We start from the raw sequence: 72,089 nt of genomic DNA on the forward strand, positions 1-72,089 counted from the left end.
TGATGTGACCCTTTAGTACAGTTCTGCATGGTGCGGTGACCCCCCCCCCACCATAAGGTGATTTTCATTGCTACTTCATAACTATCATTTTGCTTCCGTTATGAATTGTAATGTAAACGTCTGATATGCGATCCCCATGAAAGGGCCGCTCGACACCCTCTCAAAAGTCGAGAACCACTTGTAAAATTCAGAACAGTGGATCCTCTCGGTCAGTACAGACTGGCTAGGTGAGAGGGAAAAAAAGTAGGAAAGTCTTATTAACACCAAAGGGAAAAAAACACCCTTAGAAACACCTTAATTGAGGTGGCTGTTTCATGAGTATGCACACATGTCAAAACTCATCAAAGTATGTGGTTAGAATCCATGTGGTTTACCATACATAAATTTTACTTAAGAAAAAGAAAGATAAAAAAAGATCTTACCAAGTGTGTAGCTCATGGCACCATGGCAGGCTGAGGCAGAAAGAGCATCACGAGTTAGAAGCCAACCTGGGTTACATGGTATGTTCCAGGCCCAGCCTGGACTACGGAGAGACCCTGCTTCAGGAAGGGAGGGGATGGAGGGAGGGAGAAAGGAAGGGAGTGAGGGAAGGAAAATCGAAAAGAAAAAGAGGAAAAGATCTTGCTTCAGAGCCTGGCTTTGCAGAAGTTGGTCCTGAAAGACCACCAAGGCCAGACCTTCTGATTCTTGACCTGCAGCTCAACGGCTGGGGTTGCAGGTCCACACATTATGCCTGGTTTGTGTGCTGAGGCTCGAAGGTCAGGGCTTCCTGCAGCTAAGCACACAGTCTTCTAACTGAGCTGTACCTCCCGCCTCAAGACATTTTTCTCTCAGAGCTTCTGTGGGTCCAGAGTCCAGGCTTAACCCAGTCCAATTCCCTAATTCCATGTCAAACTGGGTTGTCTGACTGTTGGTAGGGCTGTATTTTCAGAGCGAAGCTTCACTGGGGAAGGCTGTTCTCAGGCAGGGGTGTTGAAGTCAGTTCCCCACCCACTGCTCTTTGCCAGGTAGGGGATGTGGATGTTTGTGTCCTCAGAGTCCATGGGAGAGATAGTCCTGTCAACAAGACAGCAATAGGCACACTCTGTAAGAAACAACTCACAATTACACACACACACACACACACACACACACACACACACACACACACACTATGCACCCCACATACTTATCATACCACGAGAAAGAGAGAGAGAGAGAGAGAGAGAGAGAGAGAGAGAGAGAGAGAGAGAGAGAGAGAATGAAGAGCAGAAGGCAGGGGTCCCAGGGATTCTCCCAGTGTGCCCATCCAGTGCCCCAGATGTCCAGTCTCTGTTCCCTTACCTGTATTCTTCCCTGATTTAGAACACCCTTCCCCACTCTCCTGAGGCCAGCACCCTACTTCCTCTTCAAGTTGGTTTCTTCGGTGAAGCCTTCGCTTTGCTTTCCTTCCCATCTCAGCTTCCAGAACATTCTGTTCAAAAAGCTATGGTAGCTTCCAGCAGGTATTGGCCTCTGACTATGAGCAGACTTGAACAAGATCTTAGACAATGCCCAGCACAGTCCTTTTGCACACGGTCTGGTCTAGACATGTGGTTCTCAACCTTTAAAGCAGTTCCTCATGCTGAGGTGACCCGCAACAATGTAATTATTTTGTTGCTATTTCATAACTGTAATCTTGCTACTGTTATGAATCATAATGTGACTATATCTCATATGCAGATTATCTGATACATGACCCACAAAGGGGTCAAGAACCATAGGTTGAGAACTATGGTCTAGACTGAGCACTGGGGAACAAACCTAGAAAAGGGAGTAAGCCTTAGAAAAGACTGATGTAGCAGCTGGAGGAAAAGATTAAGACCTCAAGCTCCACCCCAGACAGTCCCAAGTGTATGTACTCAGTGTGAGGCTCAAAGACTGCTCAAAGCAGTTCCTGGTTTGGAACCCCAGGCACGACCGACCTCATCAGGACAGAGATGGTCTCTGAAAAGACACGTACATACACTTTGGTGCAAGTCTAGTTTTGCTCCCTTAACCTAGCATGGCTTAGAGAAGTGTTGTCTCCCAGGCTTCTGTGATCCCTGGACTCTGACTGGCTCTTCTCCAGCCTGCACTACTCTCTCTAAACAGACAAGGCCCTGGTCCTCACAGGGCATCACCAGCTTCTCCTAGAAACAGCCTCCTCTTGTTCTGAAGCTTCAGGACAAGCACGGCTTCTCTACCACAAGGTCCCCTCGGGGGCAGGAGGGGACCACCACCCACCTTTTCCATGGCTGCCTCTGAGTACTTTGAATTTCATTAAAGCAATTATTTCAAATGGAATTAAAAGGGTTTAAAATTAGACCCTAAACTCTAACAATTAGTGACGCGGCGACCTGCCATCGGCGGAGCCACAATAGACCTGTGTGGATTAGTACGTGAGCACAATGCACTCACCAGATTCGCATGTGTTATTACAATAAACGGCTTTTAATAAAATGAATATTCTTAATTACCACTGCATTAATAAGCTGCAAATTAGTCATCATTAAAGGTCCCACAGTGCTTCCCAACCTCTCTGAGACTCACCAGGGGGACCTCGCCAGTCCCCTGCTTCTACACCTTCTGGACCTCCTGAGACCTGGGTGTGGGTGAGCTGGCATTGGGGAGCCCCCCACCCCTCCATTAGTCTCAAGCCAGGGGTTTAAATACTGGGTCTGCTCTAGGATCCTTTCTACTAGCCCAACCTGGGACAATGCCAGGCCAGCTCAGGTCATTCAAACACATTGATCACCTCATCTATTTACTCCAGGATCCATTTACTCGTTCCTCAGGCACCATGTGAACACTGGGGATACACACTGAAGTCAAGTCCCTCTGCTCAATCCCTTCTAGTACGCTGAGTACTGCCTGAGATTGGCTTCTTGAAGACCAGATTCCTCTCATCCATTCAGGTGGACCAGCCATGCTGGCAGGGAGGGAGGAGCCCTGGGAGAGGGTCCTCTCAGGAAATAATCAGTCTACCTGTCATTGCCTGCCCTCTGGGCCTCAGTTTCCTCATAGGTACAAAGAGACAGTGTTCTAGACCTACCCATAGTGCTTCTCTGCAAAGGGCCACATAGGGAATATTTTAAGCTGTGTGGATCACAGGCTCCCTGTCACAGCTACTCAACCTGACAAAATAGGAAGGAATCGAATATGACTCCTGGGCATATAGTTAGTGAGCCCTGGGTCTTGTGCTGAGGAGATGGCTCAGGGGGTAACAAAAGCATAAGGACCTTAGTTCAAATCCCTAAGCCCCCACAAACCTTACCCCTAGTTGGGAGCCACTAACAATGTCAGTTGCTAGAAAGAAAGACGGCTTGCTTTATGGGTGTGGTCTCTGGTATACTCTGCAAGCCAGTCCTCTGTGAACAGACGGAGACAGGAGGATCACTGGAGCTTGGTGGGTGGCCAGCAGCCTTCTTCAGGTTCAGTGAGAGACCCTGCCTCGGGGGGGATAAGATGGAGAGTGGTAGACTGTGGGACAAGTGGACCGTGCCACCACACAGAAGAACTGGTAAGGCTAAAACTCCAGGGCATCTTTGAATTGAGAACTGTAGGTGTGGGGCCAGCTCCCTGCCAAACTATCTGATCTGGACCACATAACCATGATCCCCCACTGAGAGTCAGTCACATGGCAGAAAAACCTGGAGTTCTCCATGCTAATGTGGTATCTAGAAAGGCAATGTTTCCTTCCCTTCCTAGGCATCCTTTTTGTGGAATCCCTAGTTTACCCTGACAAAAGGGAATCCCTAGTTTACCCTGAGAAAGGTGTGTGCACTCAAATTCTCCATCAAAGAAAACAGTTTGGACAAGCAAGGACCCTCCCCTTCATCAAGGACTACCTCAGGGATTTGGGGGGAGGTCTTCATCATAAAGAGCTGCACCTAAATCTTCAGAAGGCCTTCTCTCTTCCTACTCTCAGCACTCACTCAGAACCTACCAGAATTACACCCCTGTCTTGGGTTCAACCATCCCCCCTTCCTGCCTGGCACATAAATGCCCTGAGGGGAAGCTCGGACTGTGTCCCCAACTCCCAGTGGTACCCCAGTGGGCCTGGGTACACAGGACACTGGGAACTACAACATCCATCACAGACAGCTCTGTTTCTCGCCCAGGTAGAGATGAACTGGGACCCATTATGGACTGTGTCCTGCTTTCCCTGAGTGGCTTGCTGGCAGGCTCGGACACTCCAGTGGTAAGGCAGACACGCAGCCTAGCAGTAGAGCAGGACTCACAACGTTCTCCTCTGGTATCCAATCATAAAATACAGACAGACAGACAGACAGACAGACAGACAGACAGACATAGGCTCTTTCAGCTTGGGATGAGTCTGTACAAAGGAGACAGAAAGGACATGACTTCCTTTCTTGGCCTATACCACACCCACCCACACATACATGCACGCTCACACACATACACACCAACGCATGTACACATTCATAGACACCACAGTAGACTAAACCACCACCAAAGATATAAGACCTTGTTCCCGGGTCCTATGAGAACTGCCTATTTAGCAGAGGTTTCAAAGGAGGGAATTAGTGACTGATCTTGGGGTGAGGCTGGATTCCCAGGATAGGCTGCCACGTTAAGTGTCTTTTTATAGGAAACAGAGGCCTGCTCCACAGGAGGACAGCCGTGCCTGATGCTGTAAATATGACCAAGACTCCATGGCTCAGTAGCTTATAATGCCCTAGCACTACTGTACTGTGCTAAATGAACATAGTATCAAACTGCCTTCTAAATACCCCCCTCTATACCTGCAAGTCTGGGCAACACTTGCACAGAAGCGTTTCCGTGTACAGTGGGTGGCAGTCAATAAATCACAGAAGGGGGTAAGAAGACTGTAAAAACCAAGGTTTGGGGAGTATAAGGACAACAGTGTCTTCTAGAAACAACAAGACCACCACACTCATGTACTAAGGGCCACTGTGGTTGACTGCATAAGACTTGCACAAGATGAAGCCAATCAACATTCCAGCATGGCTGGGGAAGACCACATAGCCCCACACCTAGTGTGCTAACAGCAAAGGGTGCTAGAGGTAGGAAAGCTAGCTTGCTTTAGTGTGACATCTGGTGGGCTGACCATGTGCTGTGGACAGCGCCCCCAACACATGTATTAGCAGAACTAATGAAACTCGGTATTTGTTTGTTTTTAGTAAGTGAAGATGGGCATAGAAATGGGGACAGGGAATCTGGGAGGAGCTAGAGGGGGAAATGGAGGGCAAATATGACCAAAATACATCATACACATGTACGAACTTCTGAATAACTTTTTTAAAAGAAGCAGAGAAACTTTACACAGGAGAGGAGAGGGCAGAGGTGGAAGCTATAAAGCCACAAACAGTCAATACGCTGCCAGCCACCAGGTGGAGGTGAAGAGACGAAATCCCAAGCCTTAGGAGGATGCGTGATCCAGGTGACACACGGGCGTGAACTAATGCCTGGGTTCTAGAACTGTTAAGATGGCATACTGTTGTTGTTTTAAGCCATCAAGATGAGCAGCTTTGTGACAGCTGCCAGACAAAACTAGTCCCTGCTGCTTCCTTCCAATGGGCATCATTGATGTTTCTCAGCCGCGATCAGCAACAAATGAGAGATAACAATGTTAAGAATCCTTCACATGCACTCCTGCACCACGGTGTTTTTTGAGACGGATAAACGGATGTATGCATAGCCTTGGGGAAAGAATGGGAGTGCAGACACAAAGAGTGTGTTGCCTTGTTTAGTCTTAGAAGGCTGCTTATACAAATGGGATAGGGTCAGAACTCGGATCTTCTTGTTTTGCGTCTACACCAAGCTGAAGGCTGGATCCAACTTTAGCAAAACGGGAACTCTGAGAGGGCTAGGGTCAAATTAGATTCCAGGGAAAACAATCCCTACAAAATAAAATGATTCTGCCCAGGCATGGCTTGAATCCAGTTGGCAAGAGTTTATGTTGTATCTTCCTCTGTCTGGGTGACTGACAGACCCCATCTGAAGGATGCTTCTGACTGGGGACCTGTAGATCCCCAGAGAGTTGAACTCAGTCTGTAACCAGGGCAGTATTTCTGAGAATTAGTTCAAAACTTGCAAAACATAACCTGGGCAGACTCTGATTGGCTAGCTCAAATTTCTTCCACCGTACCACAACTGGAGAGCCCAGCTGTCACCCCAAAGCTTCCCAAGGCATGAATAAGGGGGAGCAGTCCTAGCGGGGAATTTACTCCATTCCAAAGCTCTGTCTTATAATCAGAGTCCTGACTGTGCCAGTGAGGAATTCACCAAGGTAGGCCATCATCGATTGCAAAACCCAGATGAGTTCTTTAACCCAGCATCCTCTGAGGACCGCAGAGGTATTGACTGAGAGTGATGAACAGCCCACACCAAGAAAGGCTGATGTAAACGATTTATTAGACCTTTAATCCAAGCACATTTATTTCCAGCAATCCCAGGTGACACAGCGCATGGTGTTCTGATGTTTGAGGGCTTGACTACTTATTCTCAAAGCTTATTATAAAGCAAATTATAACCGAGACAATGAGGTGCTTGCATGGGATACATAGAGAAGTCAATGGAGCAGAAGAGAGTCAAGAAAATGGATCTATGCAAATGTGTTCACTTGGGACTGAAGAGGCAACTTAGCAGTTAGGGGTGCTTGCTGATCTCTTGGAGAACCAGGATTTGACTCCCAGCACCTGTGTGTGGTGACTTAAAAACCACCCATGACTCCAGTTCCAGGGCATCTGATGCCCTCTTCTGGCCTCCACGGGGACTGCACTCACTTGCACATACTCACATACAGAATAATTAAATTAAATTAAATTACAAGCTAAAAATACGTATGGTTGATTTTTTGACAAGACGACTAAGATGATAACAGGCACTGCCGGGCTGACCAGAGTGGCTCTCCTCAGCTGTGGCTGTGTGATGACCTGCTCTCCTCGGCAGCTGTGATGGGATTCAGCGGCGATGGAACGACCACTTCCCCTCAGTCGATGCTTCACACCATGGAGAGAACAGCTTGCAGGCTCAGAGAAAAAGTGGATTTTAAAACTCTAAGCCATAAGGGTGTGTAACTGTCTAAGGGACTTCTATCTGGGATATAAAAAGAGCATCTGCAACTTGATAAAGAAACTACAAAGACGTAAAAGATTTGATCAAGCACACACACACGCACACACACATACACGCACGTGCACACACACACTACAATGATATCTATCTTCTTATGATATGTATATCATATATCACACGTGTGTGTGTGTGTGTGTGTGTGTGTGTGTGTGTGTGTGTGTGTCTCCAAGGCAATGCAAATGAAAATCTAATTAAAGGCACGGTACAACATATCAGCAATACCAGTGTTTGGGAAACTGAGGCAGGAGGCTGTCAATTTTAAAGACAGTCAAGTTCAAGGTGAGACCTGAACTCAAAAAGAAAACCATTGGAAATACCCCAAGGGTCCATCAGTAGGTAAGTGGAGAAACTGAGATACAATACGCACAACTGAAATGAGCCAACATGTAGCAATGGAGAAATCAGATACATAGAAGCTACTATAAAGGCAATGTGTGCTGTGCTCCAGAACAGACCATGCTCACCTGGACTGATGGGAGTCACATCAGCCGTTGGCTGAGAAAAATATATGGAAATGAAGTTCGTGTGGGTAAAGGCATGCAGGTACAGTGTGAAGAGATGGAGATGTAATACACATTGATAGGCCCAGTGTGTGTGTGTGTGTGTGTGTGTGTGTGTGTGTGTGTGTGTGTGTGTGTGTTTGCCAAAATTTAGTTTGGTTCCTATTGTTGTATGTAATCCATTACCTTAATGCGGTGATGACATTTATTTTAATATATTAATACTGTGGAGTTCTAATAATTAATTTCTAAATCGTCCCCCCCTAAGAAGTTTGTGAGATTGGGGGGAAAAAACTGCCTCAGACAAACACAGACAGTCAAATTCACTCCTAAATGCTGCTTTTTCTCCTACTACGTTCTCGGCCACGCTCACCCAGTGGTCTGTGCCGCCCTCACCCCTGCCAACGCCATGCCAATTCTGAAATCCCCCGGGCTCTGTTTAATTTACACACAGAGGGATTTTTGGAGTGTGAGAGCCACATTCAGCTTTGAGTGGAGAATCACAGTGGTACCAGGCCTGGCTCCTCTAAGGCTGACTGAAGTCTCCTCGAAATGGTGATGTCAGGCTCCCTCCTCTGGTCTCAGGCCACTTGGCCAGCACAGACCTCCTGCTGGGGAAGCAGGTTGTCCCCTCAGGTTAATGGCATGAAGGAAGGGATGACCACTGCTCCAAAAAAATAGGGCTGGGCCACCACCTTCCTTCCCTGTTCCCTGTGAAGTCAGGGAGGAGGAACTGCATGTCAGGAATGGAGAGTCCCTGTCATCTGTGAGCCATGAGCAGCTGGAAGGGTGGGAAGATGTCCTTTAGGAGTTTGCGTCTTCAATATAAACCTCTCATTCACTAAAAGCCTGGTCCTTTTCCCATCCCTCCAGTCCTCCTCGAACTCCCCCCAGCTATCATGGCCTCTCCCTTCTAGTCCCGTGGCATCTGAGATGGACTTTTCCAGTAGTTCACATCTGGCTGTGATAGCCTTTTGTCCGTGTTGAGGAGAGGGTCACAGATCCATGCTGTCACCCCCAGTACTGAAGGCGGTGTCTTAGTCTTCTATGGACCTTTTAACTCAGGCGGACTTGGGATTGTTTGGCTTTGATGGGGAGAAAAGAATTTCCGAAGCAGCCGGTGTAAAGCAGAGTTGGGGCTTCATTGAAAGACGTTTTAATGTAGTTTCCTAAGAGAAAGATGCTCGAAACAGAAGACACACCCCGTGGTGTGCGCATGGCTTTTCCAAGGCTCTCTCCCAGCCCTTCACTGTCAGCACAATAGGCACGGATGCCATTTTAGTGAATTTTAAAGTCACTGTCTTCGGAGAGCCAGAAGGAATCTAAATGAGATTGCAGGATGACTCCTGAGGCCACCTGGCAGGATTATAATGCATGGGTTAGAGGAATTCAAGAAGGTTGGAAGTCTTCACTGCAAACCAAGCTACCTTCTTGTTGGAGATCCTCAGAAAGCCGAGGTCCTGCATTTTCAGCGTGTAAGCCGAATCTGTTGTTACTTTAACACTTAAAGAAAAAAAATCTATATATGAAGAATATAATTTCAATGTCCACCACCTTCTTGGCAAGCATTGGCTGTGCTGGGCTCCTGTCCCTAGCTGGCCAGTGGCCTCCCCCAATACTGCAGGATGGGGACTCCTCTCCCTCCCCGTGTCCCTTCCGTTTGTCATTTTCCTGGATCCTCCTGTCCTGCCTCACTTTATCTGTTGAGCTTGTGTCGCTCGCTCCCCCTGCCACCCTATCTGGTGTTGCAGCCAGGTCCTGCAGTTCCCCTTCTTTGGGGGCTGGGCAGGAATGGATGAGGATTGGCTAAAACATGAAGCATCCTGCAGAACAGTGCCCACCGCTCGACAGCACGCAGCTGCCTACTTACCCTGTGCCCCGGCCATGCCCAGGGTCCCAAGAGATCTTTAGGAATCAAGCAGGCCTTCCCTGGCTCCGTCCTTTGGGTGGAAGTGCAGGGGAAAGGCTGAAGTACATTAGATTGGTGCTTAATCCCAGCTCCCCTAAAGCACAGCCAAATCTAAAGTGAATATTGATGACTTTACAAAGCCCAGTGTTTGGTATGCACTGAAAAACCGTCGTGTATTCCCTAAATAGTTCGTTTTGTTTTCGAAAGTTCTAAAAAACTTGCTGTATTGAAATGCATGTTGTTGCATCGATTTTTCTAAAATACACCTTGTTATCTTTTCTTTGGTAATTGGTGACTGGTAATGACTTTGGCAATTTAACATGTTCTTGCAGACACTTTTCCCATTCCCCTTGATAACTGAAGTCAGGAGCGAGGGCCTGTCTGTCAATCTCTGACGCCTGTCAGCCTGCGTGATTGACGGCTTTTGGTCCCACAATAGAGACCATTTTTTTTCAGCCCCCATTCTGTTATTTCCCCCTCCTTTAATACTTGTGGGGGATGGTGTTTGCTTTATAATCTGCGTTTAAAATCCACCTTGGAATGAGGCCAACTCTAGAGAAATTATCACAATGTCTTGTTAGCTTTACATCAGGAAAATTCCCAGCAGAGTTCCTTGAGCTATGAGTCCACCTTCTGAAATTACCTCTGCTCAAAAACCTAAGCTTCAGCTTTCATCCTGATCCCTTCAAATTCCAGGAGAAAGGCTGAGGGGTCTGCCCAGCCGTGTTCTAATAGAGGGCAGGACCAGGGGGACGATGTGCATCTGCGGTGAAGCCCAGGCATCCCCCTCCCGGGTCCTCTGTGTGTAAGCCCTCACATAATGAATGTGGTCTGTAAGTCAGTGATCGGCTGAAGGGCCAACGCAGTGACTTTGCTGGGCAATTATATTCCTCAGAATCAGAGTGGGCAGGAACCTCTCCCATCTAAGACAAGCATCAGCAGCCTCCCCTGGGCTGCACCCGGTCACATGATTGGGGGGGGCGAGTTCTTGATAAACAAGGAAACTGCAAGATTTATGAGGGGCAAGGACTTAAGTGGGAATGTGTTCCCCTGTGGCCGGGAACAGCTTGAGGTTCACAGTTCTACTTTAGAATCTGGCCAAATGTGGCCACCCCTTAGAGCAGTGGTTCTCAGCTTTCCTAATGCTGTGAGCCTGTAATACAGTTCCTCACGTTTTGGTTAAACCTTCAGCCATAAGATTATGTCCGTGGCTACTTCATAAATGAATTTTTGCTACTGTATATCTGATAGGCAGGATATCTAATATACGTATGACCCCTGTGATACGTCATTCCATCCACAAAGGGGTCGTAACCCACAGGTTGAGAACCACTGCCTCTGAAGGAGCCAAAAGGTCCTTCCATACACAAGTCATCGTTGAGGTTTCAGGGGATGCCATGGTCTGTGCCTGGGAGGGTAGCAGTTCCATGCCTCTGCAGTATTGGGTGCTGACTTTGGGGTGACCCTTGATGGGAGCTGCCTGCAGGGAAGATAGCTGGAAGGGGAGGCTTCTAGTCAGGTCTAAGCCTGGGACTGTTCTTTTGCAGTAGAGACTCTAGGCAGGTGGTAGAAGGCTTAGCAGACCCAAGGCCACAGAACAGGAAGACTGGAATTTCATCAAACTGAAAAGCAGACCAGTATCAAGGGACTAGAGGGAAGAGGCTTGGGGGATCCATGGTACCCAGTTTCTGAATCGAGTATAGAAATCTCCAGGCCCCTTTGTCTATGCTCATGGCACATGTTGGGAATAAAAGTTGTTCTTAAAGGAACCCAGAAAGAAAAGACAAAAAATTCAAAAGTTAGTCTTCTCCTACTCATTACCCACAAAGCTGCTCTCAGCTTAAAACCTGGAAAGTTTTTAATGAAAGTCATTTCTATCTTTGCTGATCTAGCTATAGTTGTAACTCATGGGGCAGGTGTTACACTGTAAGTTACCATCATCATCATCATCATCATCATCATCATCATCACAGGTCATTCTGATCATTAGGGAGGGAGATGGGTGTGACAGGCAGAATAATCGGTCTCTGTAGAAAGAAGGTCACATCCTTAATCCTCCACATTTGTAGCTGTGTCACCTCGCACAACCATAGAGATTTTGCAAAGTGATTAAGTCAAGAACCCTAAAATGGATGGTGGTCCAAATTGTGTAGCTGCCTCTAATGTGGTCTGCATGGTTGTAAGAGAACGAGAGAACAGGGCCAGAGAAGAAATAAGTTGGTGAAATGAGGACTCAACCAATGTAGCCATAAGCCAATAAATGGTGGGAGCTGAAATAGATGATAGAAGATAGATACATAGATAGATAGATAGATAGATAGATAGATAGATAGATAGATAGATAGATAGATAGATAGATACATAGATAGATACATAGATAGATACATAGATAGATACATAGATAGATACATAGATACATAGATACATAGATACATAGATAGATACATGCATACATACATGGATGCATGGATGCATGGATGCATGGATGCATGGATGCATGGATGCATGGATGGATGGATGGATGGATGAGCACCTTGGTCTCAGCCTCAGCAGACACACTTGGGACTTCTGAGCTGCTTAATCCAAAATGCTGGTGTGTTACCATCACCACACTGATGGCATTTGGGTACAGATACCCAGAAGAATAAATATAGCATGGTTTGTCAACCTCTTCTCCTCAGTTACCAGCATAGGATCTCACTGAGTTTAGATGACTTTCTCCAGAGCTCTGACACTTGCAAGTCTGCATTCAACCAAGCCTAGTTCTAGGATGCCAGAGCCTTAGCCATCCTACCACAGGCCTGCGTGGGTCCCAGTCACATCATTAGGTGCACATCCTGCTTCTCTCCCTACCAGCACCCTCGCATGTCTCACAGGACATCCCAGGGCTGGGCTTCCCAGATGAGGGTTTTCCTCAGCAAGAATGAGACAACCCTCAAGCATTCAAGCTATTGCAGAAGGAAACAAAGTAAGTCTTCCTAGTAAGGTGACACCCCCTGGCCCCCACCCCTCTTACAGTCTGAGAAGATGGCTCGGTCAGTAAACTACTTGCCATGCAAGCCTGAGGACCCGAGTTTTCATTCCCCACCACCCATGTAAAGCTAGCCAGAGATCTACATCCCCAGCACTGGGGAGCCAGGAGGGTCCCCTGGAGCTCCTCAGTCAGTCAGTCTAGCCAGTGGATAAGTTCTAGGTTCAGTGAAAGATCTGCGTTAAAACTAAGATGCAGCCGGGCAGCGGCAGGACACTCTTCAATCCCTGCAGAGGCAAGTGGACCTCTTTTAGTTTGAGCCTAGCTGGTCTACAGAGAGATTTCCAGGACAGCCAGGGCTTCAGAGAAATCCTGTCTCGAAAACAAAAAACAACCAACCAAATAAATAAAATAAATGAGGAGCAACTAAGGAAGACACCCAGAATTGACTTCTGGACTACCCTGTCTATACTTCTCTATAGTTCAGACTCTTTTTGTCTCCAAACCAACTGCCCTAGGCACAGCTCTGAAAGCTGATTTGGGGTTTTCGATGGCCAGCACATTTAAAAACCATTAAGGCGATGGCTTCGTTTGCCTTATACTCACCTCCCAGTTAGGATGTGAATTTTACAAGTGTGGTCGCTTGGTCTCTTTCTTTTTTGGTTCTCTGCATCAGCCCATGGTGGTGATTATTTTTATGAGTCAAATCAGCCTGCTACAGAGCCAGGATATTTAGTTTTTATGTTTCTATGAGGGTATTTTTGGGTGGGATTAATCTTTGAGTTGTTAAACTTAACTTTAAATTGTCCATCTAATCTAGGGTCCTCCCATAAGAAATGGCCTCCTCCAGGCAGCAGAAGTCTATATTAGAAACGGAAACTCGGGGCTGGGGATTTAGCTCAGTGGTTAGAGTGCTTACCTAGGAAGCGCAAGGCCCTGGGTTCGGTCCCCAGCTCCGAAAAAAAGAACCAAAAAAAAAAAAAAAGAAAGAAACGGAAACTCCCTCCCTGAGCAAGAAAGCATCATTCTGGAAGCCTTTCCCCTGGATTTGGACAGTAAGTCTTTCCAGCCTGCTGCCGTACCCCGCAGATCTTGAATTTGCAATGACCCATCATTGGAGTGAAGTCCTTCAAATCCACACTCTTGTCCTGGAGAGATGGCTCAGTCAGGAAAGTCTCTGTCATGCAAGTGTGGAGATCTGAGATTGCATCCTCAGCGCCCATAGAGAAGCCTGGCACAGTCGTGCACAGTCCCCATGCACAGTGCTGGGGACAGCAGGGCCGGGGGTGGTGTCAGAGACCAGTCCCTTGGCTCACTGGACAGTCCATGTAGCAATCAGTGAAACCCGGATTCTGTGAGACCCTTTCTCAACAGAAAAAACAGAGCACCGAAGCCAGTGTTGACATGGTGAGAGAGGCCAGACTGATGGAAGCTGTGCAGCCTGACTTACAGCCAAACTCTGAACCCTGTGAAGAACAATGCAACAGGTCCTACTTATAAAAAAAAGATGCTATGGAGAGTGACAGTAGAAGCCACCAGATGTCAACCTCTGGCATCTACCCCCTGCATACACACATTTCTGCGTACTCATACATACCTCTCCTCTTCCCCTCTTCTTCATCCCCCTCCCCTCCTCCTCTCTCTCCTCCCTCGTCTTCCTTCTCCTCCTCCCCCCCTCCCTCTTACCTCTTCTTCCTTTCCTCAAGCCCTCCACACAACTAAGAATACTAAAGTCTACAGCCTTCACATGCACACGCATCTTCTTGATCCTGTTTCTCTGGAGAACTCTGACTAATGTACTCATTCATAGCAAGCATTTGTTGGATGAGATCAGGGTTCTGGTAAAAACAAAAAAACAAAACAAAACAAAAAAAAAAAAAAAACAAGCCCTTTAAATAAAAAGTGAAGTAAATTTTTCACTTAAGTGCCAGAACCTAGCATAACTCATTCCATAGAAAGGATAGGAGCACAGCATAGATGGCACTTTCCCCAAGTCAGATTTCCTGAGAAAATGATACATACTTGACACTGATTGAAGTTTCTGGAAACCAAGGTGACCCAGAGGTAAATACTTGGGGAGGTTCGTCTTCCTGGGGAGCCTTAGGTGTGAACAAAAGTTCCTGGTGTGTGGATGTTAACACTAAATCTTGGGGAGATAAGGGCACATGGTAAGTGCATTGGGGTGTGGGTGTGTGTGTGTGTGTGTGTGTGTGTGTGTGTGTGTGTGTGTGTGCCTGCCCATGTATGCACACGTGCTCTAGAGGGGCATGGAGCCTGGGGTCTGCAATACTCAGATTAGTGAACCCAAGGACCTCCAGCACACGAACCCTAGGACTATCCTTCAGAGTTTCCAGTGCTGCCTTTGAGTAACCTCCCAAGACACTGAGCTGCCAGCACCAAGGGGCCTGTCAAGGTAGAAGAATGCTATGGGCAGAGGGGAGGTCAACTGTCCCAGCACAGCAACAACAGGGAGTTCAAGACAGAGCATGAGTGTGGCTTGGGTGTAATAAATGAGAGTGAGGCAAGTTCAGAGGGGTGGGAGGGAGGAAAATCACCAAGAGCCTTTTAGCCAAGGTGACCGGGTGTCCCAGGTTGCCTGGTACAGCTGTGTTAGTTAAATGGCTTTTTTCTGTTGTCACTGTTTTTCTTCCTTGGTTTGTTTTTGCTTTGTTTTATTACTGTGACAAAGTAGGAAAACAATGTAAGGAAAGAATGAGTGGTTTCAGCTCAGGGCTTCCCTTGATCTGTTGCTTTAGACCTGAAGTAAGGTAAGCATCAAGGTTGCGGCAGCATGGGCAGAAAAGGTTGATCCTCTCATGGTCTACAAGAAGCTAGAGAAATGGGGCTGAAGAGGGCTGAGGACAAGGCACTTCTTTTCAGGGCATGCCCCCAATGACGTACATCCTCGAAGTAGGCTCCACCTTCTACTTGCCATCTCCTTCCAGTGACAGCACCATAGCATGAAGCCGCTGACGTATTCCTCAATGGATAAAGGCAGCTCTTGGGATCCAATAACTTCTCTGTGCCCAGACCACCAACTGGGAACCAAGCTGTCAGTTAACGAGGGGAATATATTATGTACAAAGCACACCAAAAGTCCTGGTTCAGGATTATTGTTCCAGCAAACCGAATCGCTCCTCAACCTGTAGCTACAGGGGCAAGCTCAGAGGTCTCATGCTATGGTTTCCTCCCACTACTCTGGTCTCCACACTGACTCCTGTGTCCCTGTCCACACTCCACCCTGAATGGAAGGCACACCTCCCTGCCTTGTATGTGTCTCTGTGTCAACATTGCTGTCCTTTCCCTTTCCTTCTTAGCCACTTTGGAGATAGTCACACCCATTCCTTCCATGGTTCCAGACACATCATCATGCCTTCAACCTAGTAGGTTATAGGAACTGTTGTTGTAAAAATATAAAAATAAAAAAGTATGTTGGTCTTTTACCCTGCTGGGTCCGCACCTCAGTGCCCAAGGTATCTGCTAGATATCTTGGCGGAAACACATCCCAGCCGCACACTTTCCTACACTCAAACCCCCACATAAAAGAACACACAACACAATAATCTTAGATCCAATTGGTAAGATATAATTGCCCAGTTAAACATACAAAGCCCAGTACCATCCATCCCTTGAGAACATTAATAACAACCTGTAAATACACAGAGCAGAATCTTAATATCACCTGCCATGGCTTCTCCCCTCTCTCCGTCTCCTCATCTCTCCCCTAGTCTCCTCCTCTTCCTTCAAACTTCTCTCCCGCCCATCCTTCCTTCTCCTCCAATGACAGGCCTCCTTCTATCCTGTACCTGCCCCTCACCAGTACTTTACAAATTCAATGGGGAGGTGGTTCTGGTGAAGTCACCTGAGTTCTGAGTCCTTGACTAGGCAGCTGTCCTTGGGGCAGTGGAATTAGCATCAAAATACAGATAACTTCAGGCAAACCACAACAAGGAACCACTGGGGTTCTGAGTTTACTTTCTAAACACATCAAGGGCGAGTCTTAGAGCAGCTTGCTTTCCTTCCTTTTATCTAAAGATAAAGATTTAGGCAGAGATTGGACGCATGTACTTCACAGGGTGTCACAAAAGAACAGAAGCAAGAGTTTTTTCAGGGACAGGAGACATGGCTCAATGGTTAATAGGGCCAGGTGACTCCTTGTCTCCAGACCCAGGCTATGGTGTCCCACAAAACTGTGTGGAACAAGAAGAGAGGAGTTCAAAGATCTCAGAAGGAAGCACTGTCAGACATGAAGCTAACTGTTCTTGCAATGGACTAGAGTTTAGTTCCCAGCATCGATGTCAAGTGGCTCACAACCACCTGTAACTCCTGCTCCAGGGAACTCTGACACTTTCTGCTGGCCTCCTCAGGCACCTGCACAGGTATGGCAGGTGTACACTCCACCACCGTCACACCACACCACACCACACCACACCACACCACACACACACACACACACACACACACACGCACGCACGCACGCACACACGCACACACGCACGCACGCACACACGCACACAGACACACACTTTTTTTAAATAATTTTTTTCTTTTTAAGGTCAAGGAAGCATGAAAGAGAAGAGGGATCTTAATTTTTAAAAAAGATGACGGGACACAAATGCCTGACGTTGGGGACAGATAAAAGCATTGGAGATCCGCTTGGGAGAAGTTTACCATCAGAACAGCAGGCTGCCCCAGGAACAGTTGGTCCAAACCCCAAGCAGAGAGGCAGGGGTCTGGAGAAGATGATCTCAATTCACTTCTGCTTGTTTATTTTTGTCAATGAACAAAATAATGAGTTTCATTATAACATTTTCATGCATACACATCATTGTACTTTATTCATATTGCCCTTTCCTCCTCTTCCTACTGGTCCCCTTGACACCACAAACAAGCACACATATAGATATATATAATTTATATGTCCGTCTGCATATGTACATATATGTGTGCAGCATGTGCCACTGCTTCTGTATATTAATGAGTCCATCTAGTCACTCAAACAGGCCTGGGTTCAGGTCCCAGTTCACTTACTTCCTTGGCAAAGCACTACTTTGACTTACTCTACAGAATGGGAGACACAATAGTACCTGCTCTTAGAGAGGTTGTTGGGAAATTAAAACAAGAATATGCAAGCATAAACTCCTGTTCATTCTCTGTGTATGCACTAAAATCCTGTCATCTTATTCCTGTTTACAATGTAGCAAGCACTGACTGGGAGTATAAGTGGGAGTGTGTGCCCAGGGTCATGGTGGGTAGGAAGTTAAATACTGTACATAAATGTGTAGCTGAACTGAATCACTTTCTTCTAGAGGAAAGAGAAAAGTTTATGAGACTCAGAAAGGAAGCTTGTAAGGCTTCAGAAGTAAAGGAAGCTCAAAAGGCTCTGGTAGTAAAGGGAACTCACAAGTCTCAGGAAGTTCTTGAAATTTACAAGAACCAGAAAGTCATTCCTCCTTATTATTTAAACAATTGACTGCTGATTGTTGAGGAGCGCAGACTCTGGTCAACTGCCTACAAGTATAAGTTTTTGAATTGTCACCTATGTTGGGTGGGTTTTTACTGTAAGACGGTTGCCTGTCAGTCATCTATGCTCCTATAAATAATTCTTCACCTACACCTGTATAAGTAACTTCAATACACATGCACATGCACACACACACACACACACACACACACATACACATGCACATACACACATGCACGCACACATTTTTTAAATAAATATATTTTTTAAGATTTGCTTCAAGGTCAAGGAATCATAAGAAAGAGGGATCTATCTCACTAAACTATACTTGGGTGGTATAATTTCTTTGGCTTGTTGTTGAACAAACCTTTGATTATAGCTCTGCAGAAAAAGAGTCACAACAGTACACTGCCATCACTCAGCTTTAAGTCAATGAAAGGGTAGAGACAAAAAGGTGGGTAGCCATGAAGGTATGGTAGGAGTTACTATCACCCCTAGTGACATCTCTAACACTAGTTTCCATTTCCCATGGGATGTGGCTGAGTTAGTTTCTATGGGACCTTCACGTCATTACAGTACCCACTCTTGACCCCCAACTGAGCTGTCATCTTTATAACTAGAGTTTCCAAGAAATGCAAAAATAACAGAAAGTGCCCGGGTGTAGGGAGTCCCAGGGAAGACAAAATGGAGTATTCCCTGTAAGTGCTGGAGTTTAGAGAAAAGCTGCCCGCAGCTTGCGTAAAACTTGGGCCTAAGGATTTGCCAGTCAACCTTCTGTGGAATGAAGAGCAGCATCAGAGGGTGGATGCTGGAAAATGAGAAAGAGGTGAGTCTATCAGAAATCTGGTACATGAGAGAGAGGGGAAGCCTCAAGGCTGGAGGGTAAGGAACAGCCAGGTTTCTATGCTCCAGATGGCCATCTGAGGAGATGGGGCCCTGTGCAGAAAAGCATCACTTGGGCCCTGCCACACAGGAATGACAAGGTCAGGGAAGATGAGCAGCTGGCTGATGAAGAAAAAGGCTGCATCTCCCCGGAAGCAGAGACTACAGACAAAAGGGTGGCAGAGAGGATGAGCCTTGGGCTAGAGCAGAGTAGGACCAATCTAGACGGACTGCAGAAACTGATGAGATTATCCTAGACCAACCATAAGGCACACTGTGGTTGGCCAGCTTGGCTAGGTGACTCCTTGCCTCAGTCTGGAGACCCAGGCTATGGTGTCCCACAAAACTGTGTGGAACAGGAAGAGAGGAGTTCAAAGATCTCAGAAGGAAGCAGTCAGAAGCAGTGAAGTTAGATCAGCATAATGTAGGCCAAGTTCAGAGCTCAGCGTAGAGAGGAAGGAGAAGACATAGAAGTTCAAAGTTCAACCACGACGCTCTACAACTAGTTAATGACAGATCACAGCTCAAGGGCAGGACCCAGACATTAAGAAAGACCAGTAGCTTTATATCTCCTTTTTCTTCTGACAATCTCTCACTATATGTCCCTGGGTCTGCTCCAGAACTCATTATATAGACCAGGCTGTCCTCAAACTCTCAGCCATCCTTCTGCCTCTGCCTCCCAAGTTCTGTAGTTAAAGTCAAACAGGCATGAGGCCACCATGCCCAAATTGGAGTGGTGGCTTTGAATAGCTGGCCCTGCAAAGGTACCTGTGAGTTCACAGGCTGAGGGGACCAGGGGAAGGTGGTTAACTGCACGATGTGTATAGCACAATTCTACTTATGTGGAGAGAGGCAATAAATTCTTTCTTTAAAAACTACAGCAAGTCTGCCTTTTGTAAGACAGCACTCAGGGGGAGCAGCTCTTTCTGGAAGACGTTCCTAGGAGGGAGGGCTCCTGTCAATAGAGTTCAGGAGGGTACAGCCCCAGGAAAGTGGAGCTGAGTGGGAGGGTGCGGGCAGAGACTTTCAGCAGCTGTTGGGAGTGAGACATGGGGGAGAACAGACGTATGTCTCCAGACACAGCGAGAAGCCATGCACCAACCACCTATTTAAGGAAACCAACAATAAAGATTTACATTTTTTCTTTATGCTTCCGGAGTCCCACTCGGGTTGTTTTGAATGACTGTGGGGCAGAAACCCGCCTTGGAGGCTTCTATGATATATTTGGGTCACATCCAAATTACATGAGTGTTAAAAACAAAAGGGAAAGAATATCTATCCATCTGTCAACAGCGGTTCTCTCTGAAGGATGAAAATGTCAAGGGTCAACGGTCAAGGAGCATTAACTTTCTCTGCGTTATTTTTTACTTAATCATACGTTAATAGAATAAACAATACGGAGACAACGAGAGGGCAAGGAAAATCTACTAAAATCAGACCAAGTGCACAGTAAGTAAATACATGTTGGCTGCTGGCAGCGTCTGTAAACAGTAATTAAATGACAAATTAAATAAAACTAGTAACAAAGACTAAAATAATGAGAATCCAACACAATGGGAGACCTCCCGCCTCTGCCCCTGTCCCTGCACAGCCACACAGACCTGCTTGAGAGCAAGGAAGAGCCTGAAATGAGAAAGCTTTTGCTCCTAGACATGGTTTCTCCTAGCAAGGACTGCTGGGAGAGGAGCCATAGAGCAGACTGGGGCCAGGGCAGGGGAGGGGGCAGCTCAGAGCCAGATGTGTGGCCCTGGCTACAGATTTCTCTCACACACTCCCCTCCTCCTCTCCCTCCCTTCTCTCTGTCATTCATCCTCTCTCTTCTCCTCAGCCCTCTACTCCCTCTGCTTGCTCAGCACAGGGGCACGTGCGCTTGTACACACACACACACACACACTCTATGGGCACACTTCCTCTTAAAGCTGGATATCAGTGATGGGGTGAAGGGACCTAAGGAAACAGGAGAAATCTATCTCTCCTTAGCTCCCAATCTAGAAGGGGGAATTCCACAAAGAGCTCAGATCTGTGGGACAAAAGTGCCACACATTGAATGGTCCCTGAGCAAAGTGGAAGTTTACACCTTCACTAGTCAGAGTGTCTTACCTGAAGGAGACTTCATGTGTTAGGGGACATGCATGCCACTCCACTGTGCACTGAGGAGGGCAACTTTAGCAGTCAGTCCTTCCGATCCAACTTGTTTGTGAAGTCTCTCTTGTTATCAGGGTGTCGAGTGTTCCGGGGTAGCTGACTGAACAGAAAGCTTCCAGGTCATTCTCCTGTTGTCCAATTTCACTGTGGGATTGCCAGTGCAGAATGCTGCCAAGCAAAATAATAATAATAATAATAATAATAATAATAATAATAATAATAATAATAATATAAAGCATGGTCAACTTGGCATAGGCTAGAGTCATCTGAGAGGAGGGAGCCCCAATTGAGAAGACACCTCCATAAGATAGGCTGTAGGCAATCCTGCAGAACATCTTCTTAATGAGTGATTGATGGGGAAAAGGACCCCTCCTATTGTGGGTGGGATCACCCCTAGGCTGGCAGACCTGGGCTCTATAAGAAAGGGAGCTGAGCAAGCCAGTAAGTAGCACGCCTCTGTGGCCTCTGCATCAGCTCCTGCCTCCGGGTTCCTGCCTTGCTTGAGTTCCTGTCCTGACTTCCTTCAGTAACAGACTATGATGTGGAAATGTAAGCCAATTAAATTCTTTCTGCCCCAACTTGCTTTTGGGTCATGGTGTTTCATCATAGCAAGAGTAACCTGAATTAGGATGTGCAATGACTAGAACTTCTCTCTGGCTCTCACTTTTTATTTTATACTCCAAGTCTTGAGTCACTAGCTAACTGATATGGTGGGTGTGGTGGTTTGAATATGCTTGGCCCAGGGAATGGCACTAATTTGAGGTGTGGCCTTGTTGGAGTAGTTGTGGCCTTGTTAGAGGAAGTAAGTCATTGTGAGTGTGGGCTTTAAGACCCTTGTCCTAGCTGCCTGGAAGCCAGTCTTCTCCTGTCTGCCTTTGGGATGAAGATGTAGAACTCTCAGCATCTCTAACCCCACATCTGCCTGGACGCTGCCATGCTTCCTGTCTTAATGATAATGGACTGAACCTCAGAACCTGTAAACCAGACACGGTTAAATGTTGTCCTTTATAAGAGCTGCCTAGGTCATAGTGTTTCTTAAATTAATCTTTCAAAAGGAATATTGTAAAACCCTTGAACCAGATATCACTGAGACCTCCCGAACAGCCCGTGTTCTCATCCTACTCTACCTGGAAGCAGGAAGCAACACTGGGCCCCAGTCTGGGGAGCCTGTTTTCCAGAGCTTTCTTGGTTCTGCACATTCTACAACCAAAGGCATCTCAAAGGGATGTCAACGTAACAAGTAGCCTTGGAAGCTAGACAATTCTCTCCAGGGCAACCGGAAGGTTGATTGTCCAAAATAAATTCACTATTCAGGGTAAATCTTTGTGTGGGTGGGTGTGTACTCCCATCCATGGATGTGCACACAAATGTACGTGCAAATATGGAGAGACCAGAGGTCAACCTCTGATATCACTCGTTGAGAAATTTCACATTGGAGGTTGGTTTGTTTGCTTTGGGTTGGGTTTTGTTCTAGATAAGATCTCTCACTGGCCTGAAACTCACCAAATGGGCTAGGCTGGCTGGTCAGAAAGCCTCAAGGATCCTCTTGTCTCTGCCTGCCCAATACCGGGGTTACACATATCCTCCACCAGGCCTGAGGTAAAGGATCTGGGAAACTGTAGGACCTGGGAATTGAACTCAGGACTTTATGCTTGGACAACAAACACTGTACGAACCGAGCCATCCCCAGCATTCTGGGGCAAACCTTAAGCAGGCTTGCTGCTCATCATTAAAGATTTGAGTTCCTCCTGTGAAACACTCTGCATTGATGGTTTTTTTCAGCCATTTTCCTAAGCTTCCATTTCTAGCTTCTACTCATTAGGATGAGGTTTAATCACCGTCACTATGGTTACATAGTCACGGGTGTGGCTCTTCTAGCCGGAGCTTCCTCAAGCAGTGGGACAGGCTGCGTCTTTTCACCTCCACAAAGGCTTCCACATGGAGACGATGACACTCCAAATTGGGGGGAAATAAAAGAACTGTGTTCTGTGGTGGTTTGACTATGCTTGGCCCAAAGGAAGTGACGTATTAGGAGTCGTGGCCTTGTTGGAGTAGGAGTGGCCTTCTTGAGGAAGTTCATTGATGTGGGATAGGCTTTGAGGTCCTATGTGTAAGCTCTGCCCAGCTCGCCGCCTGCAGAAGATAGTCTCCTTCTGCTGCTTGTGAATCAAGACGTAGAACTCTCAGCACCTCCAGCACCAAGTCTGTCTACCTCAGGACGCCATACTTCCCACCATGATGATAATAGACTGAACCTCTGAAATTGTAACGAAGCCCCAACTTTATAAGAGTTGCCTTGGTCATGGTGTCTCTTCACAGCAATGAAACTCAAGCTAAGACATGCTTCTTCACTGAGGGACTCCTTCGTATGTTAAGCCCAGTGTTCCTGCCGTGGGTGTTTGCTAGCTCCCCTGTGCTACCCCATAGGAACCCTGTGAGCCCTGACATGGTAACCATTGTTATTGTCACAGTCATGAAGTTCCTTGTCTTTTACCTGACGTCACATGTCTTCTGTCGACTTTCATGACACTCTTGGTAGAGGACTGCCACAGTCTGCAAGCAGAGGGTCTCGGGTCATTCCTAGCAATCGCTGTATCCTCGTCTAGCACCATTTATTCCAATTCCATAGAGCCTTAGTCAGGGAAGGACTTTACTCAAGATTCATAGAAGGGCAAAAGAAAGCTTCCCTTCCATACCGAAAAGATCCCCCTCCCCTGCTGCCGACACCCCAGAAACCTTTCCTCGTTTGAGTTGATTGCTTTTCCCTTCGCCGTAACAAAATGACGAATGGAAACAGCAAATGGATTCAGGTTTTCTTTGGGATTGTGGATTCAGAGGCTCCATCCGTGATCGTGCACTTGGCCGGAACATCACTGCAGAGAGAGCATATGGTAGAGGGCCATTCACAGTATGAGGAAGTGACTGACAGGCAGAGACCAGGGATGTGAGCCTGTGAGAGCTGTCTCACAGTCAAACCATAACATTTATGTAACCTCCCAAACTCCTCCAGCTTTCAGCTGTCTTGACATCCCATCTCCACTTCGGGCTCGGCAGTGTGGCTGCCAGCCAGCTCAGATCTGCATCCCGACTCCAGGCCTTTCTATAACTCTTCATTGCCCAACTCTACCCTGCTTTTTCTAGGCCAAGCTCCCCAAACTCATCCCTCAGCACAGGAAACAAGGACCCTTCGTGCACCCCCACTCTTCTTAGCAGTTAAACAGGGAGGTTAAAAAAATATTTTCCCCAGCACACTTTATATCTGTCATAATGATTTAAAGTAGAGGGCTAGCATGGCGGCACATGATTCTAGCCCAGCATTTAGGAAGCTGGGGGGAGAGGACTGGGAGTTTGGACTACACATTAATAGTCTGTCTCAACAAAATGAAACGGCCCTAAGGGGTAAGCAGTGTGCTTCATAGGCAGCCCGAGGAGGAGACACATTAAGATCAGGAACGAAGTCACTAACACTTGAAGAGGGAGCAGGCTTTGCAAAGGCTGGAAACACGAGAGCCTGCCAGTTGCAAATGACAGAAGCGGGAGGAAAGACCCTCCCCAGCCGAGGTCAGAGGTCAAAAGATGGGTTTGGGGAAGATGGGTCAGCAGGACGATGGATCAGTGTCTGCCATGAAGGCATGAGGATCTGAATGTGCAGCCCAGTACCACATAAGGGCCAGTCTCAGTGGCACATGTCTGTGTCCCCAGTATTGGGGGAGAGGTGTAGATACAGGTAATCCGTAGAGCTCCAAGTTCAGTGAGAGACCTCGTTTCAAAATCTAATGTGGAGAATGATTGAAGAAGATATTCAATATAAACTTCTGACCTCCACCCTGTGCTTACACACAAACATGAGCATCTGAATAAACCTATAAATACACACACACATACACATACATGCACACACACTAACACATGTGCACACATACATGTACATACACACACTCATGCACGCACACACGTACATGCACACACACACTAACACACGTGCAAACAACGCACACACATACATATACACACACACATACACACACATGCATACACATACATGCACACACGCATACACACACTCATGCACACACATACATACACATACACACACATGAATACACATACATACACTCACACACATACACACAAACATATACACATATACACACATACGCACACATACATACACATACATGAACGCACACACACACACACACACAGATGGGTGGTAGGTACAATCTCAAAGGATGTAGGGGACCATGGAATTTGGAGACTGGGTCGCCCATTGGAGCCATAGTGAAATGCTGCCTGTCTCTGAGTACCAGGCACATCCTTAAATTCACACATGAAATATCAAAGCACAAGGGCTTGTAACCAAAGGAAACACCCACTAATCTTAGTTTTCGCCAGGAACACCCTAACTGACATTTTAATTAACAAGCTGTTCTCCCCCCCACTCCGTTTTTAATATAAGGACTTCTTGTTGCTTTAAATCTAAAATTAATTAAGTGAGAGTTCTCCTCTGGAGGGGAGTATACGGCTCATACTAAATGGACTGGAGTGATAAGGTGAGATATATAGCCGGGAGTGAGGGGTGCCTGCTGAGGTATCCCACACCTCTGCAGTGGAGAACCAAACCAGGCACATGCCTTCACCGGGGACCTGGGGATGCTGAGCTATTTCCAAGAAATCCTCCGTTAGAACTGACAGCTCAGCTTAGATTTGGAATTTCAGAGGCTTAAAATGGTGCTAGGAGGCCCTTCGCGCTCAGAGGCCTGTTTCTCTCCTTCTGACTCTAATCTCACCACAGGCCTCCATGTTCTTAAGCCTGAGTCGCGCTGCCCTTCTTGCTGTTCCTAATCGTGATAGGCTGATTCCTAGCCACTTGCACGGGGGTCTCTCGTGCTACTCACCTCTCTTGCCGCCTTTCTCCCTACTGTACTCACTGCCCCTCTCTCCACTGTTAGCCCCTTCTTGGCCCTCATTGCTAACTGAAGGCCTGTGCCCTTGATATGCTCGGTCCATCACAATGGCAGCCTCAGGAAGGCAGGGGCTGTGCTTTGTGGCTGATGCAGCCCCACACCTAGGGCAGGGCTGGTGCTCAGTAGCCATTGTTTGGATGAATGGAAGCTTTCCTCTCTTCTTTTTCTACTTCCTCCTCCCTTCCTCCCTCCGCACATCTGCCCGGCTAACTCCTGCACAGCTTCTGAAATAAACAACATCCCTCAACCTTTCTAGACTGTTCTAGGCTCGTCTTTGATCTCTCCTTTACAGCATCGCTGAAATTAAGCTACTGTCAGACAGTTTGTTTAATGTCTTCCCAGGACATAACCTCTATGAGGGCAGCACACTGATGTGCGATCCATAACCAGTAGCCACTTTTCTTGTTGTACTGTGACGTCACCACAAGGCAGGCTCTTCTGACCAAGACAAATAGAAGGAGGACTTTCCAGGAGAGCCTCAGACATAGCTACACTCTTCCTGTGACATGGGAAGGTATTTGAGGACAGTGGGGTGCTACAGAAGGACTTAGAATGCACCTCAAAGGCCCACACGCTAAGGGCTCTGTCCCCTGGGTACCAGGGTGGTAACTGGGAGATCGTGGACTGAGGCTGCAAAGGGTCTTTGGGGGACCTGGCTTCTTCATCCCCTGTCCTTTGGCTTCCTTAGTGATAAGCGATTTTGCTCTGCCACATGCTCCCATCACGAGGAGCTGCTTGGCCATAGGCCTAAAGCAATGGAACTGACCTACCATGACCCAGAACCCTCAAAACTGTGAGCTGAAACAAACCGTTTCTCTGCATGGGTTGATAAGCTAAGGTATTTGCTATGGTAAGGTATAGGGGAGTGACTTTGTGGTCTGGGTTCAGTTTGCCATACAGGGACAGGGACATCAGAAAGGAATGCAGCGCTGGTCTCTCCCTGCTGTTGAAATCCCTCCCTCCAGACAGTGAGTCAGCTGCATGGGACTCATTATTTTGAACATAACATATTTTATTCATCTATTCTTCTCTTGATGGACACCTTAGGCTGTTTCTCTTTTTTGCTGTGACAAATAACTCAGTAATTATCCCTTCAATTTCCCTGCATCATCAGATCTTTTCCTCTCTACCAGATTGTTCTCACCAGCCAACAAATGCATCGCGACTTCTCTCATCTCTGGGGGAAAAAATAGTGAAAAAGAGAAAAGGAAATCAAAGACTCTTTGTCCTTCGACACTGTGTTCCAACAGCCAGTCCACCGCCTCGGTCTTCTACCGATTTGGGGTGGACACCCAGTACCGCTGCATATGCATGCATGGGAGCCGGAAGACAGCTTGCAGGAGCCTGCACTCTCCATTGTGAGGGTCCCGTGCAACTCAGTCATGAAAGCCACTTTTACTTGCTCAGTCCTCTGCTCCTCTTGAAAGCGAATTCACCCAGAGTGACTTCAAGTTACGCCACATTAGCAACTCATTCTTATTCTCTCTGACCTGCTTCCATAAGGTCCCTGCCCAGCACCCTGCCAAGACAACCGGTTCTGAGGTGGCCAGTGACTTCTGTGTGGCCTAATCTGAGACTCAGCTCTAGGACCTCCCCCATCATCCCCACTGCCACCACTGTGTGCCCCAATGTTTGGTACATGGATTCAATCTTTTTCCCATGTATTAATTTTATAAATCAGTGGCCTGGAAATATATGTTGATCAAATTCACACACACACACACACACACACACACACACACACACACACACACACACACCAATGTATGACATACCTTGGTCAAATCCATATACCCCCCAACAACACTGCCCTCATCCACCCTCCTCTGATTCCTATCTCTCCTCTGGGATTGTCCTTTCTTGTAAGCTCTAATTACCTTCCCTTTCCCAGTCTTCATCCTAAGAAAGGCTGTTTCTTCCCATCTCCTTCTTTAGTTTTCTTTACCTCCCTACGCTCCAAGCTATTTCAGGTCTCCAGTCTCAGTTCTGAGACACCATCAAGACATTATCTGTGCTCAATGCCTGGTACTTCTGGCCCCACAGTTCCACACTGCCCATATCTTGCTGACTGCAGGTTCCCTCCACCTCCCCCCGACAACATAGGTCCAGCTGCGGTCTCAGTGTCATCACTCGCATACCCAGTGGATATATTACATTTAGCATGCACACACACCCTGGCCTGGTTAGTTTTTCTTGTCAAACTGACACAAACTTGGAGATACCTAGGACAAGAGAACCTCAATTGAAGAATTGCCTCAATCAGACAAGCCAGTGGCTGTGTCTGTGAGAGACTGTCTTGATTGATGAGGGGGTGCCCAGCCCACCGTGGGTAGCATCATCCCTAGGCAGCTGAGGTTATAAGAAAGCTAGCAGAGAATAAACCAGAGAGCAAACCACTAAACGCCATTCCTCCGTGGTTTCTGCTTCAGTTCCTGCCTGGCTTCTATCAGTGATGGGCTGTGGCCTGAAAATGTAAGTTGGAAGAAACCTTTTCCCCTCTACACTGCTTTTGCTGTGGTGTTTACTGAAACAACAAAAAGCAATTCAGGACACATCCCTAGTCCTGTGTTGGTGTAGCCTCCCCTTCTCCCTCAGAAAGGGCAATTCCAGTCTCACTGGTGCTCAGGCTGAAAGCCCCGGAGCCAATCTGGGTTTCCCCTTCCTACTCTGTTCTATTCTGCAGCAGCAACATCTGTGTCTTCCCGACATGAACACACCTCCACCACGCCCTCCACCAAAGGCCAGCATCTCTCACCTGAGGATCTGCCGCAGTCGCTTATCTCCTAACTGTATCCTGCTCCAGTCTATTTTAGGCACAGCCTTGGCTGCGGGAATGAGCGCTCTAAAACAACGGAGACCATTGCTGCTCTGGTCAGGACTCTTCAAGGCTCCTCCTCTCCCTCTGGGTAAAAGGAAAAGCCCTGCAGTAGCTGACAGGGATGTGCATTTTCAGAGCTCTAGCATCTCCCCTCTAATGTCATCTCCCACACTGCTCTGAGTACTTGTTGTTCTCGGCGCCACAGCACCTCAGGACCTCTGCTTTGATTAGTCACAGTGTCCTAAATTCATCCTCAGTCCTCCCATATGCTCACCCTTTATGCCTCTATTAAGAGGTCTTCCCTGGTAGGGCTATTATTATCCAACCGAGACTACTGCGATAAGATGTATTCCTTGCAGTTCTGGAAGCTCAAGGTCCAAGATCAGGGCGCCAGCACGGTCGAGTTCTCTGGGAAGATCCTCGTCTGGTTTCCTCTCTGTGGCAAGCAATAATGAACACTGGTTTCTTCATCCCTTGGCATCAGTCCCATCACGGGAGCTCAATCACACGATCTTCTCCAAACTTAATTACCTCCCAAAGTCCCACTTCTAACACCATTACACGGGGGAGTACGGCTTCAACATAAATCAGGGGATTCTGTCTGTAGCACCGCCACACAGAGCACTGTAACCCTCTCCTTAACTGGTCCCACTTTCCTTTCCTCTGCAGATCTTTCCTCATCGGACATGATCTGCACTTACTGGTTGAGTGAATATTGCCCGTCTCTCCCCAACTAGAAGTCAAACGGTGGAAGGAAGGTTAAGCACATCTACGGCCGTATCGCCTAGAACTGGCGCCATCATGTCTGATTTTGCAAAGTAAGCAAGGTCCCGCCTGGTTAGTACTTGGGTAGGACAAAGGGCTACAGAGCTCATTGCTCTGTCAGAACTCACAGTAAATGCACGATGAACATCTCTGAGTGCGTGTACCTCTGTGTGCTCAACTCTGCGCACCACGGACCTCTCCAGGTCAGACACAGGAAGGGAACTGCTCTTCAGCAGAGTCTGTGACCTTATAGAGTTCTTAGACACAGTCCGCACAGCCATAGAAAGCCACTGGGACATGAACTTCTCCTTTTGCTCAGATCCTTGTCAGCACGTTCAAGTTCACACAGACAGACAGATGAAGGCGTCAGCCTGCTGTTTAACTGATGTATCTCTGGCCCTGGATGGAGCTGAGAATTCCATCGCTGTTTCGTACTAGTTGCCTTCCTTCTACCGTGTCCATTCCCATGTGCATGGAATATTCTAGGCCTCAGTGTCTTCTCACACTCAAGTAGTGCTCGTTAAAGCCTGTCACATGACAGGTGTGTTCATACTTGCTGTTTGTTTGTTTGTTTGTTTGTTTTTGAGCAGTCCCAGGGCTCCATTCTAGGCACTAAACGTGTGCTTGGTGATGGGGCAGAACGAAGACTTGCTCCTGTGGAGTTTGCCTGCTTAGAAGGCAAGTAAAAAAAAAAAAAAAATAACCAAGAACACAAACAAGGAAATGATATAAATTCAGACCACGCTCGGTGCCTTGAGGAAGAGAGGCTGGGTGGGAGGGTGGTTGCAAAAAGCCTTTCTGAGAAGGTGGAATTTAAGCTGGCAGCTGAGTGATGAGCTCGAGCCAGCAGTGGGATGATCTAGGGAAACACACTCTAAACACAGGCACCGGGAAATTAGGGGTCCCAAAACCAGCTTAGCAATTTTGAGGAAAAGGAAAAAGCCAGGCCAGCTAGAGTGCAAGTGAGAAGAACATTGCTGCCTGAGGGAACAGTGGGCTCTTGGGAGGTGAGAAGACCACACTGGCTAAGAGGACCAAGACTGATGCTGAAGAATGAGTAGGGAGGGGAGAGGCACAAAGGGAGGGAGGGAGGGAGGGAAGGAGGGAGGGAGGGAAAGAAGGAAGGAGGGAGGGAGGAAGGGAGGGAGGGAGGGAAGGAGGGAGGGAAGGAGGGAAGGAAGAAGGGAGGGAGGAAAGGAAGGAGGGAGGAAAGGAAGGAGGGAAGAAAGGAAGGAGGGAGGGAGGGCGGGCTGGGTCAAGAGCCTGGGCAGCACTGGAAGTGTCCATCCCTGAAGGATGCAAGGATCTCCTCTGTGAGAGAGTAAATGCTCACGTCCACTTCCTTAGGAGAAGCTGTGTTGTTACCTAGACCAGAACAAAAGCTGCTGCAGGGAAACAGGCAAGGAGGCCAGATGGGGCACTGGACGTGTCTATGATGCTGAAGCTCCGAAAACCCTTTAAGGGTTTAGAGAGCCTCCATCCTGGGGTTCCTAGGAGCACCAAGACACGGTCTGGGTGCAAGAAGCTAAAAAGCAAAGATTTGCTTTCTTTCACCTCCCCTGTCAGAGGACGGGATGAGGTCAGTCAGCTAGCTCTGCCTGAGACGAGGTCTAGCGATGATGACACAGAACACCCAGGTCTGTCAGAAGTCACGACAACGGCGGTGACAGCGTATGGTGCCATTCCCTGTGGCTATCAAAGGGATGCTGCCCTGATCTATGGCATGGAGGAAGAGCAGAAGGATGTAAGACTGTGGGAAAAAAGCACAGGTCCCATCCAACGGGGTCAGCAGCTGCCCAGCCATTTCCAGTAGGGCTAGGCTGGCCTTGAAGCCCACTGTTGCCAGAGTTCCGGTTACCCAACAGCAACTGGAAAGAACTTTTTTTTTAATGTAAAATCTCTACTACTTTTATGCAGATCACGAATTCAAATTGAGGCAGAAGTCAGAGGGAACTCACCAACCACCACTTTATAACCCTGCCTCTCCTGTCATGTCCTTTTGAGATAAGGAAATTCTTCCTTACTGCTAACAGTGCCAAAGGGGAAGCCTTTGAGCAGGAGGTTGGGAAACTGTCCTCTGGAGATGGGAGTTTCATGGCTGCAGTGAAGCCGGTGAACTCCAGGGCTACATCTAAGGCTAGGCTGGCTGAACGCAGAAGGTAGCAAGATGTGACCTCTCTGGATTCTACAGCTACAGCTGGCGTGGAGAAGGCAGCAGGCAGGGAAGTGGAACAAACACGCAGAGAAGTCAGCCTTAACTGTGGGTGAACCCCCAAGAGCACCTTAGCTTCCCTGGAGAAAGAAAAAAAAAATAGAATTAAGGCCTATGAGACCTGGACTCTGCCACAAATTCCCAAATGAACCCTGGACCCAAAGCCCTGACTCCCTGTAGCCCCGTTTGCACTGTGAAGGCCTGGGACTAAACAAACCTGTTCACGGCCCCTTTCCCGTCCTCTACACAGCCTAGAAGAGGCAGCCTCCCTAGAGATGGCCCATGGGGCCGCTGGAGAAGCACATTTACCTCCCCGCCACCCCACACACACACACTAAGCAATCATTTCTGGAATAACTTCAGATTCAAGCAGCTTTTGTAAACTGCCCCGTTTAAATTAAAACAAATCAATATGCTTTCTAAAATTTAGTCTCAGCTAAACAGCTGTGACAGTTCATAGCAACCTGAACTCGCAGTGAACCCACCCTATGTATAAATAAAGCCTTTGATGTCTTCATTAGTTTCTCCCGTGCCATTTTTCCACAGTCTATCAGGCTAAGTGCTTTGCAACTTATATATATTTTTGCAGGAGGAGTATTTAACCTTCTGATTAGTCACCGCAAGCAGCACAATGACAGAAACCCTGATTTTGCACACAATGAATTTATTGATAGATTTAGCCCATTAGCTGTATTTACCTGTCAGTTCTATGGACACTAATGAGTTGTTTTTCAAGGACTAATGAGAACTGTAATGGCTAATGGATGTTTACAGCTTCGCTGCACCTCACCATGTGATGCCGTGAACACCCGCTCCTGTCCCTCCGAGTCTTTAATTGGCACCATCAGAGGACTCTTTAATTACATTTGAGCAGACAATGAAGATCCTGGCCAAATCAGTGGGAGGAAGCGGCGGGATTCCACAGGAGACCGGACACTCAGATGGGCAACAGCCTGACCCGCCAGCCAGCATCTCGACTTCCCTGGAACGCACTTGAGTGGGAGGAAGTGCTGTAGAATGTCTAAGCCAGGCATCTACCTCCCAATCCGCCTGCCAGCTCATCCTCTGGGCTTTGTAGAGCAGGCCTGATGGCCACTGTCCAGACATTGAACACTGACTACAAGTGGAGACCACTCCAGGCATTGGAATATGAATCACCTTTGGGCCCTTGGGCTTTTGTTAAACTTTTGGATCCCTGGGGTCATGTCTTCCTATGTGTTAGGTACAAAAATAGAGCTGTCGTTAATGTCAGCGTCAGCCAGAAGTTGGCATTAGCAAGAGAGTCGGCTCATGATGAACTCATGAAGAAGGCTCTGAGCTATGCGACGCTTTTTCGGTCATTCATGGATCGGTCCGCTCATTCAGCATTTAGCAAGGATCCACTGAAGACAAAGGAACCCCACAGAATTCCTAGAAGCATGATACTAAGGAAAGACAACTAAAGGTATAGATTTAAACTAAATTATACTGTATTGTTTTAAAGAAATGAAAACACGCTTTTCAACTGCCTAAAAACCAACTAAAGAAACCCTATTTTGATGCCACGGCTCATCCCTGCTCCCCCGTTAGATGGTTCTGGTCAGAATCTATATGCCAGAAGGCTGAGGAACACCTTGCTCTCTTCAGTAGGTCAAGCTATGATTGATCAATTCTTCCCGGGAGGGCACAGATCATCTCCACAGATCAACCAATCTTCCCTGGGAGGGGCTGGCATAAAGGAGGCAGAGCCTTGTGGTCATGGGTGTGGTTATGAGGATGGCAATCCCGAAGAAATGCAAACTGGTAGGATGACAATGGGGAGTCGGTTGTTACCGAGAGAGGACATCTGCCTGTCAACCTAATGGAATCACACAAAGATCACTGGCCACGAGACACAGCGGCCAACTGGTCGAAGCCCTGTGAGTGAATCTGCTATGAGCTTCTCATTGCTATCCTTCATGCCTCAGCCAGCGCCAGGAGGGAAGTCTGCCCTCTCTTGGTGCCTCCTGTGAGCTGTGAACATATTCAATCCAGTGAGGATGTTGCTAGAGAAATGAGAAGAGCAGTTTCCATAGAGAAGTGGGGGCGGGAGCCAGATTGTACAGGATTAAGGAAGGAGTGGGTGGTGAGGAAACGGCGGCGGTGACAAGTGATGGAGACGGATAGAGCAGTCACTCAAGGGGGTCAGGGGGACCTGAACACATCTAAAAGTTTCTAGAAGGATGTCAGCCAAAAAGGAAAGATGGGAAATGAAAGAAAAGGAGGTGACTGATGGAGTACGGTCCCAGCGGGATCGGGGCTGCAATGGGAAGAGAATAACGGAGGAAGAGGGTTGGGCCTTAGAACAAGAGAGAGATTGTGCCTGGTGTTTGTGACTCAGAACTGGAGGACAGTAAGGCTCTGCCACTCCTTATTTTGTTCTCCGTGAAGACCAAGAGATAGCACTTGTCTCCGGGTGCCTGGAGGAGAGTGGAGAAGGAGCAGTCACACTTGGGCTGTCACTCAGAACAAAAGGATTTGTGATGTTCTTGGGGGTGGGAGGCCTCACTGTAACCACTCAGTCAACACAGTCGGCAGAGCTGTCTGCACCGCCTATGAAGAAGCAGCCAAGTGGGTTTCAATCCAAGATGAGCAGGGAGATGCAGGTCTAGGGCAAGCTGCTTGGGGGTTATAAGACGATGGCGGTTTCAAGTTGTCAGTCTAGAGATGGATAAAGGGAAACAAGGAAGGTGGGGGTAAGACCCTGTTGATGAACGCAAGGCTCTTGGGAGGAATGGAACAGAAGGATATGAGAAAGGCTCTTGGGGTTTCAAGATGAACTCAGCTCAAGGGCTAACAGCACTGCCCTGCCCCAGAGTTGAGTTGTCCCTTGCCCCACTCCTAAAGGCCATCTTCACCTAAGGGAGCAGATTTTCTCTTCTCAGGGGCAGACAGAGGCCAGCCCTTAATTGTGCTACCTCATCAAGCTTCCGATCTGCTGTTCTTCACATGATCTTTGCCAGAGACCAAGACTGCCCCGGTTGGTGTTATCATTTCTCAAGTCTCAGGCCTCTCTGGATAGCGTCCACCTTAGTACCTCAAGCCTTTGGGACACCCTGCAACACCCTTACTCCCACCAACCGGAGGGGAGGGTCAAGCTGCTCTCCAAGCAGTGGAGCCAAAAAAAAAAAAAAAAAAAAAAAAAAAAAACACCTCGATGGATGGTTTGTCCCAGAAACAAAAGATGCTACCTTAGAGGGGAACATTTCCAGACACATCGATGTGCTCAGACTGACTGACAATTGAAAAGTCTTTACCAGGAGGAAGGAAGGCAGGAAGGAGGAAAAGAGGAAGGAGCTGGACTTTTTTTTTTTCCAACTATGTACCAGAGCTCCACTCTGGGTGCTTTGAGAACGAAGGCTCGCTCATTTACATTTCAAACCAACGGTGAGTGGCGATGTTATCCTTGCCTCTGAGGGAGAAACCCAAGGCTGTGGGCGGCTGCTAGAGCATCTGCAGAGGTAGCAGCAGAGCCAGGCTTTAAATCATGCCTTTCTTCCCTGGCAGGCAGGTATCCTTCCCACAGCATGCCCTGCTTCACGGAGACTCTGCCTCCACAGTCATCTTTCAACAAACTGGGACGTTGCTACAGACAAGCCAAGTCCCTCTGCAACCTCGCCGTTCTGTTGAAGACTTCCTGTCTGCCAGGGCCTGAGGAGAAATACAGGGCAAGTCACACTGCAAAAGGTAAAAAGAATTAAATTTGGTGGGGTGGGGGGAGAAGAGAGGGCCAAATCTGGAATTCTAAGACACAGTGAAATTCTGTGTTTCTGGCTTACCATCCTGCCAGCGAGGGGAGTTAAAGATACCACTTCCTGTTGTAAGCTGTTTACTCCTCTGCAAACAAGAATTCCCTCCCGGTGGAAATCCATATGATTAAGACCAAGTGACAAAGTATTTAACAGCCAACTCCCACAAAAAAGATGAATCTCAGGCAGTGAGATGGTTCAGTGGGCAACGGCTTTTGCTGGGCGAGCCTGGCTACCTGCACTCTATCCTGGAGACCAACGCAAAGGTGGGAAGGAGAGAACTGATTCCTCAGGGTCATCCTCTGACTCTCACATATGCACTGTCACACATGTGTCTTCAGAATTGTGCACACATGCACACACACAATCATTATAAGAATAAAAGTTTAAAGGAAATAGAACAGTAAAATAACACTTAGGTTTGTACTGTTTAACCGATTCCTACAGTGTGAAGACTTCCACCTCGGCTGATGTCAAGCCAAAAGTACAAGGCTCCATCTCTGTGGCACCGGCTTCTTGGGTGTGTGGGTAGCACACTGCTGTATAACATTCTTGCTGTTCAAACAAAACAGATAGAAACAGGATGGGGAGAGCTGGCTCTAGAGCAGAGGTTTTCAGCCTGTGGGATGCAGCCCCTTTTGGGAGTCGAATGGTCCTGTCACAGGGGTCACCTATCAGATATCCTGCACATCAAATATTTATATTACAGTTCACGACAGTAGCAAAATTAGTCATGAAATAGTAACAGAAATAATTTTATGGTGGTCACCACTGCATGAGGAGCTGTATTAAAGGGTTTCAGCGCCAGGAAAGCTGAGAACCACTGTAAAATGATTAGAAAAGTCATGTGCTGCTTCAGTGTTGATCAGAAGCAAGGTTTATATAATTATAATTTTATGTAAGTTAATCTTCGGTAGTGGCCATATCTAATGGCTGGTTTACCAAATTCCTAAAATGTAATTAGCAGTTCTTACAGGCCACTGCCAACATGCCACCCATCATAGTGGACTTGTGAGGCTGAATCAAGGGTAGAGCTGGGATTTGAACCCAGATCTCACTGACTCCAGACTATAGGGTCTCCTCAGCTTCCTGTCTCTACTGCAAGATGGAGATGTGACTGATTTGAACTGCAGAGCATCCCTGGGCACCATTAGGAGAAATAGGAGGTGCTAATGATCTGTAAGCATCCAAATAAAGAAAGTTAGTGTGGCTGCCCTCCTGTCTCCACATAGGGTTTGGGCTCAGTCTACACAGAAGCCACCTGTCCTGCCTCTGTCCCAACTTTTTTAATACCATCACCAGAGCTACTTCTGAATTCAAACATTTTGTTCTCCCAAGAGCTGGACCACTGATTAAATTCCTCCATCCACTCCTCTCCACCTCCCAGGGCCTTCCTTTCCTCCCTAATCAGAATGAGAGAGGTAGACCAGCTAACCTTGAACAATTCCCCCACTGAGATCTGAAGCGCTCAAATATGACTCACTACGCAGGCAGTGCCAGAGGTTCTGACAGCTCAGAAAGCAGGTGCCAGAATCATGGCTGCTGGATTTGGAAGAACCGCTCAAAGGGGGCTCGATAGGAAGCAGTGACCACATAGGAAACAACTGAGCTGCCTCAAAGTGGAACTGCACAGGTGACAAGAGACCGTTTGTTGTTTTTGTTTGTTTAATGTAGGGTAGTGATACATGCCTGGAAGAAAGAAAACCACACTGCTGTGTAGAGTAATGGGTCCCTTCCCCCTCTATACACACACCTCTTCATCCTCTCAAGAGAAAGGATATTGAACTCAGTGGCCTCTAACTTCTAATCTGATTGTTTATGTCTCCTACCACAATGCAAGGACAGAAGAAAAGAATGACATCAGGCAGGTGACTGCCAAGCCAGATGGGGCTAAGAGTAGGCAGCACAGATGGTGCAGAACTCCAGCTTCAAGGGGGTGCAAAGACTTAGCATGTAGAGGTAGGTGCGCCTGTGTGCATGGTGTTAGGTAGGAGAGACCTCCTACCTGCAAACAACATCCCAGGCCTGGGATGGCCCTGAGGCCTGGACCCAGGGTTATGCACCACCGGGTGATGCTAGCCAAGCGCTGGGCTGATGCTCCTGGTGTTGCCATGGGAGCCCAGCAATAGTGCAAGCTGGGAGTGACTGTTGGGTGCAGCTCCCTCAGAAGGAGCCTGTGTCACGCCTTTGGCAGAACATCAGGTGGGAGTCTCAGAACACAATGAGCTATTGTTCTTTGAGGCTTTACGCTAAACCCGTTTCCAAGGTTTTATGAATCATTTTGCTGCTGATCTTTTTTTAAAAAAAAATAATATACAAGGCACAGTGGAAGAAGACTTCGGCTTCTTTTCTTGGAGAGAGGAACATGAACTCGTGGAGAACTCCTTCCCACCTTCTGCCTTGATCTTCCCAACAACTGTCAGAAAGGCCCCTTTGAAGGCTGTGATTCTGGAGGCGACACTGGCTACCCCAACACTGAGGAAGAAATGCTGGAGAGGGAACATATAAGCACCCAGGCTTTGGGACCGTCAAGACGAATGAATGACAGGTAGCTCAAACTAAGACCAAGCAGCTGCTGCGCGAGCCAGCAGTCCTCAGACAAGGCCATGTCCTCAGGAAGCTCCGTCCATGGGAACATCCCACATGGAGAGGAGTCTTTGCCTTTGAGACACAGATTGGTCGCATTTCCAAGGAGGCACATGCCACTCATGGCCAGCAACTCCCTGCTCTGTCCCTTACTCATCTTCCCTCATGTGCTTGGCTTTCTGTGTATATTCTGGCTGACAGTCTAAAGTTCCACTCTGAAAGCCAGCCCTCAGAGGAGCCTTGGAGTCCAGGGCTGGGCCTCTTAAATGTGCTCCCTCTCTGAAGCAAAAAACTAAAGCGGTGGGCCCCTGCCAGGGCACCTACCCAGCCTGCCCTAGGGCAAGTTTCAGCAACTTGCTGAACCAGCCGCTGTTCAGACAGAGAACCTGCCCCAGACTATTCACAGTAGTCCATGGAGGTGCTCATCCATAGCATGACCTCTCTGCATGCTGTTGTGCTACATGGCAAGGGAGTGGTTTCTCGGGAGACCACCGGGTATCTCCACCACGATGGCCGAAGACCCATTGTGAGCCATGGTTGAAATTCCCTACCTAGAGATGTGGTCCTTCAGCCACTCTGATTCCGAAAGCGGATGTAACAGGCTACAGTTTGGACCTCCCCATCTAAGGTTGATCCCTGCCTCGGTTTCTCTTCTGTCGCCCGGAGCCCTAACTTTGAAATTCTTCCCAGCTCCCAGCCAACACTTCCCTAGCCTCCCAGGCCTCAGTTCCCCACCTCCTCCTACTGGCTGGCTCGAATTTACAGATGGTTCCAGCCCCAGTTATTATTTAAACGAGCTGCTTCTGGCTCACATGTTAATTAAAACCCGCTGTCCAAAATCTCCTGGTACAATTTGCAGTGTAATCTGTAGCCTCTAGTGCATCATTGTATCTCTATTAAAAGGGATTCTCTGTAATGATGCGGGGATTTAATTAGTTTCTTTGCCAATGTTGTAAAACACAGTGATAAACGAGCCAACAGGTCCGTGGATCATTATTCTCCTCAAGATGAGCTTATTAGCTGATTATGAATCATTAACAAAGTCTACACGGGATTTTCTTATCTAATTCAACACAATTTTTAACATTCAATGCTCGACATCCATTCCTTTCAACCAGCAACATTGTGTGGTGATTGCGATCTGCATGTGTGGCTCTCCACCGGGCTCAGGTCTTCCCCCTCGTATTTAATTTGAGATCTATGGTGGGAGGACGCGAGAACGGGGACTGGAGATGACTTTGTGATGAGGCTGGAGTTCTATTTTATGAAGGGAAGCAGCTACTATGAACTGGGGCTGGGAGTTCATATTTTTTTGTGCTTGTATGCTGGTATGTGTGTGTATTTATATGTTCTCACATCTGGGTAAGGAATACACGCACTTTGTGCATGTGTGTGTATTAGTAGTGGAGGGACAGTCTGGGGACATATGTGTTCCTGTGGACATGGAAGTATATAAGCTACATTCACGTGTGTGCGTGCCCGTAGACCTTCCTGAAGTTTCTATATCCTTCTGTATAGGTATGCATGTGTATACACACAAGTAGATGAATGCTGGGGGAGATTCAATAGAAGATATTTCTGAATGGGCTTTCAGACTAATGTTATTTCCCTACTCCCTGAGACGTCTGAATCTCCCAGTATTTCCCACAGGCCCCTCCTATCTCCCCATCCTGGGGTCTTCTGCCTTTGAGCTAACACATGTTCCAAGTTCAGGATGTGGTCCAGGCACAGACCGTGGCACTACGGTCCCACCCACTCTCTCTTTTACCAAAAAGCAGAGTCCAGAAAGGCTAAATGTCTTCCTTGAAGCCGTAACTAGCAACCAGTGAAGCCACTGTCCAGCAACGTTCCTGCCTCGTTCCGAAGCCCTTTCTGAAATGCAAGCCTATTCTTGGGGCTTGGCTTCCCCTCTAAAATCCTATTGCTCTCCCACCCCAGTGTCATTCCAAGCACACACCACCTGGGCTCTAGACCATTACAGGCTGAACATAGGAAGGGCCATTTCTGCCTCCAGGACATAGTCTCATCTGTGAGCTTCCCTGGAGTTGGTCCCAGGGCCTCATATCATTCTCGTGTGTGTGTGTGTGTGTGTGTGTGTGTGTGTGTGTGTGTGTGTGTGTGTGTGTTTTAGCAGGAAAACAGTCTAATTTGGTGACCAAAATTTATCAGCGCCAACAAGTATGACAACCACTAGGAGCAAATGCTGTGAAAAGAAGCTGGACATTGTCATCTCAAAATTTCAATTGCACGCAAGCATACACGTCACAGTTCTGGGGGCTCAGAGGTTCAACATACCCAGGTCTCAGGCACACAGGTCAGAGACGGACCAAGGAAACTGGGCTTGAGGAGTAACTCCAAATCCCCAGCACCTAAAAATGTGACTAAATTTTGAGATTGGGCCTTTCATAGAGGTAATTAAGTTAGAATGGGATCGTTGGGAAAGGCCTGAATCCAACATGGCTGCTGTCCTCATAGGAAGAGGAAGTTAGGATCCACACATACAAAAGAAGATGGCATGAAGACATGAGGAGATGGTGGCCATCTACAAGCTAAAGGATTTTAGAAGAAATCTGCCCCTTAACACCCTTCTGACCTCCAAAACCCTAGGGGACATGGATGTTTAGGCCACACAGTCAATGGTAGCCTTTCAGAGAACAACCCTTCATCCGGGTGTGAGTGTGAAATGTCGGAGGGTAGGTTGTGAGCGTGTGAGTACCTGTGGCCATTGTCCACACCTACACAGGTCCCTTGTGGCCAACCATGAACCCTGGGTGGTAAGAAGTCTCTAGGTTCGATACAGCACGCTTCCAAGTGTCCATCGGAAACAGCACGTGAAGGCCAAGAACTTAACGCATCAGGAGCGCAGTCCAGCCAATGGTGTGTTAGGAAAATTCTGGTCCAGCAAGAGAGTCAAGCTCTGGACAATGACAAAGAGATGAATCTCCACACAGCTCCCCATGGCTCATTAAAGTAGGCGACCTACAGAACTTTACCGCATGTTGGGGCATCAAGTAGCTACAAGTCCTGCATCAGCTAAATAGCCCCTGCAGTATAACAAAACACCCTGAAACTCTGTAGCTTTAAAAAAAATAAACAACAACAACACAAACAAACAAACATAAAAACCTTTCTTACTGCTCAAAAGTCTGCAGATCAGCTGGGCTCTCTGTAAATTGTGAGATCTCTGTTCTGCCGCCCCTGGCCAGGCTGACACTGACTAGATTGGTCCACGTATCTCCTATGAATTGGAAGTGAACTGAGGGCCTCCTGATTTTAAGAGGGCCTCACCTGAGCATACAGCTCTCTTGCATGCGTCTCCTCCAGCCGGTTACTCTGAGCATTTCCCTTCATCACTAGCCACGAAGGAGAGAGGCTAGTCCGGGCAAGTTGTTCCAGGAGAGGCAGAGGTGCTGGAGAATACAGGAATCTACATCCTTGAGAGGCATCTCCTTTACAAACACCACATTGGTCAGAGCAAGTCCTGTGGTCAAGCCCAAAGCCACAATAGGAGTGGACTGTGAAGCTTGAGAACAGAAGGTTAAGGTACCTGGAGGTTATTAACCAGGGCCATTGGTGCTACCGATCCTCCACCGTGTGTGAGTCAACAAACAATGAAGCAGAAGTCACTGGGAACAAAATGAAACAGACACCTATTTGGAGATGGAGTAAGGATACTCCTATGGTTTGAATAGGAAATATCCCACTACACTCGCCTGTTTAGATACTTGGTCCCTATCTGGTAGTGCTGTTTTAAGAAGACTGTTAAACCTTTAGGACACAGGACCTTACTGGAAGGAGCAGTAATTGTGTGCCCTGAGGGTTGATAGCTAAGTCTTGTTTCTTGCCCACTTCCTGACTCAGACAATGAGATCAGCTACTCGTGGGCCTCCTACCCAGTCCTGCCTCTATGGCGGGCTATACCCCTAAACCAGAAGCCCAGGTGAACCCTCCCTTCCTTACATTGTTTTTTGGGGGCGATGGGGAGTGGTCGGATACTTTGTTACACTAATAGGAAAAACAACCAGCAGCAGCCACCAGAGCTGAGGCAGACCCTAAGCAACTCTGCACCAGGGGCCTACAAACAGCCCCGGAGCCCACCTCACCCAGATCAAATGCCCCTAAAGTGCTAAGAGGAGTCTCAGAACAATGGGGGTCTTCGGGGAGTCCCCACTGTCATATTTATTATCTTGTGCCTCTGCCTAATCACATCTCCTGTCACCATCCTCAGTACCTTCCTCCTTTGCTAACACAGGAGTGTCAGGACATCCAGGAGCAGTGGACCGACAGGACGATAGCTTTATACTGAGGTCTGAGGGAGGGAGAAAGACGCGATCCCTGAGGTACACCGAAGTGGACAGACTTGGAGAAGTACGTCTAGAAACACAGGCCTCAAGTGGTGATTCTAGAAGATTCTGCACAAGATGTTCTGATAGGCACCCCCTCTATCACCAATATGGAGGACGTCAGAGCTATTTAAATATATAAATACCTCCAAGTTACTCTGCTAAATCCCAGCTCCATAACCCAACACTCCTTTTTTTTTTCCAAAGATTTATTTTATTTTTAATGAAGTGTATATTTGTGTGTGTCTGGGGAGTGGTGGCTGGGGGAGGTGTGCACATGAGTGCTGGTGCCTGCAGAGGCCAGTAGAGGGCATTAGATCCCCTGGGTCTAGAGTTACAAGTGGTTGGGAGCTGCCTTCCTGGATGCTGAGAACCAAACTGAGACCCTGTGCAGTAGCTTTTACTGTTAATCGCTGAGCTATCTCTCCAGCAGTTCAAGGCCGGCTGAATCTACGTAGTAAGTTCTAGGATAGCCAAGGCTACAGAGATTCTGTCTTTTAAACAAAACAAAACAAAACAAAAAAAAAACTAAGCTCATTCTTACTAAATACAACCCTCTCCCTATGTTCCCCTCTCCCTATGTTCCCAGTTCCCCACTACCCACCCCTCCTCCAAGCCTGGAATCTGGAAGTCTCCTTGGCTCCTGCTTCTGCCTCACTAACCCAGCTCCATCTATATCCCCACAGTTAGGACATTTTTCTTTCTTTCTCTCCTTCTTTCTCTCTTTCTTTCTTTCTCTCTTTCTTTCTTTCTTTTTTCTTTTTCTTTTTCTTTTTCTTTTCTTTTTTTAATCATTTCAACCTTTTACAGCACTGAGGGACAGGTCAAAACTATATCTAGTTATTCTCTCCACACCCTGTCCTACCTCTTCAGTAGCACCCCAGTATCTGGAAGTTTTCAGATTGCTCACAACCCTTCATAAGACCCAGACCCACGTAGCGTAGAAAGTTCTCCAGCCTCGGCCCCCCTTCCGTCTTCTGTGGGAATGTTAGCTTCCTCATCTTGTTCAGGCCTTTAAATGGCATCTCACCTTCACTCTCAGAAAGGCTCCTGCACACGGTCGCTCTTCTGGAAGCGCTCCTACGCACTGTCCCGCTGCCTGATTGCTCCTTGAGCTTCGGAGAGCAGACCAGCTGTCTCCTTCCTAGCAAAGGCGTTCCTTACCCCATAGCTTGGTTCATGTCTTATCCCACAGCACCCTTTCCACAGCGCTTGTCATATTACCTTGTGCTTCTGTTCTTATCTGTTCTCCCACACACATTAATCTCTAAGATCCTTCAAAGTAGAACCCATGTCTTGATCCCAGTATAGCCCCAGTACTTGGAAGGATACCAACACAGTGAAAACACAATGAAGTATTGTTTAATAAACAAATGAAACCCACATGAGTCACATAGGGTTAATTTACATACCCCAAGGGGGTTTCCATCCACTCATATTAAATCCCTTTGTCAGATGCCAAGAGGTAGTCACCATTCACATAGGGATCACAGAAGTTAAAGTTTTTATATTTGTGGTTTTATTTAAACAAGGTGCGCTGGATAAACAGGGAGGCAATTAACTAGGAAACCCATTCCTTGCCCTCTGCTCATTCCACACTCAACCATGAGCAGGCAAACATCTGGAGAGGTATTGATTACAAGTCAGATATTGATCTGCTTTTGCAACTCCCCATCACTGGATTGCAAGAGGTCGTTCCATGGTGAATCGCAGCATCCTTCGTGACCTACTTACATTTAGCTGTGGAGTCTAATCTAAAGAAAAAGACAAGCTGTCATCTCTGGCTTCAAGGAATTTTTGGAAGCAGATTTAAATCAGTGTCCTCGGAGGACACACCAGGACTGGAAGAAGATTTTGGCTTAGGAGAAAAGAAAAAAAAAAACCAACTTCCTCATTAATAAAAATAGCAAAATGGAATGAATTCTAGAATGGAGACAGGCAAAGAGAGATCAAGCGAAAGAGGGCAAATAACTTCCCAAGAACAAAACAAATGGGTCTGAAGGTAGAAAAGAGCAGTTTGGGGACGTGGAGAGTAGATTGAGGAGCAGATATTACTTCAGAGAAGAATGGAAACGATAGGAATCTGACATCAAAGCATCAGAACTGAGCTGGGAAGATGACTCAGTCAGTAAAGTGCTGGCCCCTCAGACAGGAGGGACTGAGTAGATCTGCAACATCCACATGAAACTATCACAGAAGCATGAGCTGTAATCTCAGCACTGGCGGGGCAGAGACAGGAGGATACCAGCCAGCCAAGCTGAACTGGTGAGCTCCAACTTCGGTGAGATACCCCTGCTCAAGATACGGTGGAGAACAGTCAAGGACAATACCCACTGTCAACCTCTGACCTCCACACACACTGCAGGTGTGGAAACACAAACACATAGACACACACACACTTACAGAAGCTATCAGAACTGAGACCTTTTCACGATGAGAGGAAACACGATTCGTTATATCAAAAATAAAACCAGTGAAGAAAATGCTATGCTTACTGTCATATCTTATAAAACCTATGAAGTAAAAAAGAGAAAAAAAACCTTTAAATTCTCCAGAAGAAAAGACATGATTTACAAAGTAGTCATGGCAGAGTGAGAATGAATTGTCAGCAGCAATTCTAGATGCCAAGAACACAGTAATCGTTTCAAGATGTTCAGCGAAAATAGTTGATGATCTGAAATTTTATACCCAGATAAACTAGTATTCCATGGGGAGGGGGCACATTGTTTCAACATATACAGTATATGACTTTCTCAACCTATTAAAAGATTAAAAGCTATTAGAGGTTAAGATTCTTATATTTGACATGAAAGGTATCATATCCATCCTTGCACCAATAAAATAATGCTAAATAAGGCTGGGATGTAGCTTCAATAACAGAAGACTTCCTGAGCATGGATAAGAATTGGGTTTGGCCCATAAATATACAGCCACCAAAACTAGATAAGATTGATGAAGCTAAGAAGTGCATGCTGACAGGAACCAGATATAGATGTCTCCTGAGAGACCCAGCCAGAGCATGTCAAATACAGAGGTGAATGCTAGCAGCAAACCACTGAACTGAGAACAGGACCCCCATAGGAGGAATTAGAGTAAGGATTGAAAGAGCTGAAGGAGCTTGAAACCCCATAAGAACAACAAGTCCAACCAACCAGAGCTTTCAGGACTAAACTACCACCCAAAGACTATACATGGACCGACCCATGGCTCCAACTGCATATGTAACAGAGGATAGCCTTGCTGGGCACCAGTGGAAGGAGAAGCCCTTGGTCCTGCCAAGGTTGGACCCCCTGTGTCGGGGGTGGTGGTAACGGGGGGGTGGATAATGGGGAACACCCTTATGGGGGAGGGAGAGGGAGAGGGGATAGGGGGCTTATGGACAGGAAACAGGAAAAGGGAACATTTGAAATGCAAATAAAGAGATATATCCAATTTTAAAAAAAGACACAGAAGATTTTTTAAAAAAAAGTATATAAGATGAAGGAGAGCAAAGCAGCCAGTGAAAGAAGAGTTGTTTCATCCACTTGCAGATACCAGGCCGGTCTTGGTCAAGAACTCTAAGAGGGATGTTCACAATGGCATAGGCACAGCCCAGAGACAGAATCTTCCAATCAAGCAAGGACAGTATGACAGAGACTGAGCTACTAGACACGGGGATCATGAAACCATGCACTTAGTAACTTAGAAAACCCTCAAGGACTAGCCAAAGAGAACACTGCATCTCAGAAAACAGTGAGAGGACAATCACTGTGCTCACTCATTTGTTACATGACTTTGAGGATCAATGATGTAGGCAGTGGAACAGTGGCTGGAAGATATAATGGAGTGAAGACCTTTGGTGTCCCTTTTATTTTCTCAATGGAAGAACGGTGTATATTCTTGACCACTAAAAATCCAGTGTGAGAGGAGCTCACAGTGTAAATGAAGATACTGGAGGAAGACAAATCATTCCTAAGGCGTGGGATCAGCTTCTTTCCTTCTCTTTTTGTAAAAGTATTTTTGAGAGTTTTATACAATGTGTTTTAATAATATTTTCAAATTCAGCTCCTCCATCAACTCATTCCAGGTCTATTATTTGGTGACTCCACCCCCCCCCCAAAATCAAGTTATTCCAGAGTCAAAAAAAAAAAAAAGAAAGAAAGAAAAAGAAAAAGAAAAAGAAAAAAAAGACATGGGTTTGAACAAACTGAAATTCTGAGATCCACTAGAGAAATGAGCTGAGAGGGTAAATCACCATCATGAAATCTGGAGGACAGAGGAGAAGAGAATCACCACCCATATCAGCTCACCCAGACCGGAAGTTGGTGGGAACCCATAAATGTAGCTTCAGTAGGTTGATGGCAGTAGAGAATAGACCAGAGTGCAGCCATCAAATGCCTCGGAGTTGCAGACTTAAGTGACTTGTATTTGCATTGGCTCTGCCTCCCGGAACCCAAATGAGTTGTTAGGGTGAGACATCCAGGGGGAAAGAAATCTTGTGTTTCCTGTAGAGGTAGAGGAAAGCAAGCTATGTTGAAATATACCCAGATTGGTCTCATTATCATAGGGCTGGCATTCTGTGGGAAAGACCTAATTGGAGTTCTATTTGTGTGGAGAGAGAGAGAGAGAGAGAGAGAGAGAGAGAGAGAGAGAGAGAGAGAGAGAGTGTGTGTGATTGGGGTGCAGCAGGGTGGACACAAACAACTAACACCTCAACTAACTAGACTTCCTGTATCACTTAAAGGGGAAAGCAGAAGAACATTTGTGAAGCTCAGTGACAAAAACCCACTAAAGGATCCAGATTGAAAGTACTATAGAGCCCGTACCTCTATTGCCCTCCCCCCATATCTCACCAGAACATTAACAGGGCTCCAGTATAGTAAGAGTAGGTTACATGTGAAGAAGCTCTAAGACTCAGACCCCAGAAAAGGAAAAACCAAAGAAAACAAGAGAGACAAAAACTAAGCCACTGAAAGGACTCATCTTGAATGCCTATAATTACAGCAAATATAAGCTATGGCCAACTGCACACAAGTTAGCGTAGAGCCTCATACTGAAGTCCTGTTACCTCGGCTCCTATTACTTGATACACCAGGCCTTCCTTTCAACAACAACAACAAAAAAAATTACAAGACCTGATAATATTGAGGAAAAAAAAAACATTGTCAGGAGAGATATAGTACTTCCCAGAGGACAATCATCAGACTCACAGAAAACAGAACACTTGCAGTCGTCATACTGATGGTGGAAAAAGAAAGGCACACAAGAGACCAGATGGGGATACAAGCTGTAGCTGTCACTTCTCTATTACTGTGACAAAGCACTATGGCCAAGGCAGCTAGAGAAGAGTTGGTTTGGGTGTACGGTTCTGAAGGATTAGAATCCATGATGGCCGAGTGGAGGCTGCAGGTAGCTGGAGCAAAATACTGGGGACTCATATCTCCAACCACAAGCAGGAAGGAGAGGGGGTGAACTCAAAATGGCATGAGACTTGAAACTTTGAAGGCCTCCAGTGACATACTTCCTCCACAAGGCCACACCTCCCAAGCCATCAAATGGGACCAAATATTCAAAAGTCCACGACCACAGGGGACGTTTGTCATTCAAACCATCACACAAGCAGAGAAAAATGAGATGCTAGAAATAACAGTACATGCACTGTAACGGCAATGACACTTACCTTGCGTGATCATGCTCATAAACTGGACAGGGCCAGAAGAAGAATCGCTGGGACTGAAAATCTATTGATTGACATCTTTCCATGTCAAATGCAAAGACGAAATGAAAAGGACGTGCCGTATCCGGGAACTGTGGCAATTTTAAAAGTTAAGAGTGACTGTTTTTTGATTGTATCTTAATTGGACCATTTCTCCTCTCTCCCTCCTCCCTCCAAGCCCCCGATAGAGCTCCCTGCTCTCTCCTTTCATCATGTGTAACTGCATGAACCTGTTGAGTTCATACAATGCTATTTGCACTATGTGCAGGATTCTAACCCCAGAAGGCCAAGGAAGGGGAACAGAGCCGAAGAAATACTGAAAGTAGTAATGGCCAAGGGTTTTTAAAAATTTAATGGCAAACATCAAAATGTAGATCCAGGAGACCCGGAGAATACTAAGCCCAATGGATGCTGAAAACTCAATCCATGCACCACATTTAATTTCCACAAAAACAAAGACGAATTGTCAAAGTGGCAGAGAAAAATAAAATCAGTACTTGGAGAGAGAGATAGAAAAATAGCGAACATTTCATCAGCAATGATGCATGGTAGAAGATAATAGAGAAAACATTTTAGCACGGAAAGAAAAGGGACAATCAATCTAATCACATATCTAATGGAAGTGCCCTGAAAAGTAAGAGAAAAATAGTTTCTCGATCAAAAAGAGAAGGAAAGGGGTTGGGGATTTAGCTCAGTGGTAGAGCGCTTGCCTAGGAAGCACAAGGCCCTGGGTTCGGTCCCCAGCTCCGAAAAAAAGAACCAAAAAAAGAGAGAAGGAAAATGCTAAGGAGGTAGCTCAGGAGTAGAACATTTGCCTCCCATGCACAAGGTACTGGGACCAGTCGAAAAGAAGAAGAAAAGAATGAAGGAAGGAAAGAAGGAAGGGAGGAAGGAGAGGAGGGAGGGAGGGAGGAAGGAAGGGAGGAAGGAAGGAGGAAAGAAGGAAAGAGAGAAGGAGGGAGGGAGGAAGGAAGGAAGGAAGGAGGGAAGGGAGGGAGGGAGGGAGGAAGGAAGAAAGGAAGGAAGGAAGGAAGGGAGGAAGGAAGGAAGGAGAGGAGGGAGGGAGGGAAGGAGGAAGGAAGGGAGGAAGGAAGGAGGAAAGAAGGAAGGAGGAAAGAAGGAAAGAGAGAAGGAAGGAGGGAGGAAAGGAGGAAGGAAGGAAGGGAGGGAGGGAGGAAGGAGAGGAGGGAGGGAGGGAAGGAGGAAGGAAGGGAGGAAGGAAGGAGGAAAGAAGGAAGGAGGAAAGAAGGAAAGAGAGAAGGAAGGAGGGAGGAAAGGAGGAAGGAAGGAAGGAAGGGAGGGAGGGAGGAAGGAAGAAAGGAAGGAAGGAGGGAAGGAGGGAGGAAAAAAGGGAGGGAGGAGAGGAGGGAGGGAAGGAAGGAAGAAGGAAGGGAGGAAGGAAGGAAAGAGGAAGAAGAAGGGAAGGAGAGAAGGAGGGGGAAAGGAGAAAGGAAGGGTGGAAGAGAGGGAGGGAGGAAAGAAGAAAAAGGAAGGAAGGAAAAAAGGAAGGAAGAAGGGAGGGAGGAAAAAGGGAGGGAGGAAGGAAGGGAGGAAGGGAGGAAGGAAGGGAGGAAGGAAGGGTAGATGGAAGGAAGGACAGACAGATCAGAAACCAACTCTGTGCAGAAAAAGCATCAAAGGACTGTGTAATAGCAATGGTGCACCCCATGACTCTAGTGCGTGCATAGAGGACATAAGTGACAGCAGGATAACGAGAGACTAAGGGAGGCGCTGGGAGCACTCCCATGTAAGTCACCTTCACTAATTATAAAACAACATGTACGCCTGAGTGTGGGCTCAGACTAGACAGAAATGCATATTGAAAACTCGAGGGAAAACACTGAAACGGTTTAAAAGAAGCACAGCTGATATGTTGAGAGGAAAGAAAATTGAGTCATATAAAATACTCAAAACCAACGAAGACAACAGCTCTTTATATAGACGTACCTTACAATACCACATCAAAATATGTCATCCAAAATCCAACAGAACTGCCACGGAAACCAGGAAAACCCTCAACTATTATCCGAGGCTTCAACTCTCCTTCTCCAGTCATTGACAGATCAAGGAAATCTGCAACAAAGTAGTTGGACCCAACAGCACCATCAGTCAACCGGATACCATCAAGATCTGTCAACTGTTCCAATAACAGCACGTTCTTAAGTTCACATGGTCATCAAGAGAGTATATTCTGGGCCATAAAACATAAAGTTAAAGAATAAAAATAGCAGGTGGAGACCACAATGTAACTGAATGAGAAATCAGCACAGTGGATTGTTCTGAAGGACTAGGAAATTAGGCAAGTTCTGAATAACACATGGGTCGGAGGGAAAAAATCCAAATATAAATTTTATATATTTTTGATTAAAAATGAAACACAGTTTATCAAACCCTGTGGGATATAGCAAAAGTTGTGCTTAGAGGGAAATTTATGACATTGGGTAAATTCATAAAGAAAAAAAGGATGATCTAAAACATAAAAAAATTAAGTCTGGAGTCTAGACATTAGATAAAGAGGGTACATTCAAATCTAAACATAATGTAGGAAAAAATGGTGCAAAAATAAAGGAAGTTGAAGGTGATAAATAGAAGGATCTACAAAACCAAGTACTGCTCCTTAGAAAAGATCAATAAAGCTTCATGAAGAAGAAAAGAGAGATGGGAACTATCAATATCAGAAATGAAGGAGTCAGCACTACCAATCCTATGGATACCAAAAGAATAATAAAAGAAATTATATTAAAAGAAATCTGTGACCAGAAACTTGGTGACTACTTAGATATGAAACAGACAAATACTTTTAAAGATGTAAATTACCCAGGCTCAAAAAAAGGACAGACAATATGAACAGATTTATAGCCACTAAAGGAATTACATCAAATAATTAATCTCCTTTCAAAGAAGAAGAAAGTGTCAGTCGGGGGCGTGGCTCCACTGGTACAGTGCTTGCCTGAAGCACACAAATCCAGGACTTCGAAAAGCGTTGGCAAAACTGAGCATTCGGTGTTCACTTATTTTAAAGAAACTAATAAACAAAAGAGATCCCTGATTTAAAAAAAAATACTATATAACTAATGTCATACTTAATAGTGAAGAATAAATGCTCCCCTAAAATTAAGGAAAGCACAAGACTACCCCTTTTCACCACTTCTACCCAGCACTGGGTGGGGGTGGGGTGATTCCTAGATAATACACCCAAGCTCACAAAACAAGAAAAGGAAAGAAATGTATAAACTGAAAAGGAATAAAGTTGTCTTTGTTCACAGATGGCATTGATAGTTTATGTAGAAACTCCCAAAAAAATCAGGAGAGGGAGAGAGAAAAAAATGTTAACAATTTACTATGGCAAAGTTGTAGAACACAGAGTTTGCGTTCAGAAGTCAATCATTTAAATAGATCACTAATGGCACCTTGGTATTTGAATTTTGAAATAGTGTAATGTACAATAGCAGAAACACGTTCAGCCATAAACCTAATGGAAACCTATATAAGGAAAACTTCAAAAGTCTGAAAATGGTCTAAATAAATAGAGAATAAATAAAGATAGTTCATGGTTGTAGACAGCAAGACTCTAAGTTACTAAGATGGTGACCTTTCCAACTTGATTCGTAGATTCAAAGACACAATCTAATCAAGATCCCAGTAGGACACTGGGGTGGTTTGAATGAGCATGGGCTCCTAAGTGGTGGCACTATTAGGAGGTGTGGCCTTGTTGGAGTGGGCGTGGCCTTGTTGGAATGGGCGTGGCCTTGCTGGAGGAAGTGTGTCACTGGGGGTGGGCTTTGAGGTTTCTTTTTTTTTTTCCTTTTCTTTTTTTTTTTCAGAGCTGGGGACCGAACCCAGGGCCTTGTGCTTGCTAGGCAAGCGCTCTACCACTGAGCTAAATCCCCAACCCCGGCTTTGAGGTTTCAAATGCTCAAGCCAGGCCCAGTGTCTCTCTTTTCCTGACATCTGTCAATCAGGATCTAGAACTGTCAACTACCTCTCCAGCACCATGTCTGACTGCATGTCGCCATGCTTCCCACCATGATGGCTAAACCTCCAAACTATGCGGAAGCCTCAACCAAGTGTTTTCCTTTATAGGAGTTGCCATAGTCACAGCATCTCTTCACAACAACAAAATGTTGGCTAAAACAATTACTTTATGGCTATCAGAAAACTGTTTTTAAAGTCTCTGTCAAAATTCAAAAATCCAAAACATCACACATGAAGAACACTGAGGAATAGTCTTTTCAATAAATACTGCTAGAAAAACTGAGTTTCCAAACTGGGAGTGGGAGAAGGATTTAAATTCAGGTATCATAACTTTCAGAAAAATTAACTCAAAATGGATCATACACCTAACAGTAAACACAGTATTATTTTAAAAAGACAGAAGACAAAAATCTATTTAACAATAGGTTAAACAATGGGTTTAGCAATGAAAAAGCTAATTTCTTATATTTTTTACTGACTGTGCATATATGCATGTGCGTGCATTCACATGCGTACACACATACATGCCACAGTATCCACATAGAGGTCAGAGGACAGTTTTCAGGAGTCAGTTCTCTCTTACCACCATGGGGTCTGGGGACTGAACCCAGATAGTCAGGTTGATGTAGCAAGTTCCTTTCCCTCCTGAGCCACCTTGCTGGCCCTACCTTTTTGTTCCCCTTAAGGTCTCACCATATCACCCAGAGCTACCTCAAACTGCTGGACTTAAGTAACTAATCTTCCTGCTTCCCTCTCCTGAGCAGCCTGGATCACAGATACAAGTCAAAATGGCTGCCTTGAAATTTTAGATCCTACACTACAAGCACAATCTCAGAAAAGAAAGGGGATTGTCTGAGGCTAAATTCACATGAACACTATTTTGCTCTGTAAAAAAATCTGACTGAAGAATCCAAAGTTGTTGACTGTGAGAAGAGTTCTAAAACAAGTAGCTGAACCCCCTGAATGTATAACAAAGGCACCTGTCACAGTTAGGGCTTCCAATGCTGTGCATGGACACCATGGCCAAGGCAACTCTTATAAAGGACAATATTTAATTGGGGTTGGCTTACAGTTTCAAAGATTCAGTCCATTGTCATCATGACAGAAAGCATGGCATTATGCAGGCAGACTTGGTGCTAGAGGAGCCAAGAGTTCTACATCTCAATCTGCATGCAGCCAGGAGAGAGTCTCTTCCACACTGGGCAGAACTTGAGCATAGAAGCCTCAAAGTCCACACCCACAGTGACACACTTCCTCCAACAAGGCCACACCTACTCCAACAAGGCCACACCTACTCCAACAAGGCCACACCTACTCCAACAAGGCCACACCTACTCCAACAAGGCCACACCTACTCCAACAAGGCCATCCCTTCTAGTGCCACTTGCTGGGCCAACATATTCAAACCACCACAGCACCCAAAGCCTCATCACATAAGAAAAAAAATTAACTGAAAGATATGAACAGATAAGATACTGTCCAGTAATTAAAAAAAAATCAGGGGTTGGGGATTTAGCTCAGTGATAGAGCGCTTGCCTAGCAAGCGCAAGGCCCTGGGTTCAGTCCCCAGCTCCGAAAAAAAAAAAAAATCAGCATGTAAAAATATCACAGCCTCACTGGTCACCAGAGACTTGCAAAGTAAAACAAAGGGACCCAACCTTCAACTTGTTAACAGTGGCTGGAATCAGAGCAAAAGCAAGCCTTATTCATTAATCAAATGATATCCTCACCTTGGAAGCCAGTTTAGTAGAGTTCCACAATGCCAACCATAGCCTGCACAAAAGCCAACAACCAACTGCTGTGCAAATTACAGTCATGTAAAACCTTGTATGGGGGCTGGAGAGATGACTCAGTGGTTAAGCGCACTGACTGCTCTTCCAGAGGTCCTGAGCTCAATTCCCAACAACCACATGGTGGCTCACAACCATCTGTAATGGGATCTGATGCCCTCTTCTGGTGTGTCTGAAGACAGCTACAGTGTACCCACATATGTAATAAATAAATAAATATTTCTTTTTTAAAACAACTTGCACCTGGATACCGATAGCGGTTTTAGCCATGGTCTCCAAAGACTGGAACCAAGATGTCCTTCAACACAACCACACAGGGAAGAATTATGTCACAATTAAAATAATGAGCTATTAAACCACAAGGAGTCAGATCCACATTACCAGATTAAAAAGAGAGAGAGAGAGAATAAGGAAATCTGCAGAGTGTGTACTTTGAGTTATATGACTATCGTGGCTTGACTATGAAATGTGTTGAAGGCACAGTTCCAGCTGTGGTGTTTTAGGGTGCAGATATGGGGAGATGACCGGATCCTGAAGGCTGTGACGTAATCGGTGGATGAATTTATTGCTGTATTCATAATACTAAGGCACCATTGAGAGGTGGTAGCAGCTTGGAAGTGAAGTTGAAGCGATTAGGTCACAGATCACCTTTGAAGTTAATCTGGTCCCCAGCCTCCTCCTCTCTGCTTGCTTCCTAGCTGCCGTCTATGAGGAGCTTTCCTGTGCTGCAGCCCTCACCTCGATGCTCTCTCTCTCTCTACCATGGATCCAGAGATGATGGAGCCAAAGCGACCATGGACTAAACCCTATGAAACCGTGAGTCGAAATAAGCTCATCCTCCCTCCCTTAAGTCATTTCTTAAAACTCTGAAGGGTCCAGTGGGATGCTACAAAAGACAGCAAAAACATCAGTGCTGGGAGCATGGAGCTGTGGTCCTGGCTGGAGGGAAGGAAGAGGTGAACCCATGACACTTTATTATAAGATGCTATCATGAGATGTTAAAATGTGCATTTGTCAAACACATGAAGCTCTGTGCAAAAATTTCAATGCAGGAATGCAGACTGTGGTGTGAGAAGCTGTTGAGCCGAAGACCTTTGGGAATCAGCGAGTCTCGAAGACTAAAGACAGCAGAAGCTGCGTTTAATCACTGTAATTGATTAAGCTATTGCTTCTCACAGGAGTTTGGGTCAACAATCCTGACCCCACTGGGCATGTATTTTGGAACTTGACAGCCAAGTATATAGGTTTTCGATGTTAGAAGGCAGGTTTCTCTCTAAGTGGAAATTTACAGACACAGGGAGGAGGTCAGAATAACCTAAAGATGGTGGTAGATACACCAGTATGGGCCGATGGTCAATTTAATACAGATGCAAGTGGTAAGGCCCAGTCAATTGTATTGGTAACTTAGCCATTGCTCTCTTGGTGTTCCAGCTTGTCAAGGCAGAACTTGGTCCTTGTCTCTTTTATGATCCCATGAGCCAATTCCTTCTGGTAAAAACATGCGGGGGCTGGGGATTTAGCTCAGTGGTAGAGCGCTTACCTAGGAAGCGCAAGGCCCTGGGTTCGGTCCCCAGCGCTGAAAAAAACAAAAAAACAAAAAAAACATGCAATACACAAACCACATTATAGCATCTGATACTAATACCAGAGAGAGAGAAACAGAGAGAGACAGAGAGACAGAGATTGGTTCTGTCTAGAGCATACAAGACTAGCATTTGGATTTAAACAGAAATAATTTCGTAACATCAGGTAGAAAAACAAAAATGGCCCCCTAGTATCAGTGAGCACACAGAGCATCCAGATCTCGTCATCTAACTTCGTTCTCCAATAAAAACCAGCATGCATCCCCAGAGAAGTGTCTGCTCCCTGGACTGAGGCAGGAAACAAACAAGATTCTGGAACTTTCTGTAGTGCCGCAAAGCAACACTGATGGGGATGTATCGAAGGAGTGCAGGGGTTAGCACTGAAAAACAAACCCAATAAGACCATGCTGGATTATACTCCAGAGTAGAAAACAAAGATTAATAAGCTGATTTTTGCATGAATAAATGAACTAACTATGAAATTGCTGACGAGACTCAAATCTCTGGGGCAGGATTCCAAACACTGTATGTGGATGCTCCACCCTCCATCAACGGACAGAGAATCACTTCCCACTCCTCGAGTGTGGGTTGCAGATAGATCTTCCTTCCAGATGCACTCCATGACAGGGTGGGGAAAGCAAGTTTACAATGGAGAAGCCTGACAAACACTTCCTCAGCCAGATGACCAGGCCAACATCAACACTCACAAGTCATGCCGTCATGAAGCAATGAGGACGGCATTGTATTCCGGGTGTGGCCGTGCACACCTGGAAGCTCAGGGCTCAGGAAGTAGAGGCAGGAGGGTCACTGTTTCTGAGGCCTGGGCTGCAGATTGAGACCCTGTATCAAGAGGGGAGGGGGGATAGTAGGGAAAGGGGGGGAAGAGGAAAAGAAGAAAAGAAGGAAGAAAAGCCAGAAGAGACAATCCAGTCTTTCCATAAAAAGTATACATTCCCATAGTAAGGCACTTTACAAGACACTAAATTTTTAAAAAACTGTCTAGACCATCAAAAACAGGAAAGTAGGAAGGCTGGAGAGATGGCTCAGAGGTTAAGGCTCTTGCAGAAGACCCTGCTTTAGTTCCTAACAGTCACACTGTAGCTCACAACCATCTGTAACTCCAGTTCCAGGGACTCCAATGCTTTCTCCTCCACCAGCACCAGGAACACATACAGTACATATACATACATGCATACATACATATACATACATGCATACATACATACATACACACATACATACATACACACATGCATACATACATACATACACACATACACACATACATACACACATGCATACATACATACACACATACATACATACACACATATATACATGCAAGCAAAACACTTCTAAATAAAATACATAAAATAAAACACAGAAAATCAAATCAATACATCTAAATGAGATGCTTTTTAAAACAAAGACAAAGTCACAGTCAGAGGGTGCCTAAGGAGATATCCTGTCTCTATATGATGTGGGGTCCTGGGTAAAGTACTGGACCAGAAGGACACTGGATTAAAAGCTAGAGACCTCTGAAAAAGAGTAAAGTTTTCCTTTTGTTAGCACTGACACATCAACATCAGCTCTTCAGTGCTTCATACTGGGCAACACATGTGCCCTGTTAACAGCCAGTGGGGCTGACACACTTAGGGGAAACCCGTGTGCCACCTTCCCAACTCCCTCCATATGTCTACAAAGCACAGTACACATTTTAGAAAAGCAAACAAGGAAAGGATCTACTAAATACTGTGCTTCAAGAAAGGTGGATTCAGCCAGGCAGCACTCTGGAGGCAGAGACGGATGAGTCATTGTGAGTATGAGGCCAGCCTTGTATACACAGAGAAACCCTGTCCCTCCCCACACACACACACAAAAAGGAAGAAGAAGAAAGGTAGATTCACCTAGGCAGCACTCCAGAGGCAGAGGCAGAGGCAGATGAGTCTGTGAATTTGAGACCAGTCTGGTGTACACAGAGAAACCCTGTCCTGAACAAAAACCAGAAAAGAAAAAAAAGAAGGAAGAGAGGGAGGAAGGGAGGGAGGGAGGAAGGGACAAACGGAGCGAGGGAGGGAGAGAGAGAGAGAGAGAGAGAGAGAGAGAGAGAGAGAGAGAGAAAGAGAGAGAGAGAGAGGTAGTTTCAGAGAGAAGTTGATAGCCTCATGGATAAAACAGATGGGTAGATGTAGTTACTTGTTAACTGAAGAGGAATAGACAACTGTTTTTTGGTTGGTTGTTGGTTGGTTGTTGGTTGGTTGGTTGTTGGTTGGTTGGTTGTTGGTTGGTTGGTTGTTGGTTGGTTGGTTGGTTGTTGGTTGGTTGGTTGGTTGGTTGGTTGTTGGTTGGTTGGTTGGTGGTTGGTTGGTTGGTGGTTGGTTGGTTGGTTGGTTGTTGGTTGGTTGGTTGTTGGTTGCTTGGTTGTTGGTTGGTTGCTTGGTTGTTGGTTGGTTGGTTGTTGGTTGGTTGGTTGTTGGTTGGTTGTTGGTTGGTTGGTTGTTGGTTGGTTGGTTGTTGGTTGGTTGGTTGTTGGTTGGTTGGTTGTTGGTTGATTGGTTGGTTGGTTGGTTGTTGGTTGGTTGGTTGTTGGTTGGTTGTTGGTTGGTTGGTTGGTTGGTTGTTGGTTGGTTGGTTGTTGGTTGGTTGGTTGTTGGTTGGTTGTTGGTTGGTTGGTTGTTGGTTGGTTGGTTGTTGGTTGGTTGTTGGTTGGTTGGTTGTTGGTTGTTGGTTGGTTGGTTGTTGGTTGGTTGGTTGTTGGTTGGTTGGTTGTTGGTTGGTTGGTTGTTGGTTGGTTGGTTGTTGGTTGGTTGGTTGTTGGTTGGTTGGTTGTTGGTTGGTTGGTTGTTGGTTGGTTGGTTGGTTGTTGGTTGGTTGGTTGGTTGGTTGGTTGTTGGTTGGTTGGTTGGTGGTTGGTTGGTTGGTGGTTGGTTGGTTGGTTGGTTGGTTGTTGGTTGGTTGGTTGTTGGTTGCTTGGTTGTTGGTTGGTTGCTTGGTTGTTGGTTGGTTGGTTGTTGGTTGGTTGGTTGTTGGTTGGTTGTTGGTTGGTTGGTTGTTGGTTGGTTGGTTGTTGGTTGGTTGGTTGTTGGTTGGTTGGTTGTTGGTTGATTGGTTGGTTGGTTGGTTGTTGGTTGGTTGGTTGTTGGTTGGTTGTTGGTTGGTTGGTTGGTTGGTTGGTTGTTGGTTGGTTGGTTGTTGGTTGGTTGGTTGTTGGTTGGTTGTTGGTTGGTTGGTTGTTGGTTGGTTGGTTGTTGGTTGGTTGTTGGTTGGTTGGTTGTTGGTTGTTGGTTGGTTGGTTGTTGGTTGGTTGGTTGTTGGTTGGTTGGTTGTTGGTTGGTTGGTTGTTGGTTGGTTGGTTGTTGGTTGGTTGGTTGTTGGTTGGTTGTTGGTTGGTTGGTTGTTGGTTGGTTGTTGGTTGGTTGGTTGTTGGTTGGTTGTTGGTTGGTTGGTTGTTGGTTGGTTGGTTGTTGGTTGTTGGTTGGTTGGTTGTTGGTTGGTTGGTTGTTGGTTGGTTGGTTGGTTGTTGGTTGGTTGGTTGTTGGTTGGTTGGTTGTTGGTTGGTTGGTTGTTGGTTGATTGGTTGGTTGGTTGGTTGTTGGTTGGTTGGTTGTTGGTTGGTTGGTTGGTTGTTGGTTGGTTGGTTGTTGGTTGGTTGGTTGTTGGTTGGTTGGTTGGTTGGTTTTTTTGAGTCAAGGTTTCAGGGTTCCTCTATGTCGCCCTAGCTGTCCTTGAACTCTCTCAGTACACCAGGCTGGCCTCAAACTCATAGAGATTCTCCTGCCTCTACCTCCTGACTGCTGAGATTAAAGACTTGTACCACCACTACCCAGCTTAAACAATAGTTTTAAAAGACAAAACTGTGATGAGAAGTGAAAATAAACTACGTATGAATGGTGTTGAGTTAAAGACTGGGGCCCAGGCTTCAGAAGGGGATGGGAGTGTTGTGTGACTTAAGTCTATGAGAAACGCCTACTCCTGAGTACACATATGTCCTAATGCATGGACAACCCAAAGGATAATCACAACTCTAAAACATTCAGTTTATTTCCCAAACTGCAGAGGGAAGAAGTGGCAGGATGGATACAGCATAGCTGTAGGAAGCTTCTCAGTTCAGCAGAAGGTAAGAAAGAGAAAACACAGAGTCAAAAGGCAAGAAATACAAAATAAGGCAGGCAACACATAACACAAAAACATCATTATGACAACGTGGAACAAGACGGGCCGTCTACACAACCTGGAATCTCTTGGCCTCGCCTGTCTCCCAGATGCTCCACCTCTTGATCCTACACCCACAGACAAGTGACAATCAACTTGGTGTGTCTAGCTGGAGGCCACTGCCCACCATCTCCCTGCCTCCTCCCACTCAGCTGGCGCCTTATGCCACAGAGTGCGGACTAGGTAACTCACCGTGCAGTTCAGAGGAGTTAAACCCCAAGGGGCAAACTTTGGCTAATTAAACAGGAGGCAGGAAGCAGCTGCTGATACTTTTCTTTACCTTAATTTGCTCTTGTGAGGCAGGAGTGTGTCTGCCCAGCATCTGTGGAGATGGGCCAAGAGGCTAAGTGAGTCTATCTGTCAGGGATTAGCTTTGCCGCTCAGCTTCCAAGCTCCTCAGCCTCAGCTCCTTTTTCTTTCTCTTAATGGCTGGAATAGCTTCAGGCTCTGCTTTTAAGACAAATGTGAAAAGGAAAAACAAAAATTGTCTACTTACTAAGATACAAAGACTATGAGATTAGATTTATTTATTTCTATAGTTGTATATTCTTATTTATGTGAGTGTATGTGCAATATTAATATCGGACAGAATAATATTTGACAAAATAAACCATAATGATTTATGTGTATATGTAATTCATATGTAATATAATATATTATATATAATACGTATTACATGCAGTTGTGTGAAGAAAGCAGTCCACCAAGGAATGTAATAAAATTGCTTCAAGGAACAGAAATAAACAGAATTAGTAAGGAAAAAAAATTACTAATATAGAAGCCTACTAGGAGGAGTTCTGGGTAAAGGGGCAGACACGAGGCTGCCTGTATTTCCATGAAGAAGAGCCACAAAGAGAAAACCTGACTTTATTCCCAAGGCAGAAATAGAGAAAAGGCTTCAGAAATCCACAAGGCGAATGAAAAGACACAGGCAAGGGTCAGAGACAAAGATGGGCATTGCAGAGAAATGGGGGAACATGGCTTCCACCACACAGCTCTCTAGTCAGAGAGAAGACACTTCTGAACGCAGTTTGCTTCCTCCTTGCCAAGTGGCCCTGGGGAGTGAGCCCTCAAGAATAGCTATGTTGGCTGGAGAGATGGCTCAGTGGTTAGGAACACTGACTGCTCTTCCAGAGGTCCTGAGTTCATTTCCCAGCAACCACATGGTGGCTCACGACCATCTGTAATGGGATCTGATGCCCCCTTCTGGTGTGTCTGAAGACAGCGACAGTGTACTCAGATACAATAAATAAACATTTTTTAAAAAATAATAGTAACTATGTAATAACAAGAACCCTCTCAAACTCCAGAGGAGATTTCCAAACTAACAGAAGCCTAAATCAGAGCATGGAATGGCAGGGAACATGAAGGAGTTCGGAGCCTGTCGCCTCCAAAGACCATAGCCCCTCAGCCACTGAAATAGGGAAACTTCCAGACGAAGAGTTTTGAAGTTGTCTGTTTAAAATGATTAATGGCCTGAAATAAGACACAATTGAGCGGATGAGTTCAATCCAGGCTCCAAAGACTAAAGTCAGCAATACAAAGGGGGAAACGTGGCAGGACATGTAATAATGTTGGCGGTGTGATTAAGAAAGTCAAAAACGGGCTGGAGAGATGGCTCAGCGGTTAAGAGCACTGGCTGCTCTTCCAGACGTCCTGAGTTCAGATACCAGCAACCACATGGTGGCTCACAACCATCCGTAATGGGACCCAATGTCCTCTTCTGGTGTGTCTGAAAGACAGCTATGGTATACTCACATACATGAAATAAATAAATCTTTTAAACAAGAGTTAAAAATGTGGGAGAGATTCAGAAACAGATTGGGTTGGGGGATTAAGAATGTTGGAAACCAAACCATCAAGGAATCAAATTAGAGAAAACACAATGGAAAATATCACCAGTAGATCAAGCTGAAGAAAGAATATCAGAGATGGAGAAGACGGTGAAAGAAATATGGTAACCTTCAATAAGAAAAAATAAAATAAATTACCTTGGCTATGACACGCAAGAACTCTAGGAAATGATCAAGACTAAGAAGCCACAGGACAAAAGAATGAGTTGCAATAAACACTAAAGCAAAGACAGTCTAACCCATGAAACTGTAGCAAAACATTTGCCTAATCTACAAAGGAAACAGACACCCAAGTAGACAGGAGCAGAGCTTCCCTTTGACATATCATAGTCAAGATGTCACACATACAAAGAGAGGAAACAGTCTCTCAAAAGCTGTAAGGGGAAAATGCCAGCTCACCTACAAAGACGAAAAAAGACTCAGATTAACAGCAGATCTTTCTTGGCAATCCTAAAATCCAGGACAGCATCAAAGACATTCAAACCCTAAAAACAAAATAACTGCTAGATATGACTGTTAGATCCTGAGGAGCTGGCTTTTAAAACTGACGGAAAATTAAAGACGATTCAGAGCAGTCCCACGGGCAGCTCATAACCACGAAGCCAGCACTGCACGCTGCAGAAGATCTTAGAGGAGGACTATAGAGCGAAGAAGGAGAGTTTCAACCATGAGACCAGGAAGGAAAACGTTTATGAGAGGAATAGCTGAAAGAGAGGAGAGGCGGGAAGGAATATGCCCTGTCCAACACAGTGAACCATCAAACCTCTGATACTAAAAAGGCAAAACAAACAATATAGCAATTAACCCAATGGCAAGGAAAACAAATAACAGAGTCACAGGAATCCGTGTGCATCTCTTAAGAATAACCTTGAGGGGTTGGGGATTTAGCTCAGTGGTAGAGGGCTTGCCCAGCAAGCTCAAGGCCCTGGGTTCGGTCCTCAGCTCCGAAAAAAAAAAAAAAAAAAAAAAAAAAAAAAAGAATAACCTTGAATAACCTTGAGTGTAAATGGTCTCAACTTACCAATAAAGAGATACAAATTGGCTGACTGGATTTTAAAAAAAGCTAGACAGGGTTAGAGATGGCTCAAAGGATAAGAGCACATACAGTTCTTAGCTGGTCAGTGGTGGTGCAAGCCTTTAGTCGCAGCACTAGGGAGGCAGAGTCGGGTGGATCTCTGAGTTCAAGGCCAGCCTAGTCTACAGAGTGAGTTCCAGGACAGCCAGGACTACACAGAGAACCCTATCTGGAAGACAAACAAACAAACGAATGACAATAATTTAGAAAATGAAATGAAAAAGTGCACACAGTTCTTGCAGAGGACCTGCCTTCAGTTCCCATGTTGGGATCCTCACAATGACTACAGCTTTGGGAGATCTGACACCTCCTTTAGCCTCTGTGGACACCTGTACTCCCATATACATATCCAGACACAGACACATGAGTCCGCATAACTTTAAAAACTAAATAAATAGGGTTGGGGATTTAGCTCAGTGGTAGAGTGCTTGCCTAGCAAGCGCAAGGCCCTGGGTTCGGTCCCCAGCTCCGAAAAAAAGAAAAGAAAAAAAAAAAAAACTAAATAAATCTTTAAACACTAGACCCAACTTTCTGTGGCAGCTAAGAAGATACTTTATGGTAAAGACACAGAATGGCAGTCAAAGGATTTAAAGTGTTTTTATGGGACAATGTCTTACTAAACCAAGCTGGCCTCGAACTCACAAAACTCACTACCTTTGCTTTCCAAGTACTGAGATTAAAGTCTGTGCTAGTGTACCCAGTGGGACTGAAAACTATCAATCAAGCTGAAACCAAGGCCAGACTAGTATGGCCATTCTAGTTTCTGATAGACTAGGCTTTGGCCCAAAATCGGTCCAGAGGTAAGAAGGTCACTGCCTTTTTAAACCAAACAACAACACAACAACAAAAACACGATAACTCCTTGAGAAAGGTTAACAACTGCAAATGCTCACACATCACACATTGGGGTCCATGCATGCTCTCACACATACACCCACACACATACACATGTGCATGCTTACTCTGCACACACTTATATACACATATGCATATGCATATACATACAGGTAGATAGATAGATAGATAGATAGATAGATAGATAGATAGATAGAGACAGACAGACAGACAGACCGATAGACAGACAGACAGACAGACAGACAGACAGACATCCTCCCTTACACAGAAGCTCGGAGTGTGACCAACATCATAAATCGACAGGAAAGGAATGACCTCATCTATTCAAAGCTCCGTGGTGATAGCAGGCCTCACGGAACACAATAAAAAGCTATGCTTCTGCTTTCCACCATGAGCAAAAATTCATTCCGAGTGGACTAAAGCTCTAAATAGAAATGATAAAACTTTAAAACATTGAAGAATCTATCTTTGGGTTAAAAAAGAATTTCTTACCTAAGACACTGTAAGAACACACACACACACACACACACACACACACACACACACACGTTTGACTTTTCCTTGACTAGTTTGACAATAGCTACGATAAGCACACAGAAAGACAAGCCACGACAGCCACTTTCAGAGTTTGGCACAGGCTGCTCAGGCTGAAACTACACATTCCTCATGATTAGGAAACTCCCCTCCGAGGAGTGCCTCCTGAGAAACTCACCCACATGTGTACCAGGGGACACACTCGAGAATGTTCAGTATGGTGTTGATTGAATATTTAAATATTTAAAAACTTGAGGGGAAAAAAAATCAGATCAGCAGTAGAATACATTCATGAGAAATGACGTGATTGGTTACAAACAAAAACACAAAAACAAAAACAAACCTCCCAGTAAAACTGAGGGACTGGAGCCCAGGTCAGAACAACCGGTACTCTTACAGACTGGCTGAGTCACAGCGGCAAGACTAAAAGAAATGTCAATCTGTGGATGTAAAGCTAAAAGGGGGAAACTAACCACTCATGCTCTGAGTACTTGAGCAGTGGCTCAGTCCTGGAGAACGGCAAAGAGAAGGGCAGATGGCTTAGCAGTTAGAACTCACTCTGCTCTTGCAGAGGACCAGGGTTCGGTTCCCAGTGGCAGATTTAAGCAGCTCGCAAATTCCTCTAACTCTGGTTCCAGGAACTCTGCTGTCCTATCACTACACTGGGGCAAAGCCAGCCTACCCACTCAAGACCAGGAAGTGAAGAGAAGAGAACTGGGGGAGCAGTTAAAGATAGTACACCACCATCTCCATCCCACACCCCCATGAACTGTCCACTTGGCTCCACCTCCCCTCTTAAAGGTCCTACCAAGCTGGAGAAAACACCTTTGCCCCATGAACCTTATAACAGCTATGATGTAAGTGTCTTGTCACGTGGTTTTTGTTGGAAGATGATATGTCAGTTAAGACTAGAAATAGCTGAGAGACCTCTTCTGGCCTCCATGAGTGTGTGGCACACACAAACTCACGCAGGCATACATACATACTTTTAAAAAAAATTTTTAAAGAATTACTAAACACACACAAAAAAATATGACCAAGAAAACCAACCAAGACCATGATTGTACTTAGAAGAAAAATCAGCATGATTCCAAATGAATCCATAGGAGGTTCTACAATGTGACACTTCCTACTTATGTAGCAGATCGGTGGTTTCTACGAGTGTGCATTTGGTAAATATATGAATATTTAGCTCTTAAGGCCTTTGCTGAAAGACAATTTCTTTTCTTAGTTTTTAAGAAAACTCCATAGACTAAAAGGCTCTATCACAATAATGTGTATAGTGTGTGTGTGTGTGTGTGTGTGTGTGTGTGTGTGTGTGTGTACTGTTTAAAGTCTTCAAAGCAACAAGAAAAAGAGGACAAACTGTACAAATAGCCAGCTCTGGAGATGCAGGTCTGTAAACCCAGCTGCTTTAGAGGCCGAGGCAGGTGTACACGGCCATCCTGGGTAGAGGCAGGTGGATGTCTGTGAGTTTGAGGCCAACACACAGAGAGTCCAGGGCAAGCCAGAACCACAGAGTGAGACCCAGTTTCTCAAAAAATAAAGGAGGGGTTGGAGAGCTGGCTCAGTGGTTAAGAGCACTGGCTGCTTGTCCAGACGTCCTAAATTCAGTTCCCAGCGACCACATGGTGGCTCATGACCATGTATAATGGGATCTGATGCCCTCTTCTGGCATACAGATGTACATGCAGATAGAGCATTCACATACATAAAATAAATAAATCTTTTTTTTTTTTTTAAAGAAATGAATTGAAGACAGGAGCTGTGTTTCAGTGGTAGAGCATTTGTCTAGCAGGATTGAGGTCCTAGGTTTAACCCCCAGCGTCAGAAACACATGGATGTGCACGCATGGATGTGCATGCACAGTTGTGCACACATCTGTGCACACAGAGAGAAAGAGAAAGCACATGTAAAATGTTGTAGTACTATGAGGTTTTCTACCTTGTTGCTAAGTCAGGGAACTAATTCAATTTAATCCAGTGATGGAGTATCATTTTGTACCCATCAGGTAAAGGTATTGGTAAAAACAAACAAACAAACAAAAAACAGTTCTCTAATTCCACACGTGGACATGCGCCTTAGAAACAGCTTGGCCAAGCTGATGCCATGGGGAAAGAGGGGACACACACATAGCTGGCATGCCAGGGTAGTTTCACATTGTACAAAAAAAAATTGTCTTTTACAAAAATTTATGTCTGTGCTATTGTTTGCAACAGCTAACCATTTCTTAAAGTTCCATGTTTCCAAACAAAAGAATGAATAAGAAAATTGTAGCAGAGTAATGACCCAGTGTCACTGTGAACTAGAGCGGTAATATCGGAACGGAATTGTGGAATGTGCTTGGTGAGGCTCCATTTATATAAACTCCCATGCAGCACCACACATTGTTTATGGTCCATGCATATGTAGTGGCAGCGTGAAAATATGCGTGAGAATCATAAGCACTGAATTTAGGGTGGTATCTGCTGCAGGAGAGAAGCGGGGAGCAGATCAGTGGGAGGAAGCAGGGCTTCGGCTACAGCGGAAACGCGCTATGTGTCTTTAAAAGAACCTGTCCTGCAGGAAAAAAAGACCCACCTCTTCACTCACCAGATGAACAAGCGAAAGCCAAAACCACAGAAGTGTCTCAGTGGCTTTAGAAAAAGCATTTGATGAAATGTGTTGACATCAATGGATGTTTGTAGAAAAGCCCCTTACCCTAGGAGGAGGGCTTTAACCTGGTAAGAGTTAGGTCCCGCATAGTCCTGAAATATCAGAGACATTGCTTTATTTGTGTGGGTAAGTGGGTAGTGTATGTTTGAGTGCATGTTTGTGGGTTCAAGTGCAAGTAGGGCTCTGTGTGTGTGTGTGTGTGTGTGTGAGAGAGAGAGAGAGAGAGAGAGAGAGAGAGAGAGAGAGAGAGAGAGCGCCAAAGTGTCCATCTTATTTGAGATAGGATCTCTCGATGAAGTCCAGAGCTCACCAATTAGCTAGCCTCCCTGGCCAGAGAGCTCTGGGGATTCACCTTTCCCTGGGATCTGAACCCAGGTCCTCTGTGCTTGCTTGACAGACAGTTTCCCAACTAAGGCATTTCTCCAGTCCAGGAAATACTTCTTTTAAAGTCAAGAACAGACAAGATGTATGGAGGACCTAGGCAGTACAATAAGAAAGGTAGCATGGGATGGAGTGAGGACGAAAGGAACCTAAGAGAGGGAGAGAAAGGAAGGAACAGAGAAGGAGGAGGAGAAAAAAGAGAAGAAGAGAGGGAGGAAGAAATAAATTTAAGTAACACCGAGGTGACTTCTCAGACTGGCAAAAAAATTAGAGTGACAGATAACATTACATATTCAGAAGACCGGAAGGACAGGAGAGCCTTCCTGTGAGTAGGCTATGTAGGACATACCTCTTGGAAGAGTAAACTGCTGATACCTGGTAAGGACACAATGTGCATGTCCTACAACTCGGAAATCTCACCCTCAGATACTACAACAGAGAAAGGTTGGAAAGCACCCAAAATATCCATAAAGGCTAAATAAATCATGTGTGTGATTCACTTGGACAGTGAACAGCATCGCCAATGTTGAAATAAATGAGCTAAATTTTCATACCTCCACATGGCTAAGATTCAGAGTTTCCTGTTCAATGGGGAGAATCAGCTGCCAAGGGCACAGCCAGCACCTTGACGGTCATTTTCAGCCCACACATGGCAAGGCACTGTTTGTGGGTTTACATAAGCTCATCAGGAGTACGAGGACTGGTACATGGTGATTTTAATATCTCAGAGCTGATTGGGAGGGTGAGAAAGCAAACAAGGGGGACTTTGTGTCCGTGAGCTGCCTTCCCTGGGTGTTGGGCGAAGGGTAGAGAGCAGGAGAGAGGGGCTGCAGAGCCCAGGAAGTGTGAACCTCTCAAACCTGGGTGTAAGTCTCTGTCATGTCACTAGACCTTCATCTCTGCATACGTAGAAAGATAAGTATTTCAGGGGCCAATGAGATGGCTCGGTGTATGACAGTGCCTTACTCTAAACCAGACAAGCTGAGTTCAAGCCCTAGGAGAGAGCCAGCCTAGGAGAGAGCCAGCCTAGGAGAGAGCCAGCTCCTACAGTTTGTCTTCTGACCTCCACACATAGACACTGTGGCACACATGTGCACAAGCATGCACATACACACACTCACATGCATACACACACTCCAGTACACACACACACACACACACACACACACACACACACACACACACACACACACACCAGAGAAATAAATTTTAAATATTTACTAGGCTGTTTAAATGATTTACTGGGCATGATGACATGCTTGTATTCATTGCCTTGTATTAACTTACAAGACTAAGGCACGGGATAGGGAATTCAAGGCCAGCTTAAGGGCTGGAGAGATGGCTCAGTGGTTAAGAGCACCCGACTGCTCTTCCAGAGGTCATGAGTTCAATTCCCAGCAACCACATGGTGGCTCACAACCATCTGTAAAGAGATCCGATTCCCTCTTCTGGTGTATCTGAAGACAGCTACAGTGTACTTATATATAATAAATGAATAAATCTTTAAAAAAAAAAAAGGCCAGCTTAAACTACTTAGTGAGACACTCTCTCTCTCTCTCTCTCTCTCTCTCACACACACACACACACACACACACGCGCGCGTGCGCAAGTGTGGCAGCAGGGAAAGGCTAGCCCAAGCCCAAGCCCAAGCCCTAGGTAGCTGGATGGAGATGGGGTGGAGGGAATATGTCCCAGTACCTTGTCCCTACCCTTCTAGGGGAGCCTGGAGAGGAAACTCCTTGCACTTGTTCCTCCTCTGAGTGAAACCCTTTACATCAGCTGTTTTCAACCTCTGGGTTTCAACCCTTCAAGGGTCAAAGGACTGTTTCACTGGAGTCCCCTCAGACCATTAGAATACATAGATATTTACATTACAATTCACAACTGTAGCGAAATAACAGTTATGAAGTAGCAACAAAGTAATTTTATGGTTAGGGTCACCACAACACAGGCAACTGTATTAAAGGGTCCCAGTGTTAGGGAGTTTGAGAACTGCAGCCTTACATCATTCCAGACGGGAAACAACAACAAATGCTACCCCCATCTTTTTACAGCCAGCCCATCCCTGCTGCAAGTCAGCAAAGTCTTCTTCACGCAGCCTTCTCCTTGGATTTTAGCAGCACCAGACACTGTGGCTTCAACAGACATACTTCTTGTTTGCTGGCTCTTGGGATGAACTCTCCACACACACTTCTTCCTTTACTCTTTCTTTTTTTTCTATTTTTTGGAGCTGGGGACCGAACCCAGGGCCTTGCGTTTGCTAGGCAAGTGCTCTACCACTGAGCTAAATCCTCAACCCTCCACACACACTTCTTAGATGGAGACCATTATGGATGACGCCCATTCTACAGCAAAGGGCATCAAGGCTCAGTGACGTTGTCTCTTACCAGAGCGTACATAGCAACATTGTAACAGGGACTGGGTTTGGATTTACACTCTAAACCCTGAACGTGTTTCTTTTCCCTGGGCCCCAAGTCAGGATTGGGTTGTTTAAACACAAGTCTTATCGGCCCCACTAATTTATCTATTTTGTAACCTGAGTTTCCTTCACTTGACAATCATCATGTACATCTCTCCGTGCCATTAAATATTATACTCTACAACATTATTTTTTAATGACTACTCTGGTAATCCGCTGTGATGTATACGCAGCCTGGGTGTCAGACATCCAAGTGGCTTTTGCTTTTCCACTACCATCAACAATGTTTTGGTAAATACACTGATAATTAAATCCTGCGTGTATCCTTGACTGTTTCTCTAGGATCTGTTCCAGAAGGAACTGCTGGATCAAAGCAAACTTTTAAGACGTCTGGTCTTATTGCCAAAATTATTGCCAAATTACCCCCTGGAAAGACTTCCTGGCAGTGAGGCCCTGGCCAAGCCAGGCGCAGTCACACAAGGCAAGCGGGACAAGAGAAAGCATCCGGCCACTTACAGTTACCTTCGTTTGATGGCGAATGAGTCAATTTTTGAATTATTGATCATTTGTGTTGCCTCTTTTGTGGCTATCCCTTGCTCATCACTCCAATCAGTGTGCTTTCCGCACTCCCTCCCCCATTTTGAGCTTGCAAGAAGAAAAAGAGAGAGAGAAAGGGGAAAACCTCTCAGAAGATGAGGGTCTGTGGTCTGTCCCTCCTCTGTGGACAGAAATTAGAGCTCATACGTAGTGTTCATTTCTAGACTTCAACCAAAGGCTTTAGTAAAAGTAAACTACAGGGATGGAACTTGGTACGGTGCTTGAGACATGTGGCACAAAGCCCTGGGATTCACTTCCAGCACCCCATAACCCCCACAGGGCAGTGTATGCCTGAAATCCCACTGCCCACCTGGAACCCCAGCCCACCAGAAGGGATCAGAAATTCAGGGTCATTCTTGTGTATAGCAAGTTTGAGATCACCCCAGACTAAAGGCCTTGTCTTTACATTTAAAATAAATAAATAAATAAATAAATAAATAAATAAATAAATAAATAAATAAATAAATAAGCAAACAAACAAACCAACCTCAACCGTTTTCTGGCCTCCATCAGCTCCCAGAAAGTGAGTGGCAGAAACACCAGGCTGTGGCCCTACTCTGTCCTGTGTTGTTCCCTGAAGTCTGAGTGACACATGGGTACCCACATGCCCAGACGCAGGGGTCAGACCACTATCTGCACAAAATAAATTCCCGCTCTCCTACTCACGACCTTGAACGTGTCTCCTACCTGCATTCTCTGTTTGTGGAAATGGGGTCCATGTTTTATTTGGCTGTTTAGGGGGCAGGTGAGTTCACAGTAGAGCTTACTCCTACGCTACCTCATTCCCAGCACCACGTGGGTCTGTGCTTGTACTGTCTTGCTCGGGACTCTGGTAGAGCCTACATCCTGAAAGAGGATTCTTCTATTTTTCCCTGTGGAGGAAATCAACTTTTCATCCGCTCGCCGTGATAAGGTTCAACTGTGCAAGAGGGCCTGTGCTGGGTTTGGGAAAAGCTTCAATCCTTGCCTTTCTTAATGATGAAAACATAAAATTAAGAGCACACACACTGGGCGAGTGTGGCTGTGATTTGGAGCTCTCTTATGCAATGGGAAAGCACCCTGGTATTGCTGTCACTACAACCACTGCCAGGTGACTAACTCCGCTCAAGCTTTGATCAGCTTCCTGCAGGTGAACCCGTCAAAGCCATGTCTGAACCCTGACACACGCATCTCACTTCCTGCCTTAGGCCTCTCTGAAGTCTGAGGGACACACCCAGCCCACCCTTGAGGCATACATGCAGCAGAAAGGAGAGTAACCACCACCGTCAGGGACACCTTGTCCTCCTCCAGCAGACAATCTCAAGGCTTCAAATGGAGACCAAGACAGCGTCCATCCTTGTGTTAGCTGTCTCTCCCTCACTGCTTCACCTCCCTGGTCTTTCTTGCTCCTTGGCTTCATGTTTCAAACCCACTGTGCATCACCTTCTCATGATGAGTTCAGGGTCCAGAAGGCACCCATCCTGGCTCTATTCAAGCAGAATAGCATGGCTCACTGGCTGAGCAGTTATAAGATGCTTTGTTTCCAGAAGGACACATGGCCAACTCTCCCAGTCCTGGGTTGCTACCATTTTTGCGCATCCTCAGACTATCCCAGCAAACTGATGCTAAGGAAAGGGAAGTTCGTTTTTTGAGGTTGGGACTCCTTAAAGAGGAAAGAGTTCACTTGGGCTCAGGACTAAAGATGCAGCTTCCCACGGCAAGGAATGTGTGATGGCTGTGGTGGCAGCTGGTCACACTACATCGAGAGAGAGAGAGAGAGAGAGAGAGAGAGAGAGAGAGAGAGAGAGAAATGTTCATCCTGTTTTTGTTTTTATGGAGTCCAGGGCCCCAGCTGGTGGGACAGTTCCAATGACATTTAGGGTGAACCGTTCCACCCCACTTAGCCCAAGCTACAAACTCACTCACACACATGCCCAGGGTTTGTCTCCTAGGTGATTTGACAGTATAACCCATTACACTTTCGGCCCAAGTCAATTCTAGGAACTGTCCTTTGGGGGTGCGCAAGAATCCCCAA

The 72,089-nt window shown here is 46.1% G+C and overlaps 1 long non-coding RNA gene across 3 annotated transcripts; it reads right to left on the minus strand.

Moving 5' to 3' along the window:
• Window positions 1-6,380: 6,380 nt before the first annotated feature.
• LOC120102975 (uncharacterized) lies at window positions 6,381-23,446 on the minus strand. 3 transcript variants are annotated; one of them, XR_005504979.2, is made up of 4 exons: window positions 22,497-23,446; window positions 20,949-21,161; window positions 15,404-15,552; window positions 6,381-13,968 (listed from the first exon to the last, which is right to left on the minus strand). It is a non-coding gene; the product is annotated as an uncharacterized LOC120102975 (long non-coding RNA). The 3 variants fall into 3 exon arrangements; XR_010051977.1 differs by lacking the exon at window positions 6,381-13,968 and having other exon boundaries at window positions 15,158-15,552; XR_005504980.2 differs by lacking the exons at window positions 6,381-13,968; window positions 22,497-23,446 and adding an exon at window positions 22,121-22,185 and having other exon boundaries at window positions 15,158-15,552.
• Window positions 23,447-72,089: the final 48,643 nt, after the last annotated feature.

The sequence above is a fragment of the Rattus norvegicus genome, chromosome 5, assembly GCF_036323735.1.
Source record: "Rattus norvegicus strain BN/NHsdMcwi chromosome 5, GRCr8, whole genome shotgun sequence".
NCBI classification, from domain to species: Eukaryota; Metazoa; Chordata; class Mammalia; order Rodentia; family Muridae; genus Rattus; species Rattus norvegicus.